Source organism: Notolepis coatsorum, assembly GCF_963971535.1.
Source record: "Notolepis coatsorum genome assembly, chromosome: 7".
Taxonomy (NCBI): Eukaryota; Metazoa; Chordata; class Actinopteri; order Aulopiformes; family Paralepididae; genus Notolepis; species Notolepis coatsorum.
The window spans coordinates 140,593,176-140,665,264 of NC_140171.1; the positions used below are offsets into that span (position 1 = coordinate 140,593,176).

The following is a 72,089-nucleotide window of genomic DNA, read 5'->3' on the forward strand; positions in this document are numbered from 1 at the left end:
TTTGGTAATATTTTACTGCTATGATGCCTGAAATCTCCCCAAGGGATCAATAAAGGAATATCATATTTTATCTCCTCTTATGACAATGTCTTTTGTACTTTCAAGTCAGTGACCATGCACACTCATCCATTTTACAGTGTAACTTTATATACTTATAGCACATGCATAAGCCTGGTCTCTTTTTGATTCAACTTTGTTTTAATATTTTGGACAGCTGTAGTTGTGGTTGCTAAACTCAAATCCAAATCACAGTTACATGGTTACCAGATTATAAAGTACCCAACCTGTGACTCTATGAACCTCTTAAAAACAGACGGGCAGAAAAGTGGCCATTTTGTTTTTACTTGCCCCAGTGCAATATTTATATCGCCACACAATACTGTCTGGCTTTGCAGACACCTATTTACACCACAAAACAATGCATGCCCACACCCAGGTGCCCCCCCCCCCACACCCAGGTGCAACAAGCACCCACATCCAATTGACATCTTACACAAATTATCATACTAAAAGGATACATGCATCCACTATGCACCAACATTCCTGAATATTCAAATCTTGTGTCTGCCAGAATCACACTGCCTACTTGAAAAGTGGCCATTGAACTTGACTGCTATTGTATACACCAGGTGTGGGGCAGAGCGTCTAGATTGAAAAAAGAGCCGTTGCAAATTCGCCCCTTCAGTCAGAACCTTGCATCCACTTCTCCAACATGCTTCAGTGAAGTCCACAAATCTCAACACTGGAATTCAGCCACTGAACGTAGGAAAACACCTGACCTTGCAGCAACCAGTCTAGAAGAGAATGAGTGACTTGAGACAATGTCCACCTCTATAGGTTATTAGGTGCCACAAAGCCAGGGCTCTACAGTGCGAGCATTTATAAGACAACTTGACCCTACATTTAATAGTAAATGTAGTTTTTCTAACTTGTTCAGAACTCTACAATGGTCTACAGTAGGTGGGGAGAGGGCAAGCTTTTTAAAGACTACCAGCTAAAGCACAAGTTATTTGTGAGAAATATGCTTGGCATGTTTAGGGCATTCAATCATTTAAATAGTTGGGCTCCTGAACTAAATTGACTGCGCTAATGTGGTTAAAATCCCACTCCCCAGTCAGTTTGCCCACCATGTTGCAGTCTGTTCAAATACAATTCCAATCTCCATTCAGAAACTACTCAAATGCATTCCAAATACAATGTGTGGCCACGCAAGCTACCTCGCTCAACAAATAACATTATGGACCTAGTACAAAGTCAAAACACAACAAGCGCAAGAGTAGCGTTTCACATTTTATTTATAAAAAATATAAAAATCAGGCGACTGGGATAGAAACTGGGCAGGACCCATGACTAGAATCCTGCGGGGTGGTGGAATCCTGCGGCCCTGCAGGTGGTTCACAGCCAGACTCTGAAGGAGGAGAGATCATAGAGCATGGAGGGGTTTGTAGCATTTTAGAGGCACACAAATCGAGCTAAAAAGCAACTGATCAGAGACACCAATCAGTCATGTATTTTCAGACTGGGGCGGTAAAAGAAACTCATCACTTCTAGTTTGTTAAACAAAAACAAATCCATTAACACAATGAGACTAAGTTTAAAAACCAGTTATTTACATAGTCATCCATGAGCCGCAGCTATGAAGTCCACTTCAAGCAGGAGATCTATAGGAGAATGAGAACAGTTCTGTAAATGTAGAACAAATGGCTGATGGGAGCATCATGCAATAATTCCTGCGATCAGAGGTAAGACCAATCAGTCATGAATTGTCAGACTGGGGCGGTACTAATTAACTCATCACTTCCAGGAGGAAAAACAGTAGGAGTAATTTCATTTAAAAAAATCCATTAAATGAACCGCCGCTCTTAATTTATTTGCAAATTCAGTTGCTTCAAGTTATTACTTCATAGTAGTGTTAGAGAGGTCTGTTATTACATTTTGGTAATGAGGCCTTGCACTGAATATGCCTATAGTTCTTCCAGTATGGCTGCCTGTAACATGGCAACCCTTGCTTTGTACATGGCATTGGAAGAGTACAAAGTTGCCACGTGAGAAATATGACATAACTGAGTCTTATTACCGATCGTCACAACAGTAGTATCATGCTTTCACAATGTTTTACCTACTCTACCATTGCACATTAGGCATACTGGGGGGGGGGGGCTGTAAACACATACACTGTTTACAATGAGGTAAACTACTCCTCTCCCCCCTCTACAATTTAATGAGGCAGATTTTCCCATCCTATAAAAATGTTGCCCACAATTTAATACAAGCAAACATTGAAGCTAAGTGGCAAACGAAGGTTCTAATACAAGTTTAACCTTTCAGACTTAAACATTATGGCAACATTTTTAACATCCTCCTTAGCAATAAGTCAACAGAAGACGAGAAGCACCATCAAAAACACACCATGCCGTTTCCCCAGTTTGTCAGCTGTTGGAGGCTAGCTAATCTAGCTAAAAAGCAACTGATCAGAGACACCAATCAGTCATGAATTTTCAGACTGGGGCGGTAATAGAAACTCATCACTTCTCAAAGATTAAAGATTTTAGGGACTAGGAAAGAAATGTGAAATATTAATAGTGTCCAATGCTACAAAATGCTTAACGAGTTTGCATTAAACAGTTCACTACCACATATTTCTGAACGAGAACACATCACATACCAGTCAGTTAAAACGGGACCACAGGAACACTCAAGACAGAGCGTCCCATCTGCACCTGTCAACAGAAGAAGTCATTTTAAATGATTTAGAGTATAAAGCATCACCATGCATATAACGGCAGATTCTAGTTAGTCCATTAGATTCTCATGAGAAGCACTGCAGGACAATCCCTTAATTTACAATAGTTTGTTGCAGAATTGCGGTTCCGAGAAGGATCAGAGGGGTATCTCATCTCAGTCATTGCTCCAACACCATGCAGTTTACACACGTCCATCAGGATTCCAATAAGTCACCTCACAGGGCCCCCTCATTTATCAATGGTGCGTATGCACAGATATGTGCGTAAACCGTGCGTACGATCATTTCTAAGCAAAGTGTGGGACTTATCAAAATGAACGTGGGGCGGCTGGGTGGCATAGCGGAGATTGCGCTTGTCACCAATGCAAGAGACTCTGGTCTATCTCAATTGACAGAGGTAGCGGGTGGAAAGTCGATGGGTGGGAATTGGACGTTGTGGACAGCGACTCCTACAGGTTGGTTGGGTGATGCCTGCACAGCAGAGACAGGAAGTATTTGGGGGCAGCGTGAGAGTCTGCGCTGTCTGGTGAAAAGATGTGACAGGCTGTAGTGTTGTCACGATACTGGAATTTCGAACTTCGATACGATACCTTGAAAAGTATCGATATTCGATACCATTTTCGATATCACAGGGAAAAAGGTTCAATCATAAAATGTAAAAAAAAATTATTTTATTTTTTATTAAATTTTGCTTTTGTTGCTGGTTGATTCTCCTCAGCTTCTCTCTGGTACTATAAGTGAAGATAAATAAAACCCTTTGTTTATCTTTAGATCACACATTTAAAAATAACTGTTCATCTCACTTCAATTATTTTTATTGCAGAACATGGTATTTTCTCAAGCAGACAGATGTAAACACTGTAATCTGTGTTGCATGTACCTGACAAACTGAACTGTTTGTATTACAGTCATATTCCGACTTAACTGAATGCACGTGTGTGTGTGTGTGTGTGTGTGTGTGTGTGTGTGTGTGTGTGTGTGTGTGTGTGTGTGTGTGTGTGTGTGTGTGTGTGTGTGTGTGTGTGTGTGTGGACTACTGTACTATTACAGGTATTGAAATGAACAATGCAACTTCCTTATAGGAAATTAGTATTGAAACCGTTTTAAATATTCAGAATCGATATTTTTGACAACACTAACAGGCTGCCTCCTCGTGTACCGGAGGGGACACGTGATGCAAGGCTTCTATCCTCACTACAGCCGACCAGTGGGAGGCATAGTCTAGCAACGTTCAAGACAGGGGAGGGGAGAATTGGCAATATGAAATTGGGATGGGAGAAAAATTTTAAAACAAGGAGAAAAAAAGTGGATAAAAAAAATATATAATGAACGTGTGCTTGAGATTGTGCGTATATCATACCACAGCTCAGACCGTGCATCAGGGTTAGAAACACACAAAAAAATGCCATGGCTTTTTTTGCCCCTGTTAAAGTTAGAGGTTCTATGAAGGATTGCAAGTAACTGTCTAAATGCATATATAACTGTTTCCACTAGAGGGCGCTCTAGGCGGAGCCACTCATGATACCACCAGGTGGCGAGTATATAAAGAGATTTATACAACGGCATGCAAATTTCTCGATTCTGATTGGCTGAAACAGTCATTTTACACGTATTTATTCTTCACAATTCCACGCTCCTGGTCCCAGGACCCGCCCACAACCGAATCACATATCACTCCGCCGGATCACTCCGGGAGAAAACAAGATGGCGGACAATAATCTTTAACAAATGGATATGTTGATAGCGTCATAACGACTAAATATGAAGCGATTCTGTCAAGGCGAATATCTTAGTCCTTTAAACAATGTTGGATGATGTAATTTATGGGTCATGAGTCATTATAGAACAAAATAAAAATCGCGTGAATTGTTTGATTAATTAATTTGCAATTTTTTCCCCCTTCCTCTTCCTTGCCAGAGCTCATCTCTCACATTGTCTGGCTTGAGGGCTGTCTTAAATGCTTCGAAGCTTCGAACGTTCGATTCGATGGCACAAGCTTCGAACATTAAAAAAAAAATCGAAGTTTAAAAAAATAAATAAAAAAAAAATGATATTTATTGTTCACAAACCACTCCTGCGCGTGATGTAATGCTTAAGTCTCCTCCCCCTCTACCTCTTTTCCCCACCTGCCTCTCATGGAGAGGAGGACTCATGTGCTGCTGTTTAACATGTGAATGAATAAACCACGCCAAAGGCTAAAGATAGAAACCATGCCTCTTGACCACATTATTGTCGCCCCATAGCCAGATTATGTCAACAGCCCCCCTTAAAGGGGCTATGCACTGCTATTCCTAGCACTATTTGGGCAACTTTACACAATTCCTGTTAGTCTATTGAAGACATTTGTAATTTTTTTTTCAAAAAAATTCATTGTTTTATATTTCTAATCAAGTACTCGAAACCATCATTTTTCAGCCTCGAGAAATCAGGCTGTTATGGCCTGGCTCCGCCCATAAGCACTTTGAGTGACAGTCAGACCACAGTCTGCACTGGTAGAGGGAGGGAGGGAGGGGGGGAAGAGAGAGAGAGTTCAGTTCAGTTCAGAGTTTTTATTTGCCACATGGAATAATACAATCATAGTTTCTTCATTAAAAAATCATAAATAGTCATTCCATGGACAAAAGGAGCAGGAAGAAGAATAAATCTTATAGTTATATAGTTACCTGCCCCTTATTCCTAAACTAACATGTATTTTCTTAATGGTCGGCGTATAACCTTATTTACACAAATAATCATTTATACCATGAGAGAGAGAGAGAGAGAGAGAGAGAGAGAGAGAGAGAGAGAGAGAGAGAGAGAGAGAGAGAGAGAGAGAGAGAGAGAGAGAGAGAGAGAGAGAGAGAGAGAGAGAGAAGCCCCTCCCTCTCTCTTCCTTTTTTTCTTTCTATCACTCTCCCGTTCGGAGGTGTGTGTCGCGCGGACCTCCGTGCGGCAGGTCCCCCCCCCCCCCCAAGTGCCCCCTCTCTCTCCCTCCCTCCCTCTCTCGTCCTTTTTTTCTTTCTATCACTCTCCCGTTCGGAGGTGTGTGTCGCGCGGACCTCCGTGCGGCAGGTCCCCCCCCCCCCCAAGTGCCCCCTCTCTCTCCCTCCCTCCCTCTCTCTTCCTTTTTTTCTTTCTATCACTCTCCCGTTCGGAGGTGTGTGTCGCGCGGACCTCCGTGCGGCAGGTCCCCCCCCCCCCAAGTGCCCCCTCTCTCTCCCTCCCTCCCTCTCTCTTCCTTTCTCTCGGCTCCCTCTCGGCTCTCTCTTCCTCTCGGCCCCGCAGCCCCACTCGCTGTCTAGTCTAGGTAGAATGGGGGCGGGCATTAGCTCCAACCACAGAGCCAATCGCATCACTGTGTCTATCCACAGCGCCCAGTGACGTGCTCAGGGACTTCAAATCAAAATGACCCGATTTACTAGAGGCACAGAGGGGGTGGGCTGAAACGGAGCAATTCGCCAATATGGTATTTAGACCCTAAAACACATTGATACGAACTCCTATTACTATAATACAATGCTAGAGACTGAAAAATGACATTTATAATGCATGGGACCTTTAATTGATTTTCGGGGGCACCGAATTTGTATGATGAAAATTAACATAAAGATTATAAAACATTGTCGAGTAATACACGATCACTCGAGTATAGCATGTGATCAATCGATCTGGATTTTTCTTTAAAATGCCCATCCCTAGTGCATACTAAGGGCTAAACATCTGTGCAAAGTGTTGGGGGCTTTTCTTGCCCCCCTTAACTGATTTCCGAGGGCATTTGGTCAATTTGAGGGCATTTTGCCCCCAAGCCATGAATTACATATAATAGCAGCCATAGCCTACATTATGCAACAGTAACTTACGCATATATAATAGCACATGGCACAGCCCTGCGAACCCTGCACAGTAAACTAACTTGATCATTAATCTAGCTGTTGTATCTTTACGCTTATGAAAACATTAAATAATATGTATAGGCTATAGGCCGTCGCTTTGCATTAATAGCCTATATTCTCAAATGGCATTTAATGGCTATCCGACTCCTCGCTATCCTCGCTGACGGACCAGTATACCTTATATGCTTATATCATATCATAATCCTATATGACTCCAAGGAATCGTGGGGCTCTGGGGAATAAAGGTTGGGAACCCCTGCTATAGCCATTATCCATAGGCTCTTTTATTTACAGTTTACTCTATCAGCCTACCCAGCATGTAATACGTTCTTTGTTAGAACTCAACTCGTTATTATTTTGTGCATAGATTGCAGAAATACGGGAACGTTTTGATTTATATTTAAAAGGCTTTGACATTGTAAAACGAAATACGTGGAATTCTGTAAGCAGAATACAAGTCATATCACCCACACGATATATGCTCTGTATCCAGAGCATGAATGTTTTTCATTAATTTAAGACACATTTATTGCAAGGGTTTTGTATACACATACACTCAACAAATAACCTCTGTTCTCGTTGCAATGCGTTTTTTTATTCTTTCTTATACAGTAGGAAGGGGGAAGAACACTATATTGTGCGTGTTCATATGACTTGTATTCCGCTTACACCTTCGAAATTCCACCTATTACGTTTAACAATGGCAAAGCCTTTTAAATATAATCAAAACGTTCCCGTATTTCTGCAATCTATGCGCAAGGTAATAACGAGTTGAGTTACGCGGAGCGCAGTCAGTGCACCCTGTATATTCCGATAGCGCTATATATAAATCATGCTGCATTCATTCAGAAGGAAATACCTATTATTCCAAATGCTATTTATAGGGTTTTGACCATAATTACACTACTGTTGCTATTTTACAATTAACTATAATGAATTACGGGGGTCATACAGAACACGTCAGTCAAACTAATGAACGAAAGCTTATTTCCGCGTTGAAACTAATGCATGAAACTGATGAGAGCATATGCCGTCTGTATGCAGTATCCATATTCTACCGCCGGGCACCAGGTATGCATGCCCTGAGCTGTGCGTAAATATACGCACAAAGTCAAGTTCACGTTCAAATTGATAAGTCACACACTTTGCTTAGAAATGCTTTTTGGTGCCTCTTGATACCCCGTAAATGTCTTACCCTTAAAAAGCTATCATTTTTTAATACGCTGTCTTAGCAGGTGTTAAAAGCTGTCTTAAGCTGTTTTAGTATGTGTTAATAGCTGTCTTCAGCTGTCTTAGTAGGTGTTAATAGCTGTCTTAAGCTGTTTTAGTAGGTGTTAGGAGCTGTCTTAGTAGGTGTTATACAACGGCATGCAAATTTCTCGATTCTGATTGGCTGAAACAGTCCATTTACACGTCTTTATTGGCAACAATCCACGGTCCTGGGCTCAGGACCCGCCCACAACCGAATCACATATCACTCCCCGGCTCACTCCGGGAGAAAACAAGATCGCGGACAACAAATGGATATGTTGATAGCGCCATAACGACTAAATATGAAGCGATTCTGTCAAGGGGAATGTGTTAGTCCTTTAAACAATGTTGGATGATGTAATTGATGGGTCTTGAGTCAATCTAGAACAAAATAAAAATCGCGGATTGATTGATTGATTAATTGATTGATTTAAATTTCTACTTCCTTCCCACTGACTGCAGCGTTCACTCTCACACTGTCCGACGCTGGCGTACCCACAAACACACACACACACACACACACACACACACACACACACACACACACACACACACACACACACACACACACACACACACACACACACACACACACATACACACACACACACACACACACATACACACACACACACACACACACACACACACACTGACACACACACACACGCACACACACACACTCCTGTCTGCAACAGCGGGGGAGTCAGACTGAGAGAAGCAGCGCTGTTTTAAGTGAGCATGGTCTATTGAATTGATTGATTGGTTGATTGCTAATTTTATTACTGTACCCCTGGTTTCCAACTGGTTAAGTTTAGGCTAAAAGAAATAAATAAAAAAATAGGGCGAAGAAAACGTTTTTTTCCTATAGGGCAAAGAAAACTTTTTAATTTGTTTTACCTACTTTATATAGAAGCATCTAAGAATGAAGTTCTATGGAAAGTAGGTCTGCATTCCCTTAACAATTGTGTGTATTGAGCCGTACTGTATTGTACCCATTCTGCATCTGGTAATACAATTTTCAATCAATCATTCCAATAATACACAGTTGGATGTGTTAGTTGGTTGGATGCACTTCAAGCTGCTTCCACATGAGGCAACTTCTCTCAATCATTCCAATAATACACAGTTGGATGTGTTAGTTTGGTTGGATGCACTTCAAGCTGCTTCCACATGGAGGCAACTTGTCTTTTTTGTAGTTGTGGGAACTACTTTTTCTGGCGGATGGTTTTTTCAATAAATCTTCGATTAATGTGTGTTTATTGTATAGAAATAAGGTTGGATGAATCTGGCAGTTGTATAAAAGCTTTACACCACTTGCAGTCGTGATTTGTGAACAATAAACCATGCCTAGGGGGGTCTAACGACCACCCCTAGGCATGGTTTATTGTTCACAAACCACTCCTGCGCGTGATGTAATGCTTAATTTTAAAAGCTGTCTTAAACTAATACAATTCTACCTACTACTATTCTTTGTTTTACATTAATACATTGCACTGTTGTTTCTTGTAGGAAATAATTGAAGCGTTTGAGATCAGAGCTACTATTCTTTGTTTCACATCAATACTCCTGCCTACTACTATTCTTGCCTTGTTTTACTCATAACCATTTTAGGCCTGATATTCTATATTCTATAATCATATCATGTGTCCGGATGGCAGAATTCAGTATGTATCTGCAAAACCTTCTGTTTAATCATCTTCCCTTTATTCATTTGCTTAGATTTTTCAGGTCTGGTCAATTTTAGCATGGTGTTATTCAGTCAAAAAAAAATATAATTTGAATTGATATTCTCATTTGATTCATTACAATTTACTCAAGCCTAGTAACAGACACAGTATTTCTGTCACTGTGAGATCCATAGATGTCCCTAGAATCAGATACCAAGAACATGCAAATGGACCATTTAAAAAAAGTCTGTAAATGTTATTCTACGTTCTTATGGAATGAATGAGATTTATAAAAAAAAAATAAAAAATTTGCGTTAATTTTCATAACGCGATAATTTGCTGTGTAATTAATTAATCTAATTAACGCGATAAACTGACAGCCCTAATATATATATATATATATATATATATATATATATATATATATATTTTTTTTTTTTTTTTTTTACATGTAATATACAAAATAAATAAAACAACATTCTAGGGCAGTGGTTACCATGTCTGGGTCTGGGACACGCAGGAGTCCTTGAAGGGGTTTTATGGGTTCCCAGAAAAAACAGGAATAGTTTTAAATTGGCTATTTAATTCACTAGAATTTAGTCAAATTACACAATATATGAGTGTGACAATTAATATAATAGGTTTCACTTGTATCCACTGTTCTCTCCTCAACTACAGTATAGACGGCTATAGAAATCTGGACATAAGCATATCTAATGACAACAGTGAGTCTTATCAAATGGGGGTCAGTAGCTTAATGTGTATCAATTTGAGAGTCCTCGACTCTCACAAAAAAGGTTGAGAAAACTTCTAGGGGACAAGACGGGAAATTGTAGACCTATTCAAACAACAACATTTAACATTCTAACTGGGCCCCAAGTTAATTCCCTGTTGCAGTGTTTGCTAATCAAACAGCTGACAGGAGATTACATTTGGGCCCGAGCGGCCCTTAGGTGGTTTCAACTTGACAACGTAAACACTCTGAACGGAGCCACGTTTATTGCCTGTTGTAGTGTTTGCTAATATCAAAGCTAATGGGAAATAAACTGGTACAAGCTGTTCCGTAGCAATGCAGTTCAGCTGAAATCGCAAAGGTTCTCAAAGTGTAGAATAGAATAGAAATACTTTATTCATCCCGAGGGAAATTTGGCACTACAGATCGCTCACAGTAAACAGTATACATTTAGGTAGACAAAAACAAAAGTCACGAATAAGAATAAAAATAAGCAGAAGAATTAAATACGGTACGGGATATACATTTCCTATGTTACATTCTAATATCAAATATACAGAAATATACAGTAAGTGTAAAATTGTACTATATGTCGGTTTAAAAGTAAAAGTCCAGGAAGATAGTACTGTCACCCTCAAGTTCAAGTTTCTTTATTAGTTGTCATACAGAAGTACAGAATACTTTTATACAAAATGCTTCTTTCTGTTACGCTCCAGGGACTGTGCTAGACAAAAATAGATAAGTATAAAATAAGTATAGCAAGTATAAAATAGAAGTCAAGTACGTAGACAAAAGTGTTCAGTATATGCATATATACAATGTACAATGCAGAGTAGAAGTAACTGAGTTACAATACAATATACTATACAGTACAAAGCAGAAATGGGATGAGGTACAATTTACAGTAAGGTGTAATGAGGTATGGGTTGTAGTGCTAATTCTTTACCAATAAATATAAAGTGTGTTTAGGTGTTCTAAAGTGGGTAAAGTGGGTGCTGCAGTGTGTTGTTTGTTTAAAGTGAGTGTGTGCGTGTGGATGTGTGTGCTGTGAGTGTATTTGATGGCTGTTACATAGTGTTATTGTCATTTAGCATTCTGATGGCCTGAGGATAGAAGCTTCTTCTGAGTCTCTCTGTGCTTGCCATGAGACTCCGGTATCGCTTGCCTGACCGCAGCAGTTCAAAGAGGCCGTTGTTTGGGTGGCTGTGCTCAGTGATGCAGTGAGGCACAGTGATTCATTGTAAAGTCTGATGGCTGTTGGAATGAAGGACTTGTGCCGTTCAGTGCTACATCTTGGGAGTCTAGTCTAGCACTAAACGTGCTCCTTCTGTCAGCCAAGTCTGTGTGTAGTGGGTGGGAGGGGTTGTCCCTGATGGCATGGAGCTTAGGAAAGTGTGTTCCGGGGACCCCCAGGGGTCCTTGAGGTTGTTCCAGAGGGCCCTCAACAACATGAGCAATAGTTTAATTTCACTAATATTTTATTCACTAGACATTAGCGTGAGAGAATGTACAATAATTCGTATTTTGATCATTGGTATCTTTCTCTCCACTGTAAATAAATATTTACACAAACTTATTATATGAGGTCATAATAGGTCCCTGACCCCGACCTATTACGTGTCAATTTGGGGGACCAAAGAAACTTCGAGAACCAATGGTCTACATGTAGTTAAATATATATTCAACTAGAAAGTAAAGTTCGTGAACCATTTTAAAGGTAGAATCTGTAATGTCGTCAAACAGCAACCCATTCCCATTTGAGTGGTACACTCAACTCCAACTCTAGCATCGGATCAAAACAAAGAAATGTTAACTAAATGCAATACCAGGCACTTTTGTCTAGGGAATGAATGAATGAAAACTTTATTTAACAGATTGCAGAATGGGTACAATATAGTACGGCTCAATACACACAATTGTTATTAAGGGGATGCAGACCAGAGAAAGACGTTTAATTGTCTTGTTTACATCAGGGTCCCCCATTTTCAATTCATAGTGAATTCATAGTGAATTCATAGGGATCGCTACTTGACGACATTACAGATTCTGTATTGCCTTTAATTTTTTAACTGAAAGCTATTTCATCAGAAATGACCATTTTGATTGTCGCCTCTGTGTTGTTGGTCCCGTCCCGGGCGCGTCTATTCTTTTACCAACGGATTTCCAGTTCCGCATTCGCGTTCTGCGATCTGATTGGCCACTGACGTTTCTGGTGCGATCTGATTGGTCACTGACGTTTTTGGTCATGTGACATGTGCGCCCAATCGCGTGACGCACCCATTTCCGCCTCGAACAGCAGCAAACTACCTAACGCCTAGTTTATCACTGGTTAAGCTTAGGCAACTCTTTCGAAGTTGGTTATGGTTAGAGTATGGAATCAGGGCTGGTGTTCTATCGCCATGCTCTAAGACAAACTCTAACCTTAACCAACTTCGAAAGAGTGCCTAAGCTTAACCAGTGAAAGAAACACGATCACACGATTGGCGCGACCAGAAACGTCAGTGGCCAATCAGAGCGCAGAACACGAACGCGGAACTGGAAATCCGTTGGTAAAAGTATTCAGGCGTCCCGGGCCGTACTGGAAGTAATTAGCTAGAGGGCGTCAGCACATCACGAATAAAGTCTAGAGAGGGGAGGAGGAAGCTGGAAACAGTTGAACATGTGCTGCTTCATTGTGCTCGGTGTGAGGGAGAGGGGGGTCTTGTGGGGTCGGGTGAGGGAGAGGGGGGTCTTGTGGGGTCGGGTGAGGGAGAGGGGGGTCTTGTGGGGTCGGGTGAGGGAGAGGGGGGTCTTGTGGGGTCGGGTGAGGGAGAGGGGGGTCTTGTGGGGTCGCGTGAGAGAGAGGGGGGTCTTGTGGGGTCGGTGAGGGAGAGGGGGGTCTTGTGGGGTCGGTGAGAGAGAGGGGGGTCTTGTGGGGTCGGTGAGAGAGAGGGGGGTCTTGTGGGGTCGGGTGAGGGAGAGGGGGGTCTTGTGGGGGAGAAGGGGGGGGGGTGCAGATTTGACATTGGGTGGATTGTTGAGGGATGAGGAGGGCAGTAAAGGGGTGCGGGATTTGGTTTTGGGGTTTGTGTTTTCAATTGGTTTTGGGGGGGGGTAGGATTTGAATTTTATTTTGTTTGTGTTTAGGTTTTATTTTTATTTGTATTAGGTTTGTATATGTTAGGGTTGGGTATTTTGTTTTGTTTGTTCTGTGTTTTATTTTATTTTGTATTATTGTTTTCTTTTCTTTGCCGGGTTCTTGCATTATCCGCTCCATCAGAGTCAGGCCACAGGAGGCGAAGCGTGTCTCACGGAGGGAGTCAGGAGGAGGAAGCAGCATTAGCTGCACTCCAGGATGGTGAACGCAGACTGGACATTGTAGGAGGTAAAGGGTACCAGAAGATGGCGGTATTGCAACGTTAAGACCACATCAAGCTAGATGAGGTGGCGGTAATGCACCAAGAAGGATGTGCCAACCATAGATTATAATATAGTTCTATATATATCTATGGTGCCAACCGCCAATAAAAATCTAAATAAGAAGAAGAAGAAGAAGAAGAAGAAGAAGAAGAAGAAGAAGAAGAAGAAGAAGAAGAAGAAGAAGAAGAAGAAGAAGAAGAAGAAGAAGAAGAAGAAGAATTATCCGCTCCAGTTGCCGGGTTGTACAGTAGGTGGCGGTATGCGCCCTTTCTGTGGTTGCGACCCGCCATTACCCCGATAGAAGAAGAAGAAGAGGAGGACTGACCACTGACGATGTTCCGCGGGAAATACAACGTCCTCCTGCTTGTTGTGGATGTTGTGGACAAACTGAGCGTCAGTGTAGAAGACAGGAGTCCATCTGATGTCAAGGCTTTTCTGACCAACTAAGTTAAGTGGACCTCGGGGGCATCACAGTAAACGACAACATGGTGAGCCTACATACATACTGTTAACAACTGACGCGATGCCCCTGCGTGTGGTGGTGCAGTGAGGCTAATGACTAGCTAACGTTAGCTGCTGCTAGTCCAATAAAATAATGAATGAATGATTGAACACTTTATTTAACAGATTGCAGAATGGGTACAATACAGTACGGCTCAATACACACAATTGTTAAGGGGATGCAGACCAGAGAAAGACGTTTGTCTTGTTTACATCAGGGTCCCCCATTTTCAATTGACATTTATGACATACACAACATACATGACATCATGACATTTATGGCATAGGGACATACATGACATCATGACATTTATGGCATAGGGACATACATGACATACAGGTATATAGTACTGTTACATTTGTGACATATACGATATGCAAATATACAGTACTGTTACCCATAGATCCTAACAGAGAATATATACATATGATGGGGAGGAGACTGTACATTAGGAGGGGGTGGGTGGGTGGGAGGAAAAATATACATACGGTGGGGAGAGAATATATACATATGGTGGGGAGGAGACTGTACATTGGGGGGGGGGGGGTTGGACATTTATGGTGGCCAGTTTCGAATTGCAGCCTCCCGTAGGTGCTCTTTAAGAGCGGTTTTGAATGTGGGTAGGGATTCACATCTTTTTACGGCTGTTTAACATTGTTAAGGGTTTAAAGGGTTAAAACGGCATCATTAACTGACCATAGATCGTTGTCTCTTTAATGTTAACACTAGCCCCCAACTGTGCCGTTGTTGACTTTTCGATTATTATTATTATTATTATTATTATTATTATTATTATTATGTCCTTGGCCTCGTAAGCTAAAGATAAGTGCTAGCCACACTGTAACATGTTGAAGGCTTTACAAGGTTGCTTTGACGTGCCCGCTTATTATCTCTTACAGTCAAAAAAGAAAGGACTGAGTCTGGAGGAAAAGAGAAGTCGCATGATGGAGATTTTCTTTGAGACGGTACGTTTGTGTAATGAGACGGTCACTACAGAGAGGCGCTGAAAGGTGGACAATGAAGTTGCCGAGGTGGTGGTTGTCCAAGTCCATCCCATAGATGATGTCTATGGTCCATCCTGCCAGGCAGTTCCCATGCCAGAAACCTGCTCACACATAATATTGGCCCCAAATATTTTCACAATAAACTATGAAAAACTAGTAGTATTAATAATACATTGAAGGGGGCATTTACCCACATTACTTGAAAAGACTAAAAATAGTAGGAGGAGACACTAGCAACACTATAAAAATGAGTGGTACACTTGTTTGTGGGACATTTCCATGTGAGACTGAGAATTAGTTCCACCTGGCAGTTTTCAAAATCTGTAATTGTCATGATTGGTTAACTTCTTCTTTCGTGTAACGTCAGAGGTCCAACTCCGTATCTTGTAGCCATGCCCTTAACACTGGTCCCATGTCAAAGAGGCTGGCTTCCGAGGGTGGTTTGTTGTGTTTCCTGGGTTTTGCTCAGCATTGATTTGCAAATGTTTATAAAATAAAAATAAATAAAACTACACCAGTGGTAACCGCATAATTGTATAAATGTTAATTAATTCAGACCCGGCTTCTAATTGAGACCAGCCATTATTTGTCAAAACGTGTAGCTATACCAACCGGGCCAGTAAAAGGTCCTCTGAATACGTTTTACGGTATATTTAATTTAACTATTTTATCTATCCGGTTGAATTCGTCAGGTATGGAAGTTGGCTCATGTTTTACCTTGTTCTACCTTTTGCACAAGGAGGAGAAAAAAGTTACCTAAATAACTATCACCTTATTTTGAAACTGTCTTGTCTAAACCCCTTGAATCATTAATAAACATATCAACTGAAGTCATTCTTAAGTAGATATTCTGTGTTAACCCCCCACCAATCTGGCTTCAGAGCAGGTCATCACCATCTCTGTTACCTCCCTTATTTAATTTGAAATTATTATTTTTACTATTAACTCAATCAGCGCAGTCGCTGTGGGCCGCGTGGTAAGAAGGCCACCGCTTTAAAGAATAGGGATACATGGCGGTGTTTGCAGGGCTCAAACTATTAAATATCATAGCTATGGATATAATACTATATATATAGATATATATATATTATAAGATATAATACTGCCCATTTGACATTGAGTATCTATCGTTCAATTTGTGAAAAAGAAATATTTTTTTCATCCATACATTCCCGTTTTATACCGTGGTGAATATGAGTATAGTTTTAGAGTAATTCTGTGTAATCCCAGAAAACGCTGCTATGCAGCGTTTAGTGCATTTCACTAAAAACCGTGGCGTTTCTCGCCTGTATCGACAATCAATCTGAAATCAACGCTATATTATCGGTATTATGTTTCATCATGAATGCATGAAAGGGTCGTTTTTCTATGCTTCGATCATCATCAACGGAATACGTTACACACACACATTACACACATACGTTCTGATCGCGGGGAAGGGATTCTTAGATCAACGTAAGATTGATACCATATAGCCCTTACCTTGACTAGGATGTACTCCAAAAAGAATATTCCAATTATCTGATCGCCATTCCAAGTATTGATGTCGATCGTGTTGCCAACATAATCCACCAAAGAACATGAACCGGGAGTGCTTGATTCTCTTCAATCCATGTGTTATAAACACTTGTCCTGCCCGACAAGGAAAACCCGGACCGGACTTTTTAGATCGATGCATAGCCCAAGCTAGAGAGTGCAATACCGGCCGCAAGGCGGCAGGCGGCGGTATTGGACGTTTGCGATCTCAGACTCATTCCCAATGATAACACAGGCTCCCTCGATGGATTATGAATGGGAATATCGAATAAAAGAAATAACGATAGAAAACCCGACTTTTCTCGGGTTTGACACTCAACCGTCGGCGAGTTAACCCGATTTTATTCGTGAGTGGCATTCAATGAGTTAAGCTATTATTGTTAATTATTACAATAAAAAATTATACTATATTTTAAATAGTTTAGACAAGAAGATATATATTAATTTCCTCTGTCCATTCAGTAGAAAGCAGGGGTGTAAAGTACTTCATTACAATACTTAAGTATTGTTTTGGGGGATTTTCAATCAATCAAATTTGATTGATTGAAACTTTTATTAACAGATTGTAGAATGAGTAGAATACATTAAGGCTCAATACACACAATTGTTAAGGGGATGCAGACCAGAGAAAGACTTTTGTCTTGTTTACACCAGGGTCCCCCATTTTCAATTTATAATGAATTGTAAGTAAAAAAAAAATGCAGTAATACGCAGTCTTTCAAAACATGAAATAAACACAAAAGTGCAACTATTGCTAAAAACCCAATGAAATAAAATAATAATAAATAATATGCTTCTCAGCATATTTCTTAGCTTAACATAACAGACCTAAGTCTGGGGGAACTAATGGGATAACTGGGGTTGCAACAAAAGTGCAACTAAGGGCTAAAACACAATGAAATAAAATAACAATAATAAATAATATATCCTTCTTAGCAGACTTCTTAGCTTAACATCCCAGGGAACTAATGGGATAAGGGGATGTTGTTTGCTCCTGACAAGAGTCTCAAAGTCTGGGGTGATGGTAGACAAAGCAACTCTGAGGTCATGCTCAATGTCCAATCTGTTCCTCCGCTTTGTCTTCAGCTGGACCAGATAAAGATAGGTAGTGCAAAAAAAAAAGTATATAATCTTTTTTTTTTTTTTTTTAACACACACACATCCGCGACCCACTCAAAATGGCCCCGCGACCCACCAGTTGAGAAACACTGGTCTAGAACACACATCTAATGGACAGCCTAATGTCTTTCAATCAGAACAAAAGGGCATACTTGCAAATTAAAAAAGTGAATGTGTTGAGTTCTTTATCCTTCTCCATGTGTCTCCCCCTCTCTTCTCCTTCTAGAAAGATGTGTTTCAACTAAAGGACATTGAAAAAATTGCCCCCAAGACGAAAGGCATAAGTGAGTAATGATTCAGTGACGAACTAGATGGATTGCTTTTACAAGTGAAATATGAATAATATAGAAATGATTCTGAGAGACGCTTCAGAGCTTTTCATCCCTCCTTGCTGTTCAACCTCAGTGATTCCATAATGGCTGTAACATCTTTACAGGAGTCAAACTGATCTCCCAGGAGTCATCTTGCCATGCTTTCCAGACAGACATTTTTAGAATACTTGGAAAATCAAGTTTTCTTAAGGAGCGGATCTTTGTGTCGTCTGGTAATTTCAAGGAAATTGAAGTGATCGAAATCTTCATAGATTCCTTGGCCGTTGTGCCCTTGTGCCCTTGGGCCTTGTGTACCCATGAAAACATGAGGGCTGTCCTCAACTGCTTCCAGCGTTTCTAACGCATTTCTACCAAAGGTAGCCGCATTTCTGGCAGACGCTCTCTGATTGGCCGACGCCAGTTTCTACACTGGTTAAGCTTAGGCAATCTTCGAAGTTGGTTAAGGTTAGGCAAGTTCTTTTGACGGTTAAGCTTAGGCACTCTTTCGAAGTTGGTTAAGGTTAGAGTTTGTCTTAGAGCATGGCGATAGAACGCCAGGTAGTTTGCAGGCTGTTTGATGTGGAAATGGGCAAAGACACAGCTCGTCACGCTATTGGGCGCACATGTCACATGACCAGAAATGTCTGCCAGAAATGCGGCTACGGAAAGTATAGACGCGTTTCTAACACATGCATGCAAATAAGCAGCAATGCATTTTGGGTCTGGCATCGCAAGACTAGAGCTGTCCTTGACCAAAGAAATGATTAGCCAACTAATATTTATTATAAGATTTTGACGACTGATTGATTAGTCGGTTTTATTGACAAATCTGTAAAATGCTCACGCAATCATGCAGAGGGACCTCTTAAAATCTCATGCTTAGTTACCAGAGATGTTGCCCCCTAATAACTATTTCAGCACAGAAAAAGGCATACAAATCGACTGAAGAATCAGCTGATTAATGAACTATTATGACACAATCTGAAGTGCACTAAAACACTAGACTGAACTTATAAGTTTCAACTGTAAAAACTCTCACACACACACAGAGGGAGAGGGGGAGAGAATAAATACATAGAGGAAAAAGACAACATTACAGGACGGACCTCTTTATATAGTGGACATAACATTACAGGACTTCTTTATATAGTGGACATAACATTACAGGACTTTTTTATATAGTGGACATAACATTACAGGACTTCTTTATATAGTGGACATAACATTACAGGACTTCTTTATATAGTGGACATAACATTACAGGACTTCTTTATATAGTGGACATAACCTTACAGGACTTCTTTATATAGTGGACATAACATTACAGGACTTCTTTATATAGTGGACATAACATTACAGGACTTCTTTATATATTATATGCCGCACACACGCACACTTATGGCCAGAGGAAAGGCCACTTTAAATTAGTAAAACAACAGGAACAGTGTATTGCACTACTAAAGCTACCTAGCATGTCCTATATGCTCTGTAAATACTATGTACAGATACCGAGATGGCACACCATGTTACCTGTTTATTGCACTGTTGTTTTTTATTGGATTCTATTATATGTTGTACCACTGTATTTTTATTGGATTCTATTATATGTTGTACCACTGTATTGCACATCGTCGCGGGCAAGACCAGCCGCATTTCATTGTATACCTGTATGCCGTGACAATTAAAACTCTTGACTTGACTTGACTTGACTTGACTATATAGTTGACATAACATTACAGGACCTCTTTATATAGTGGGACATAACATTACAGGACTTCTTTATATAGTTGACATAACATTACAGAACCTCTTTATATAGTGGACATAACATTACAGGACTTCTTTATATAGTGGACATAACCTTACAGGACTTTATATACATTAATTTGGTGAAACTGGATCCGGTAGCTTGAGACTCTGATTAAAAGCACATGTTTTTGACCCCCCCCTACTCAGGCTAGGTTAGTGAGAGATTGGGGGGGGGGGGGTTAGCAAGACATCTGTGTTATGTACACTTAGATTGAGAGAGAAGGGATTATGGATATATTTTCAGCTCAGATGAGAAAAGATGGATAGAGAAGTGGAGGGGTAATGTGAGTAAAGATAATGTTAAGAAGTAGGTAGGTCAGGTTTAAATGATGAGAATAAGGTTAAGTAATGTTGAAAAGTGAAAGGCACCAACAAGTTACCTGGAATTTGTATCGACCTATCTCAAACTTTGCCCTCTTTTCTTGATCCTCCAATCACAACTGTTCAGGGAACAAAATAAGCACCCGCCAAGCGCCAATGGCATGTAGATTTAAGGTTTGGCGAGTAAAAATGAGAGGTCTGCCCGCCATCTGGCGTGTAGTTCATATCGATACTCTTATTTTGAAAATCCTGTGCGGTCTCATTTCCGCCCCAAGCGCAGCTCCAGTCATAATATCTATGGCTCCGTCAGCTAGCAACGTTCGGTTCATATGATACTCTTATTTTGAAAAAACCCTGTGGCAACTCGACGAGTCATATCCGCCCAGTCCGTGCTATTGTCTGCGGCGCAGGTCGGTCAAGCAGAGGAGCAGCGCTACACAGCAGTGCGGCTATTTTGCGATCCGAAATAAGTCTGTGGTGTCCGTCAAATGCATCTAACACGCTTTGCATCGTCGCCATTCCTTTATGCCCACATCGCCCGAAATGAACGTTAAGTTAGCGTAAGCTAACAAGCTAATCCTGATCAGAGGCAGAGCCAGAGAACAGCAGACAGTGTGGACTGGGGAAAGGGTGTGTGTGTGCGTGCGTTTGGAAAGACGATGAAGTCAGTCAGGAGTATATTATAGTAAACTGAGGATTACTGAGGATGGACAGATAATGTTGATATTCAAATATAAAAAAGTTTCGAGAGGAGTGGAAGTTTGAAGACAGACTAGACTGTCAATATGATGCAGGGGTGGTGAGTTGAAACAGTGTGAATGAATGAAAACTTTATTTAACAGATTTCAGAATGGGTACAATACAGTACGGCTCAATACACACAATTGTTAAGGGGATGCAGACCAGAGAAAGACGTTTGTCTTGTTTACATCAGGGTCCCCCATTGTGTGTGTGTATGTGTGTGTCCCAACCGACCCCACTTCTATGTTTCAATAAATTATTTGCATTTAAAACTATTAACGCTGACTCATTCCTTCAGTCCACTCAAAATTATGCTAATATTCCTTATGTTGTTTATGATATTAATTGAAAATAGCATATGAGAGTATTATAGTAATAATAACACATGGCGATATACTAAAAAGCTATTTATAATTTTTGGCTGGTAAAAAATCTGCCTGGCTGGTCGTTTTTAAAATCTACCAGCCAAATGGCTGGTAAGTCAAAAAGTTAAGTTTGTTCCCTGCAACTGTTGCTTTCCTCGGACCAACGGCTGTGATTGGAGGATCAAGAAACAGAGGGCAGAGTTTGAGATGGGTACATTGTCCACGCTGCGTTCTGCTCAGCCTTTAACACAGCCGATAAACTCTTTGTTACTGCTATACAGGGGATAGACTGAGCAGATGTGTGTGTGTTTGGGGAGGGGGTCACGTTTCACCAGTGGTTCTGTTCCAGATGTGAGTTATTTTAAACCCGGTCTCTGCTGATTTGGGCTCAGTTGAGACACAGGCCTATATATATATATATATATATCACCAAACCCATGGGTTTGGCAAATTAAATCTACAGTAAATTCACTCTGATTAGTGTAAAATGATCAGGCAGGCTGCAGATTGGTGGGTCTATAACGAGGAGAGAGAGGAGGCTCAGAGGAAGTGATGAGCTGTGTTTCTGTATTTCCATACCAACAGATGGGACTCTTAACTAGATTTACATCGCTGTACCAGTCTACGCTCTGCTGAGCTTGTTGCTCGTCACATATCCACTCTGATGCAACAAGCATAACTGGGAAATGCAATGTAATGAAAGAAAATAAGAGATGTGAGCCAGACATCATTAACCAGAGCCAAGAGATTAACCATCTCCTCCATCCCCTGCCGCCTTCAGCTCCCATGTCTGTGAAGGACGTCCTCCAGAGTCTGGTAGATGACAACATGGTGGACTGTGAGAGGGTTGGCACGTCCAACTATTACTGGGCCTTCCCCAGCAAGGCCCTGCATGGCTGCAAGCGTAGACTGGAGGACCTAGAGAAACAGGTACACTGGACAAACTCGTATGAGACCGCTATAATCCTATACCCCCTTCTCCCCGAAAAAACACAATCCCCAAACATAGCACCTGCAGTTCTTGCCAAATGAAAAATAAGTGAATACAGAACTGTTCATTCTTTACCTGCTGATTGTTTGATATCATAAAAATAAGCTCCATTAGATTTGGGATACAGGGCCGATAATATACTTAAAGGTCCCATCTCTTATAAATGGCCTTTTCCAGTGTTTAGCATTGTTTTCTAGCAATGTGGGGTTGTACCAATGGGGTCTGTGTCTCTAATTCTCATTTTGGCTCATCAGTCCAGTTCACATGTCACAAGATCCTCCCCCATTGAACTAAGCTATTCTGAATATCGCGTATCTGTGACGTAGAAGAATTCTCATCTGCATAACTAACTCCCCCTCTATGGTTGTAGCGCACACTCAACCATTCGCTCAACAACAGAGCGAGTGGAAATGCTGACACTTCCTCAAATGGGTTGACGTGGCGCGGTGCTGACGGAGAGAGCAGAGAACGAGCGAGCGAGAGAGGGAGAGAGGGATAGAGAGAGGGATACAGAGCATTTTACACGCACTCCCGACGGAAACACACACACAGTCGGGACACAGACTGTGATGAGCGAGAGAGAGTGAGAGAGAGAGAGAGATAGAGAGGGAGAGGGAGGGATACAGAGCATTTTACACACACTCCCGACTGCGTGTGTGTGGGGAAACACGCACACGCAGTCGGGAGTGTGTGTAAAATGCTCCATATGCCTCTCTCTCCCTCTCTCTCTCCCTCTCTATCTCTCTCTCTCGCTTGCTCGTTCTCTGCTCTCTCTCTATCAGCACCCGCGTCACTTCAACCTGTTGCAAAATATCATAGCGCACACACACACTCCCACGCGTATATTCCGATCCATGCAATTCACGGGGGTATATATTCTCATTTGAAACAAGTTACCAATGCATTGTCCCGTGAGATTATGCCCCCCCCGCGGCTAAATTAATTAGTCTCCCTCTCTATCTCTCTATGTCTCTCTCTGTCTGCCAGTGCAGACTGTGGGTGACTGTCACTCAAATCGCTTTGAAATCTTGAAATTGCGATCAGATATTTGGATTATCTCTTTTGCATTACATCAGATACAAGGTAAGAACATTATATATAAATTTGTATATATAAAGATCTGACATTTATTTCTACCCCGATCACAGCTATCTGTGTGGACCGTGTATGGCTGTTTACCGTTGGGTAGGAGGGGGGGGGGGGGCGCGAGCACCCCGCTACGACGGTAATTTCATGTATGGACTAGGAGACATAATACTGATAATCTAGCGTTGATTTCAGGATGATTAAATAATCAGCCGAAAGAATTACAACGTGGTGACTGGATTACAGTAAAATGCCTTTTTCTTGTATTTTTCCTGGAATTACTGTAAAACACCCAAACCATACTCTATTCAAAACGCTATAAAACGGAAATGTACGGATGAAAAAACAATCTGTCTCGGGCATGTTGACTACGGCGTTATTAGACCCATAGATATAATATAAGATATATTTTAAGCACTCGCAAATGTCACAGTCTAAAACTATATCCATTGAATAAAAACCTGGCGATGAATGGGGTATCAGCGCCCCCTGCTGCTGGCGGTCAATGTGTTAAGCCATAAATATTGGACCCAATAAAAAAATATTTAAAAGCATTTAAAAGTGAATTGTATCCTTTTAACACAATGGAGTCAACTCGTTATAGCCCGCCAATCGAATTCTGCCAACAACGAGTATACTCATTATTGGATCCTTATTTATTTTATTAGCTATTTCCATTCATAATTCATCCTGCTGTGCTGTGATGTGTCGCAATGGTCCGATACCGCCGCCTAACGCCTTGCGGCCGCTATTGCACTCCATTTGAAACGATGTGGTTTGTTTTCTGGGCCGAGCTGCGGCGTGCGTGCAGGGTCTAAATACTCCGGCAAGACAAGCGCTTATAGGGATGGCATCGACGAGGGTCCGCCCCCCCGGGTTCATGTTCAATGCTGGATAACGTTGGATACACGATCGCGATCGTATTTGGAATGGCGATCAGATAATACAATTATTCTTTTTGCAGTACATCATAGACAAGGTAATGACTATGTTATCAATCTTGCGTTGATCCGATAATTCTTTCCCAGCCAATTTTTTTTTATTTTATTTTTATAAAATATATATATTATATAATCATACTTGTAGTTGTATTATCTGCGAGACATCGCCACCACGCAACAAGTCAAAATGCTCGCTATCTGCAAACAGCTCCACTGTCTGTGTGTATACTCGAGTAGCCTCCAGCTCCAGCAAGGATTCTCCGGCGCTGCAGCTGGACCCTATACTGTAGCCTCCAGCTCCAGCAAGTATTCTCCGGCGCTGCAGCTGGACCCTACTGGAGCTAACGTGTACTAGGTAGCTACCTATCCAACGGAGGTATTATGCACTACTAGACTTGCTGGAGCATTTGTTGATATCGGGAGCTATCAGTAGCTAGCCGGCTAGATAACGGACAATGCCTCAGTATTAAACTAAAAGTGAATAGTTGACTGGGTAATTTTGTAACGGTAGCTAACGTTAGAGCAGTCAGCAGACTGCCCGGACACCGGCCCGACTCTAGCCTCTCTGTTTACATGGGGTTGGGAGGGGCTGGAGGAGGGAGGGGCTGGAGGAGGGAGGAGCAGCGCGTTGCATGTCTGTGTGCTTGAGACAGCGAGTGAGAACTCCGCTAAGAATTGGATCATGTTATTCGATCGGTTTTCACATGACTATTTCGTTGCCCGCCACATGGCGGACAGACCTCTCAGTCCCACCCGCCAAACGTAAAATCTGCCCGAAAATGGCGCTTGGCGGGCTTTAATTTCGCTCCCCGTGTGTGTGTAACGTATCCCGTTGGTAGCGATCAAAGCACGGAGGCCCCCCCCCCTTTTATGCATGCATGATGAAACATAATACCGATAATCTAGCGTTGATTTCAGATTGATTGTTGATCCAAGCGAGGAATGGCAACGTGTTTAGTGAATTGCACTAAAACGCTGTTTAGCAGCGTTTCCCGGGATTACACAGAACTACCCTAAAACTATACTCATATTCACCACGGTATAAAACGGGAATGTATTGATGAAAAAAATCTGTTTTTTGCAACTTGACCGGAAGAAACTCAATGACAATCGACTGTCATTAGATCCATATTCCATAGCTATAATATTTAATATAGTTTCAGCACTACAAACACCGGCATATACCCCCATTTCATTACAGCGCTGGTACAAACGGCCATACGCCCACAGCGACCTCCGGCGGTCAATGAGTTAAATGCCCTTTTGAAAATGAAAAATAGTGCTTGGAAAAGTACTTGAAAGTCCTTGAATTTCATTTTGCAATGTCTGTGGGAACCCTGTCAATTGTGTATTACGTTATAAAACAAAGGAGAAACTACACATTCTGTTCTGAATACTCACATCTGTCCTGACAGCTGTGGTTCAATGTGTGTCGTCATCGTTTCATACCTCATCACAATTAACAGCACACTTGATTATTTAGACTATGTTAAAGTGTAAAGGTAAGAGTCTTTTATAAAGCCAAACACTATGTGAGTGACATGAATGAACAACCCTGTCTAGTACCGACTAGCTTAGTGATTTCAGGCTTGGAACGTAAGCTGTACAACATGCCTGATGAGAAGAATGCTGGTAATAATTATCCATTTGGACTCTTAATTGTATTTGGCTGTAGCTGTTTGTCAGAAAGCGGATGTCTTGGTTGTAGTTGGTTGTCCTGGTTACCATTTCTTCTCTTCCACCACGACCCACTTTACACTCTACACATTTCTCTGTCAGCCTAGTGCTTACTCTGTTCTGTGTTCTTTACAGTGTCCAGTTACTTTATTGTCATCCCCTGTGTCTTATGTCTTACCGTACTGTCTGTTGCATAGTCCTACTCCAATAACATATCGGCTAGTCTCATGTCTTACTATATTGTCTGCTGTATAGTCTTTGTGTCATAACATATTGTCTACTGTCCTATGCCATACTGGATCGTCTGTTGTATATATTCCTAGTGTCTTGTGGTCCTACTCTATTGACTGTCCATCCTGTCTTTTGTCATGTATTGTATTGTCCTCTGTTACACTGTCACTAATGTCTATCATTTTTAATTATGTAGTTACTGTACAGCAGTACGGCTCTCTGAGCTCTCTGAGGTTTTAAATGTGCTATATAAATAAATGACTTGACTTGACTTTCCCCCAGTGCTGCGTATCGTATCAGGACGAGGGTGCTGCTGAATACTCGGTGGCTGGCTAACAGTGTCACCGATTGCTGAGATAAAAGTAAAATGCAGCTATGAATGACACGACCCGTTATCTAATCGTATGCTGTATGCTATGGGATATCATATTTCCGTAAGCATACTGTACATGACGGCGAGGTTTATTTGATTATCGAGGTCAATGGCGCCAGTTTGATCGTGTCTGAAATGGCCTGAGACATGTCATGTTAATGTATGTACCCAATTTATGGTATCTATAAAATAAAGAAAAGGTTAAGCTTCATCGAATTTACGATGTGGATGGCTGAGGCAGTCAAAAATATGAGGAAAGAAAAAACAAATTGGACTTGATCTCACCCCTTGGAAAGTGACAACCCGGTGTCTTTATTGTGCCATGAAGTTGTATTCGCCCCGTCTTAACCCTCTGTAGTGTGGTAGTGAAAGGGTTAACCTTCTGTAGTGTGGTAGTGAAAGGGTTAACCTTCTGTAGTGTGGTAGTGAAAGGGTTAATGATCTGCCTCTCTGGCCATTTGTTGCCATTAGTGGAAGACCGTAATCGTAGTTGATTGCAGGTAATTGTTCCTTCTTTTTCATGTTCAAACTATTAGCAAAAAAGCGATATCCGGTGTGCAGTTTTTACTGTGCATTTCATTTAGGTCACAGAAGAAATCTAAAACTGCTTAGTGGTACAATAGCTGGTTAATTTAGGTCACAGTATAACTACTTAACAGTACAATAGTTGGTTAATTTAGGCCACAGTATAGAAAACATCTAAACTACTTAGCGTCATTGGTTAATTTTGTCTTTTATATATTTTTCCTCTATAGCATTCTGAGGCTAAGCAACGGAAAGTCTCTCTCCAGCAAGCTGTTGACAACGCGAAAGTAGGACGTCAAGATACAGTAAGAACACCCACTCATCATGTAGGGAACAAATATTTGTATAAGATACTGAATTTCTTCCTGAAACTAGTGACATTTTAAGTTGTGATTCTGAGCTAATTATATAAGGAAGGAATAAAACGGAAAGATTATGTCTAACTTACAAAAAAAAAGTAATTGTTTTCATACGATGTGTGTAGGATGAGAGAGACTCATTGCTGAAGGAACTGACGGCTCTGAGAGAGGAGCGAGCTCATCTGCAAACCGATCTGGAGAAGTACAGAGAATGTGACCCAGAAGTAATCGAGGAGATGAGTGAGTATAATTATAACCGTACGTTGTTACAACTCAAGCATGAGGAAAGTCCATTTTGTTTTGTTCATAGCAGGGTTCGCACAAGGTCCTTTATGTGTTTAAAGTGCTTGATAAAAAATAAATAAATAAAAAACAAGTCAAGGCCTGGAATGCACAAACAAGGTGCTTAAAAAGTCCTTGAAATTCAAATCAACCATTCGCATTGAATGTTTTGTTCATCCATGATCAAATTGTTCTGAATCAAGAAATTGTTTTTTTTGTTCTGTTTTAATCAAATCTAACGAGTCTCTGTTTCGCACACTCCAGCTGCTTTTCCAAGTAGGGTTGGGTATCAAGAACCGGATGCAAATTGAAATCTACAGCATATTTTTGTCGCACTCATACGAGCGATGTTTACAGTAGGCTACTTCATGTTTACAGTAGGCTACTTCATGTTTACAGTAGGCTACTTCACATAGTTTACAGTAGGCTACTTCACATAGTTTACAGTAGACTACGTCACATAGTTTACAGTAGGCTACTTCATGTTTACAGTAGGCTACTTCATGTTTACAGTAGGCTACTTCACATGGTTTACAGTAGACTACGTCACATAGTTTACAGTAGGCTACTTCATGTTTACAGTAGGCTACTTCATGTTTACAGTAGGCTACTTCATGTTTACAGTAGGCTACTTCATGTTTACAGTAGACTACTTCACATAGTTTACAGTAGGCTACTTCACATAGTTTACAGTAGGCTACTTCATGTTTACAGTAGGCTACTTCATGTTTACAGTAGGCTACTTCACATAGTTTACAGTAGACTACGTCACATAGTTTACAGTAGGCTACTTCACATAGTTTACAGTAGACTACTTCATGTTTACAGTAGGCTACTTCATGTTTACTGTAACTGAGGGGTACAATTCCCTGACTGTATTGAATAAGTATGGTATCATTGAACCACTACTGAGTTATGTACATTACTACTGGTCAACGAGGAATAAGGAGACTCCAGGTACAGGAGACAGTGCAATAATCCCTTGATCCGCAGACGAACAACAGCTATTCTCCGGTATGCAGTGCCGCATGGAGGAAAGCTAGCCAGCCTCAGGGGTCCTAGAGGCGGGCTCGACGTTGCTCCTCACAGGGTAAATCCCACACAGTTGTGGGTGTAGACGATTCTCCGCTCCATCAGCTACAGGACCAAAGCAAATATAATCCAGCCGAAAAGGGCTCTGTAGTCGCCGGTGTAGGTTATCCAGTGTACATATCCACACGGTTCTCGTCTAGGGCTCCTCGGATGACGGCACCAGGTTAGGCCGCCCAGCCTGGATAAGCACACTAGCTCGGTACGAGGAAGCGTTGGTAATGCTGGTCACTGTAGAACGGTAGCCGCACGATACACTATACATAATAGACCAGGGTTCGAAATTAACGGGGGCTTGGGGCAAAATGCCCTCGAAAATTGACCAAATGCCCTCGAAACTCAGTTAAGGGGGGCAAAAAAAGCCCCCGACAGTTTACTAATTATATATATAATTATATATATGCTCTACAGTGCGAGCATTTCCCTCGTATTGCCCCTAATAATATGTGTGTGTGCAAACCGGAAAAATCATTTACTTGCAGTGTGCGAGACAGACGAGTGATTGTGAAGATTACAAAACAGCTCCGCTGTTAATAGTTCAGATTGAAACTGGACTGAAATTCAGTTTTTGGGTGGAATGTTTGTTCCAAGGAGGAGGGAGGCGGGGCCCGCTGCGTGTTACAGGCACTTGAGAGGTGCTGCGAACACAGAGAGAGCGCTCTGCTCTCATCAAGCATTACACTGCTATCTTAACGTTAGCAAGCTAAGCATCTGCATAGCGCGACCCGTGTAACGTTAAGTAACTTGTGTTCGGCGGGGAAAGACCATTCCATTTGTAACACAACTCCAAAAGAATAACATCCAAATCCGATCCCGATGCGCATTTCCTTCATTCCACAGCGCTGAGCGCGCAACGTATTTCATTGATCGATCTGGCCAGAGCCTATACTCACAAACGTTGCGTGTGTGGGGTTTTTCATCAATTTGAAACAAGCCTCTTGACTGTTGGAATTAGGGATGTTAAAAATAAAATATCTAATAATATTATTCAATATTAGACATTCATTGATCCAGAGGCAACCGGTTATTATATCAAGACAACAACACAACTTGCCCTCACTCAGGGACAATAATATTTAATCTATTTAGATAGAGTATGTATGTATTATTTACAGATAATTGAAGGTACCTCAAAACATGAAACCAAGCCATGATGTCACACATCGTGTGCGTGTGTGTGTGTTACTTGAACAATTGTCACTGTGCTCCTAAATTTCTGTGTGCTCCTAAATTTGTATTTAGATTTTATTTATTAACATTTTATTTAGGAGCACATGTGCTCCTTGGGAAAAAGGTTAGCGTAGAGCCCTATATATGGAGACATTAACATTACGTTATCAAACATAGGGACGAAGACTGTAAAAAAAAGTGTCAAGAATGTTTTATAATCTTTATGTTAATTTTCATTATAAAAATGTTGTGCCCCCGAAATAAAAAAAGCCCCCGAAAAGCAATTAAGGGGGGCAAAAAAAGCCCTTGAAAAAAAATGTTAATTTCTAACCCTGTAATAGACTATTACTTAATAATAGAATAGGTCGAACTCGACGATACAGCGTTAAACTCTGACACTTCAGCTATCAATTCGCACGCGGTCTCAAGGCTCTATTTTGGGGCAAAACGGGCCCACTTCACAGCACGTTGTATCGTGGTGTGAGGCTTCAACTTGTTACTTAGGCCATGGTTAGACTAGTGTATTCCTGGCGTTTTTTATACGTTTTTGACGACGTTTGATGTCCCTATTACACAGAAATGCGTTTTTTGGCGTTTTTTTGTGGATACGGCTGAAACGCAAAATTGTGTTTGCGTTTGGAGATACGCAAAAAAAACGAATCGACAACAGCGTGTAGTCAGCACGCTAGCCGTTGTTGCGAAAATGCCCATGCGCAGTAGATACCATCTGCGTGCCCTTCCGGTGACAACAGTGTGTGTGTTTGGGACATAGCTCAGTGTCCCAAATAGCTTCAGCTACCATGTGTTGTCAAGTTATTGTTATAAGGACCCCAGTCCAAGCTACAACAGTCTGCATTCCCTTAACAATTGTTTGTATTGAGCCGTATTGTATTGTACCCATATGCAATATGTTAAATAAAGTTTACATCCATTCATTCTGCTAGCATTACCGATTGCATGAGCAGCTGGCTAACGTGAGCTATCAGGATTCAGACCCTGTTAGCTCAGAGCTCCTCTTTCAACTTAACAAGCATTAAACAAAATGGCCCAGTCATCTATTCACCTTTGTTTAATACACACAGCGTTGTCTCTAATGTTATCTAACTACTGATAGCTCGCGATATCATCAGTTTTGGTGCTGGCTAAGTAGCGTGAGCTAACGTTAGCTTCTAGCCACAATGCTATATTGTTATAATGGCATACTCCATTGACGTTAGCATGCAGCTAACAATGCTACCGATCGTTTTTTAGACTAAACTATCCGCTCTTGGTGGTCACTTGTGTTGATGTTAGTTTTGTTTCATCAACAAATGACAGGCACAACACACAGTGAATGTATCCGTTTTGTTTATTGCACTTTTATTAGGCTTTGCTGAAAAAGAATTGCTGCATTGAGTAAATAGGCAAGATGGTGGCGCGGCATAGGCGCCTGCCTTATTGACATTTTCTTTGCTGGAGCTTCCAGGAAGTGTATTGGCACATTCGTTCTGATTGGTTGAAATTGCCTTCATGTTTGCCACCTACTGCCACCTACTGCTTTGGCAGTGTACTACATCAGTGTGCTCGGGTGACAAAAACGGAAAAAAAACGAAAGTGTGACTCGAGGCGCACGACGTCGCGGCGATACGCATATGAAAACAATACGAAGATGATACGAAAGGTGTAACCGCCGCCTAAGATTACTGCTGTATCCACCTGCGCCGCATTTATACGTTAGGTGAACAATCTAGTACCAGCCTTATTTCTGTCTCGTATTCTTGCGCAGAGCCGGTCATGTCCAGGCATGTCTTGGCGGTGACTTTGAACTAGACCTTGGGGGTATGGCCGTGGCGCCTAGGGGATCGCTGTCCAATAGGAGAACGAAATATTATGGTCTGTACTAGGTAAAGGGATATTCCGTGTATATGTACAAAGAATATACAAGGGATATCAGACGATATACAAATACTATACAATATATCTCAAGTAATAAATATATATATTCGGCTTAATCTGATCCTTTGTAACATTTACAGTAGGCTATTTCACATAGTTTACAGTAGACTACTTCACATAGTTTACAGTAGGCTACTTCACATAGTTTACAGTAGGTTACTTCACATGTGCTCAATTAATCCTCCACATTGACAGTTTAATACACAGGCACATGCTGTTAGAACTCAGTATTCAGACTGAGGCACTGAGGCCCAGTGTAGTGAAAGGTCTTGAGACAAGACGGTTGTTCATCATAGGTTCAGCTATGTGTATTACTACTGTAACAAAGGGAGCAGACAGGGGTAGGTGGAAGGTGCAATATGGTTGTACAAGTAATCAAACACACAGTCAAATCGCTTTAGCTCCCCGCTGGACAATGGCCAGGGGCATTTATTTAGGCAAACAGAAAATTAAGAAAACCACAAAATCATACCGGCTCCCACTGGAGCACCTAACTGCCTTCACTGTAGTCCAGTCCATAACTAGGCCGGGCCGCATGTATATTTTCCCTAACGGAGTTGCACGTCCGCGTTCGGTTTGCGCAATCTGATTGGCCACTGACGTTTTTTTCAGCGCCATTCGCGTTACTCCTAACAAACTGGTTAAGCTTGGCGACTCTTTCGAAGTCGCTCTCTTTCGAAGTTGGTTAAGGTTAGGGTTAGTTGGTTACGGTTAGGGTTAGTTGGTTACGGTTAGGGTTAAGGTTAGGGTTAGTTGATTAGGGTTAGGGTTAGGGTAACAGCCTGCTGGCGCGATTGTTAGGAGTAATGCGATTGGCGCTGAAAAAAAACATCAGTGGCCAATAGGGCTGCAACTAATGACTAATTCGGTAGTCGACTATCTGTCGATTATTTTTTCGATTAGTCGACTAATCGAAAACCAATTATGTAAACAAAAACAAAAAAAAAGGATATAATTTTTTTTTTTTTTTTTAAACTACCTATCTTTGTGAAAGTGGCTTCTCAGCTCTGGTCCAGCTGAAGACAGAGCAGAGGAACAGATTGGACATTGAGCATGACCTCAGAGTTGCTTGTCTACCATCACCCCAGACTTTGAGACTCTTGTCAGGACCAAACAACAACATCATAACATGATGATCCCATAGCAAATTAAAATAATGACTCATGAAACATTTGAATTTGGATCATAAGCCACTTTAAATGAAAATGTATTTGAAGAACAATACAGCAATCACAATACAGAAAACAAGATAAATAAATTAAATAATACAAATTAAAGTGGAAGTGTACTTTAAATAACTAAAAAAATAATAATAAAAAAAAAATAACTAGCAGCATCTGCCCCCAGCACCGCGGCTGATGGGGCTGTAACTTGGTCCAGGACCAGGAGGGTGACGTGGAACAGCTGTAAGGGGAGAGGGGGATGAGTCAGATCAGACAGACTTCTAGGTATTTTGTTTGCTGTGTGTGAGAGGAGTCCGTGTGTGTGTGTATGTGTGTGTGTCTTACTCTGATCGCTGTGTGAGTGAGAGGAGTGTGTGTACTGTGTAATTTGTGTGTGTCTTACTCTGATCGCTGTGTGAGTGAGAGGTGTGTACTGTGTAATTTGTGTATGTGTGTGTTAGGGCTGGGCGATATAACGATAACGATAAATATCGCGATATATTTTAATAATCGATATCGAATATCGAAATAAAAAAAAATTGAAAAATCGTTTTTTTTTTTTTTTTTACCTGCAACAGGGCAGTTTTAAAACCAGAGACAGTGGACAGACTTGTCTTTCTTGCCTGCAACTTAAAGTAATGGCGTTGCTTGTCCAAATGACAATACTGACCAAATTCAGATTTCTTTTTCTCTTGTCCATTTATTTTGTTTGCTTTCTAATTTAAAATACATTTTGAAACCGTCTGTACACAGTAGGCTATGTGTGCTAGCAGAACTAGACTCCAGTCACGAGTCACAGTGCACATGTGCGGTGGTTTGTCCACCAAAAAAGCGCCAAAAGATCGAAAATAAACTAGCAGAGCCAGAACTGTTCAACTCCTCTGGAGCCACAGCCAGCAGAGAAGCCGGTTTACTTTAGCTTTTAAACCAGCTGCAGCCTGAGAACTGGAGTGTGAGGGGATGTAACACTAAAGATGGCGGCAATGACAAAGAATTGCTGCAAAATAAACATACATCTGTTGTTTAAAAAAAAGAAAAAAAAATAATTTAATTTTTTTATACTTATAACAATTCGATAATTATCGATATCGAGAAATAAAATAAAATTATCATATCGTTATCGCGATATGATTTTTTTCCATATCGCCCAGCCCTAGTGTGTGTGTCTTACTCTGATCGCTGTGTGTGAGAGAGAGGAGTGTGAATGTGTGTGTGTCTTACTCTGATCGCTGTGTGTGAGTGAGAGGAGTGTGTATGTGTGTGTGTCTTACTCTGATCGCTGTGTGTGAGTGAGAGGAGTGTGTATGTGTGTGTCTTACTCTGATCGCTGTGTGTGAGTGAGAGGAGTGCGTGTGTAATGTATTGTGTGTCTAGTCTGATCATCATCTCCTGCAGGGGAACAATGTTTTCAATGTCCAAAATTTGCTATGGGATCATCATGTTATGATGTTGTCTGGAACCCTGAGAAGCCACTCTCACAAAGACAGGTAGTGCACAAAATTTTTTATTTTATTTTTTTTTAATGACTAATCGACGCAACAATTTCTCGATTTTTTTATAATCGACGTCGTCGATTATGTCGACTAATCGTTGCAGCCCTAGTGGCCAATCAGATCACGCAAACCGAACGCGGAAGTGCAACGCCGTTAGGGAAAATATCTCTCTCACTCTTCAATGCAAGACACACTCTCAGGCTCTTTGTCTGTGCTCTCTGATAGGCACGCTGATTGAGACAGCTGTGTGTGTGGGTCAGCATGTGTGAAGCTGTCAGTCCTCCTCTCTCCACTAGGAGGAGCCAACAAGCTCATAGGAACATAGCAGCCATCAATCACTATTCCCCTCAGCCCCTTACACTACTAATAACTAGGGGCGTGGGAATCACCAGTTTCATCACGATACGATACGATATCGAGTCTTTGGACAACGATACAATATTTGCCGATATCACAAAGTCTGCTATGATACCATACGATTCGATTCAGGTGCCTGCGATCGATATGAGACGATATTATATGCCCATTTAACACAACCAGTAACATTTAGATCAACTATATATTTTTTTTTAGCTCTTCCAGACATTTAAATGAAAAACAATCTATTGTTTTTAATATAAATAGACCTCCTGTTCACTGTAAAGTGCCACGTTTTGATATATTGAGCTTTAAACTTTAAGTAAATTTTTTTGGAACACGCAACCTAAAACCCCTTCCTCTCCCAAACCGTTCCTACAATTGTTTTATGTTGCATGATGATCATGAATACATTTATTATGTATTGTATTTTGTATTGCGCACACACACACACACACGCACACGCACACACACACACAGAGAAAGGGAGAATGCCTGCCCCCCCTTCCCCAGTCCCCACTCTGCTGTTCTCTCTGTCTGTGGCTCTGATTGATTGATTGAAAACTTTATTAACAGATTGCAGAATGGGTACAACACAGTACAGCTCAATACACACAATTGTTAAGGGGATGCAGACCAGAGAAAGACTTTCGTCTAGTTTACATCAGGGTCCCCCATTTTCAATTCATCAGGACATATATGACATACATGACATACAGATAGACAGTACTGCTACATCTATACATTTATGACATACCAGATTTGCAAATACAGTACTGTTTGTGATACAAAAAGAGTCCAGAAAGGGGAGTATATACATTTGACATAAAAACTGTACATTGGAGGAGGTTGGGTGGGGTTGTGTGGGGGGGGGTTGGGTAGGGAGGGGTTGGGGGGGGGGAAACACTGTACAACTGTACAAGCAAAACTGTACATTGGGATATTGACAACCATACTAGGTAATTTACATTGGAGGGGGTTGGGGGGGGGGGGACACTGTACAAACAAGCAAAACTGTACATTGGAATATTGACAACCATACTAGGTAAATTACTGTACATTGGAGGGGGTTGGGTTAGGCCATTTACAGGGGCCAGTTTCGAATTGCAGTCTCCCGTAGGTGTTCCCTGAGAGTGGTTTTGAAAGTGGGTAGTGATTCACATTCCTTTACAGCTTTGGGTAGGGCGTTCCACATTGATGTGGCATAATTGCGAAACGTGTTTAGTCCCTTGTTTGAGCCGAATCTGGGTTTAACATGATTTGTGGAGCTCCCTCTGGTGTTGTGATTGTGGTATTCACTGACCTTTGGGAAGTATTTTGACATGTACATGGGTACCTTGGTCGTGTAGTGTATCTTGTAGACCAGGCCCATTGCAAGTTGCTGTACTCTGTCGTCTACTCTAAGCCATCCTAGGTTGTCAAAGTGGGCAGGGGTGAGGTGGGTTCTAGGAGTAAGGTCAAGCAGTAGTCTGACCAGTTTGTTTTGAGATGTTTGTAATTTTGTTTTTAGCGCCTTTGAGGTGCTTTGGTACCATGAGGTGCAAGCATAGTCGTAGTACTTTTGAATGAGTGCTCCTGCCAGAGTCTTCAGGGTATTCCTGTTTACCAGAGAGGAGATCCGGTACAAGAATCGAGTTCGTTGATTGACTTTTTTTATTACATTGGATGCCATGATCATGGTTAGCTTGTTAGAATTTTGGTATTTAACGCGACGTGGGCATAAAGGAATGGCGAGGATTACAAAGCATGTTAGATGCATTTGACCGTTGCGGAATAAAACAGCAGGGACTTGTTTTGGGTCGCAAAATAGGCACACTATGTAGCCTTGCTCTGTTGTAATGTCCACGTTTCAGATGCTACTGCTGTGCTGTGGAGCGGATACGACTCTCCACAGGATTTTCAAAATACCAATATGAATCGATCTTTTTACGTTGCATCCATCCTATTGGATCATTGATAATAGATCGATATATCGTCCCACCCCTACTAATAACCATAAAGCACATTTTGAGGGAGATTTCACCTGGACCTTTTATTGGTTTATCGGTTTGGTGCAAACAGTAGCGACGCTAGCTCACCGGCTAATGATGTCACTGACGCGCCGGCCGTCGTGGACGGAGGAGGGCATACGCGGGGGGGGGCACTCTCTCATTGACGGAACACAGTGTGAGAAGAGCATTTATTCTGGTGAACACCAGAAAGGCAGCTGGCCCAGATGGGATAACAGGACGTATACTTAAGTCCTGTGCTAGCCAGCTAGCCCCAGTGTTCACCACCATATTTAATCTATCCCTGGCTGAGTCCGTGGTCCCTGCCTGTTTCAAGGTGTCCACTATAATACCGGTACCAAAGAAATCCTCCCCAACAGTTCTTAATGACTACAGACCGGTGGCACTCATTTCTGTGGCCATGAAATGTTTTGAGAGGCTGGTTAAGGATTACATTTGTGCCTCCCTCCCCAGTGATATGGACCCTATGCAATTTGCATACCGGCCAAACAGGTCCACTGACGATGCGGCCTCTCAGGTACTACACAGCACACTCTCTCACCTAGACTGCCAGAAGGGGGGCTATGTGAGACTGTTGTTCATTGACTACAGCTCAGCGTTCAACACCATAGTCCCCACCAGACTGGTGGACAAGCTGATCGAGCTGGGTCTGAGCTCCGCTCTGAGCGCCTGGATACTGGACTTTCTGAGTGAAAGGCCCCAGACGGTCAGAGTGGGGGGTCAGACCTCCAACACCATCACCCTGAGTATCGGGTCCCCCCAGGGCTGTGTTCTGAGCCCCCTGCTGTATTCACTATACACACATGACTGTGTGGCCAAGTTCAGCTCCAACTCCATAGTGAAGTTTGCGGACGACACAGTGGTGGGGCTGATCTCTGACAACGACGAGAAGGCCTACCGGGAGGAGGTTGAGGTACTGGAACGCTGGTGTCGGGACAACAGCCTGCTCCTGAACATTGGTAAAACCAAGGAGCTGATCGTGGATTTTAGGAGAACACAGCAGGGGACACACACACCACCACTGAGGATAAACAGGGCTACAGTGGACAGGGTGAGCAGCTTCAAGTACCTGGGGGTCCACATCTCAGAGGATCTGACATGGACAACACACATAGGGCTAGATCCACAAAGAATGGATTGCACGGAGCAAGTTGCACCCTTACTTAAAATTCATTATGAATTGAAAATTGGGGACCCTGATGTAAACAAGACGAAAGTCTTTCTCTGGTCTCCATCCCCTTAACAATTGTGTGTATTGAGCCGTACTGTATTGTAACCATTCTGCAATCTGTTAATAAAATTGTCATTCAATCAATCAATCTGCACGGTGGACAGACAATTGGGAGGATCGTGAAAAGAGGGCGGGGCTTGAGAGGTGTGATGTCGGTGGCAGGGAGAGAACGAGACAGGGAGAGCTGCTTCGGAGCATCAGGTGGCTCATGAAGACAGATGGCCGGGGCCCGTGTGTCTCCATCAGGACGCTTTATTAAAATGCCAGACCGAGGACAGGCTTGGGCAGTATCCCAAGAAACACGCAATTAAGCAGCCCCCCCCCCCCACCCCCCATACAAATTCAACTTAAACCCCTTGCTGAAGATTTCGCACACTAAATCATGTGGTCCAAATGGTGTCCTCAATGATTTCTGAGCATAAATAAAGGTAATATATTATATAATGTAACTGTCCCTCTCCGACAGGGCCTCACAAACACAATGAGCGAGATTGAATGCATAAGGCTTTGATCAACATTATCAAAGTGCTTTTTAATGTTATTCATCATCATCATCATTTTTATTTATTCGTACATGGAATTGTTACAGTCCGACAGTGTCTTCAGTACATGATAGTTCACTTGATGATCAGCTAATGATGATGATGATCCACTAAATTCCATGGCCGAAAGGAACAGGAAGATGAAGAAAACTCTTATTGTACCTGCCCCTACACACATACAGTAGACTGATAGACACTGTTCATAGTGCAATGTTTACCAAACCAAACAAAATGTACATACTTATTTAGCAGAAATGAAGACATCAACACAATTAAATTAACATAAATAAATATATTTTGTGTGTCTATCAGTTAAATGGCATATTATTAATATTTACGCCCTCTTTGGAAACTCTAGTCATCCAACAAGCCGGTATTGCACCAGAGCAGCCACTCACCTTGGAAAGAATGTTGCGTACGCACAAATATGTGCGTAACCCCTGCGTACGATCATTTCTAAGCAAAGTGTGGGACTTATCAAATTGAACTTGTGCTTGACTTTGTGCGTATGCGTAGCTGACGCCCGGTGGTAGAATATGAAGGCTGCATGTCTGCAACGCGGAAATAAGCTTCCGTGCATTACTTCCAACACTGGCGTGTTCAACATATGACCCGTAATTCATTATAGTTCATTGTAAAATAGCGACAGTAGTGTAATTATAACGGGCTCACGCGCGAACAAGAGGTTGGCCTGCTTGTTTGGCACGTGGGGGGCAGACGCAGAACACCCACCTCCAAACGCGATTAAATATTGTTTCAAATAAAAAGCGACATACTATTATTTTGTGTCATGTTTCCAAATAAGATTGGCCACAACGAAATGCTTTCTACTTCAATTTGTTGGTTAGAATAGATACCTCCATTGAAACTTCACTGAGACTAAAAGTAAAAGACAGTATTTTTTTTTTGTGAGCTCTGCGCACAGACGTGATAATAATAATAATAGCTTAATTTTATATAGCGCATTTCAAGAGACCCAAGGTCGCTTTACATAGATAGGGGGGGGGAGGGAGCTCCCGTAGCTCACCGCATATCTCGGCGCTATTTCTGCGTCGGGGAAAACCGTGCTCATCACGGATCTGGGGGACACGAGTTCGATTCCCGGACCCGCCGTCATTTCTCAGAATGTCTTCCCCTGCTCTACATCCCATTTCAACCTGTTTCTGTCGGTCATGCTTGACCAGAAAAGCGATAAACGCTAAAAAATAAAGTAAAAAGAAAAATAACAAAGTAATAAACATAGTGGACAGACACAACATATTAATATGATGATGGGATTCAAGTTCGCGTTTTTATTGATCACATAGGCTATACATGGCACGGTCCATCGTGATATTGTAGATGGATCGAGCAATAGCTGTTACTGTACCACCCATGTAGCTGTCAAAGCTCCATCACAAATGCAGTTATGTGAATAGAAAGGGATTCCACTCAGTGATGGGCATTTGCCTGATAAATGTCGTTGCTGCCGGGAGGAAAGGCATGATGCATGTTTTCAATTCATTAAATAAAACTGATACTTTTTGCAAGGGTTTACTGACTGTCATACAAATAATCAACCAACTACATACTGTAACTTTTCAGTGCACGTTCTTATTTACATTGTGACAACAGCCTTGTGAGCTCCCGCACACAGACATGATGGAATTCAAGTGCAAGTTTGTATTGATCACATATAGGCAGGCTACACATGGCGTATAGGCTACATCATGAATGAGATGAATCATTCTTTGTTCTTGTATATGCTCTCGTATTATTGTTTATATAGGCTACCCAATACCGACATCAAAATAGATTGTATGCATCTACAAATCATATGCAGCAGGTAGAAAATTTACGGAAAATCCGTCGCAATTTGGAATAGAATTGAGGAGAACTTTAATCCCTGGGTATTAATCGAACAAAACGGAAAAAGGCAGTCATATTCCAGCATGGTCTTTATTAGTTAATATGGTCTTTAAGTTAATATGTTGTGAAGGGCCAGATTAAAGCTGAGAATCTACATTTATTGTTTTATATACCTTGTATATTATTTATATATACACGTTATATCCCTTTAAGCCTGCGTTTGAATCCCAGTAATATTCACTTTCCTCATTGGATAATGCCCCTGACGGCGGCGCCAGGCAGTCTCGCACTCAGACAGGTTTAAGGGCGAGTTTGGGGCAAGTCGGGACATGCCCTTGGCAGCGCATTGATTCCGGGCAAGTGGTTAGGTTTGGCACTAGAAAGCTACTTAAGTATATATAGCGCGGCAGGTGCGAACAGTAGCTGTTCATCGTTCATCAAGTTCAGTGTGATTCTAATGTAGTGAGAAGCAGTGCGTCTAACAGAGCGTTGAGAACCACGTGCGAAGTGAATAGTAAAAGTGTCAGATTTAATGCAGTAACGTCAAGTTCGACTTAGCTTAATGTGAAGTAAAGAGTCGTTATTTATTGTGTATCGTGCCAACAGCAGTTCGTTCGTGTGTAGCATTACCCAGCAGTTCGTTCAGCTAGTGGAACCTTAGCCAGTGTGCGTGGACTAAATACATTGGTGCCAGTACACGAGGAGGCCTAGTCGGAGAACCTACTGGACATGTGCATATTGGAACCGACGGCGGCGATTGCAGAACCAGTATTGGTTGGATTATAGTGATTGTGGAACGTACTACCCTTGGAGAAGAGCCTCGTTAATACCCACTGTCGTTTGGATTTAACCACCGTAAGGACCTACTTCGGGCTGGCTTCGTGGATTGAGGCTAGCTGGCTATCATCATTGCTATCGTGCAATTGGATTACAGTTATTGCTTTGTGGCTGAGCTTTGGATTACAAGGACTGGATTCTGTACGTGAACCCCCTTCTTCTTCAATTGATCAGACTGAGTATCCGAACATTCCTCTCTCCTCCAGAGCTTACATCTCTGGGAGGAACCCCCTTGTCTCCAGCGGTACCAGCGTTTCCCCCTATAATTGCCATCCTACGCCAGGCGGCGTTAGCCTAGTACCCCATCGTAGGAATTATTCTATTCCCACTGACTTCTGCTACTGACTGACCTATGCATATTCTTCGCCATACAAACGCGACCCTAATTCTCATATCTGTACAATTTGCTGCATAATAATCAATACCCTCAATGATATTTCTTTGTCACCGTGCCGTGTTATTATGAGTGTCTGCCATAATTAGATGTACTGTCTGGCAAGTAATACTAAGTACATAACTAGCAGTGGTTTAATCTATCACAATCGTTAATACAGTCAGGGTTTTGTAACCCCTCAGTTACATAATAGATATCATATCCGACATCACCGTACGTGTACATGTCTGTCAGCCTGCGTATTTCTCCATAACACGCTTTCCTCGGCTTAGTCCACTTTTCTACATTGCATGGGGGTGTTACCGTATATGGTTAATTACGGGCGGTGCTATATGCAAATACGTAAAACCGTGCACGAGCTGCAGCGTAGGATCAAAGTGATATTTATCAAGACAGGTGTGCGTACGACCTGTGTACGCATGTGTGATAAATCCAGTTTTTTTTGTGCGTACACACATTCTAAATTATGTGCTTAAGAACAAAGATAGAACACTTTCTAAGAATTGTTGATAAATGAGGGCCCAGGACCAGGAAGAAGACTCTGTATAGGGAGGGAGGCGAGATTTTTTTCCGTAGCCTATGTTTGCGAAGACGCTCTCTGATTGGCTAGCCGCGTACAGCGAAGACCCTCTCTGATTGGTTTAGCGCCGAAGGGTCTCTTGATCCGCCTTGTACATATATATTCTCTGCTTCAAAGTGGTTATGCTTTGGCCCTCTTTCGAAGTGGGTTATGCTTAGGGTTAGGGTTAGGGTTAAGGTTAGGGTTAGGGAACAACATATCAATTGTTGTTGAATATGCGGAAGAGACCCTTCGGCGCTAAACCAATCAGAGAGGGTCTTCGCTGTATGCGGCTAGCCAATCAGAGCGTCTTCGCAAACATAGGCTACGGACCTCGCGGGCGGTCCAAAGTGACGTCGGACTACACCTCCCTATTCTCCTCATTCTACACCCCCCCCCCCCTGCTGCGTGAGAGGCCTCTGCTCGCTGGTCCTGTTTCAAAACGTGCAGCAGGTCCTCACTTTAACACGACCCTTGAAAACAAGGGATGACCTTGGGTCCCGAGACCTGGCGGCTACCCGGTGCTACATCATCAGACCTGTCAGGCGCTTGGGATTGACCGCTTTTAACGACGTAGACACAGCTGTCCTCTGGTATGGGCACGCTAGATCAAATGGGATATTAGGTTGGTTAAAGAAATGACTTCAGTAGAGTGCGCATGTGTGTGTGTGTGTGTATGAGAGTGATATTTAAATCTGCCTGCTCTTTTATGACTTTGTGTGTGTGTGATGGCTGTTTGTGCATTTCAAGCGACTCGACAGCCGTGTGATTTGTGGTGTCATTGATTTATCTGGTCTGCTCCCTATCTTCTACAGCAATGTCACCGGGCATCAGTACTGAGCACTCGTCCTACTCGCAGGTGCCGTTTCCATAGGTCCAGTCTATAGGGGATGCACCAAGCCCACTTTTTCAGTCCCGATACCGATACCTGGGCTTTGGGTATCGGCCGATACCGAGTACCGATCCGATACCCATTGTTCAATTAATAAACTGTATGCCTCACTGTGTGGAAGAGACTGGGACCATTCTTTTGTGCAAGGAAACATCAGGCTTGACTTAAAACATTACTTTCCTAACTTAGTGAAACAAAATGTAACAAAAAATTAACACATAGATATAAATGTACTGAATTGTTATTTATTATTAAAATTAAATAACAAAAAGATAATTCCCCGATACCCAATCTAGCTATTTTAGTCATAGCGGGGGCCTATATCCAATATCAATATCGGATGGGTCCTTCCCTAGCTCAGACCTCCCCTGGCTGCAGTTGGTCGAAATACCACATGGTTTGTTGATGTGCTGTGAACTGGCCTCCGCTGCTCATTTCCTCCCTGACTGAGGCAGCATGCGTTTCCTTTACTGTGGCAGCATCACAAACCAGCCCCCTGAGTCACGGCCTTCTGATGGCCTTTTCCATATTCCATAATTTTATGATTTATTTCAGGCAATTCAGGGGTCTGGCCCTGTTATCATCTGGGGGTGGGTTGGTCAGATACCCTGGCGCCAAAGAAATCTGTTTGGACTTGTATTTTTTTTTTTAACTATAGCAAACATCCAGTTGGCTAGTAACAGTAGCATGTTTGTCTGCTCCTGGACCTTGGTGCAGAGAGAAGAGGAGCTTAGGCCACTTGCTATCAGCATACAAGGCAGTGAATTAATCTCCTGCATTCAAAACCACAAGGACAATTAATTTACTGTAGCATCATGTTGGTCACAAACTCATTGCTGAAAACATACCACTAGTTTAGAACAGAGGTTGGGGGTGTTTAGAAAAGAGTTGTATTTTGACCAGAATATAAATATTTGTATTTTCTTCCTTTGGTTCATTACAATTTACTCAAGCATAGTAACAGGCACAATATTTCTGACACTGGGAATACATTCCCCGAGATCCATAGATGTCCCTAGATACCAAGAACATTAACCGTCTGTAGTGTGGTAGTGAAAGGGTTAACCTTCTGTAGTGTGTTTGTGAAAGGGTTAACCCTTTGTCGTGTGGCAGTGAAATGGTTAAATACATTTGCTTGGTCCATGACTTCCATTTTTCTGTATTTCAAGATGGCGGCTCACTCTTTTCCCACCTAAACGGTTCACTGAAATACGTTTCTGACATCATTTTAGGCAAGAAATAGGATATGCAATTCCTGAATCATCATTCATATTTGATCTGCAATGCCTAGTTTGACAGTTTGATCAGAATTCAGTCTTGAGTAGTCATCTGAATGAGAGAGGACAATGCAAAGAGAACAAAGTCTATTCCTCTGTTTGGTTCATTTAAAGGACTATGTTTGAAAATATCTCCCAATGTTAAAGGTTTATTATTATTAGTCATCACTGTGCACTTGTTGCATAGTGTAAAAAAGATTCTGTATTTCTGATTCCGTCAACTAAAATACGACTTGTTGGCTTGTCCATTGTCTCCAGGCTAGACCCCCCCCCCCCCCCCCCACTCTTTCTCTCTCTCACACACACACACGCGCGCACACACGCACACAACGTGACTGAGGAAAGACTGATGGCAAGTCAAGTCAAGAGTTTTAATTGTCACGGCATACAAGTATACAATGAAATGCAAGCTAGCATTCAAAATGTCAAGGTGTCTCTTTAAACTTGCCGCGGGTCCCAGAGAAGCAACTGGCCTGTCAAACCTGGCCCGTCTGTCCCCCTCAGCAGAGACCCTCGATCCTCTGTCCCCCGCTGATACACGCGCTGCGCGGCCCGCTGGCCTAATCACTGCAACAGCTGCTGGAAGTCCCAGCTCCCAGGGAAGTCTGCAGTTGCATTTTCAGCTGTTGGAATTAGACGTCATGTGATCTGGGGGGGGACATGTACAGTGCTATTGTCCAAAGACCCCCCCCCCCACATTTTTTTTTATTGGATACCTACACAGGAAAAGCCTGGTATTTAGTTTAGTTGATTTATACACGTGAAGTAAAAATAGACTCACAAAGTAAAAAAAATATAATAATAACCGTATGATAAACGCATACACCAGGGATAACACGATAAAGTATTTTATTCTTTTATTTCCGTCATGGTACTGAACTGAGGCTCATGGTCATGGTTCTGTTGTTCAAGATGCACCGTTCTTACAGCCACACGGAGGACATACGTAGACTATGAGTCTCCCTGCTCTCTTTAATTGTTTTGACTTCTGTGTGAACTCTTGAGACTTTGAAGTAGCTTTCTAATTGTAGCCACTGACTGTGGTCCTCTGGTGAAAGTAGACCCCCCCACCCCCTCCTCTCTGCCTACCCTTACCCCTGCGGGAGGCTGGAGCTGACCCCCCGGGCGCTGAAAGCCGAGTCAATGGCCGAATGTCGGTCCATCACCCCTGTGTGTCTGTGTGTGTTCTGCTTAAGCTTGAATGATGGGCCGTGAAAGTTGCACAACGCAATGCATATCCTACACATGGTTCACCCAGATTCCTCACAGAGACCCGTAGAGACAAAGAAACCCCCCCATTCCATTCCAGAGCTTCCCCACCGACGCTACCACACACACACACACACACACACACACACACACACACACACACACACACACACACACACGCTACCATGGTAATCTGAGTGACTGGGCTGACGGTGGTGTTGTGGCCTGTGTGGCAGGTTTACCCCGGCTGCAAGCGGAGGCCAACCCTTTCTCAACTGGGGATGCACCGATCTGACCTTTTCAGTCCCGATACCGATACCTGGGCTTTGGGTATCGGCGGATACCGAGTACCGATCCGATACCATTATGAATTGAAAATGGGGGACCCTGATGTAAACGAGACGAAAGTCTTTCTCTGGTCTGCATCCCCTTAACAATGGTGTGTATTGAGCCGTGCTGTATTGTACCTATTCTGCAATCTGTTAATACAATTTTCAATCAATCAATACCCATTGTTCAATTAACACTTTCTGCGCCAACAACGTTTATATACGTGTTTGCTCGACAACCGTTGAACGCCAACCACATATATATATACGTTATTTGGTCCGTTTTTCTTTTTATTCCGATTTTAATATTCTATTCAATGTCACAGACCTGTATGTTGCCGTTAAAAGACATACTGGGACCCCGAGGGTGCAGTACCGGCCAGATCCGGCTAGGTGGCAGTATCGAGAGTGCAGTAAACCCTGTTCCAGACCCTGTGTTACACTCAAATCCCTCCGGGCACTAAATTTAGACGGAGCCGAGTAAATCGCTTCATCCGACCACTTCGAAACGCATCTGGCACATTCTATCTATAAGTTGTGCCAAATTATGTCCGAGACCAGATGGACACCAATACTGGAAATCGCGATCAGACAATTGGAATAATCTTTTTGGAATACCCCCGACCACAGGTAAGGACTATCTGACATCAATTTCAGCTTGATCGTACAATGTTTTCATACCGACCCAGCTGGTCAGCGTGTGTAGTGTTCACACCAAATGCCGTTACTGGCAATCAAAGCATCAGAAACGCCCCCCCCCCCCCCCCCCCCCCCTTTTCATGCATTCATGATGAAACATAATACCTATTATATACATTTGCTTTGGAAATAGTAGCGTGTGCAGGGATGAAACGCCAATGCTTTTAGTAGAATTCACGTTGCGCCCTATAACTCAGCCTCCCACGAATTAGCCCGGATCACTCCGAAACTATACTTGTATTCACCATGGGATAACGCGCAAACGTATTTTTCTTTTTTTATCTACTTTTTATCCCATTTTCTATTTCTCCCATCCCAATTTCGTATCGTCCAATTCAACCCTCCCCTGTCTCGAACGCTGTTTCTTGCCTCCAACAAGCCGGCTGCAATGTGGACTAAGTCATACATAGCACAAGTCCCCTCCGATACTCGAGGTAACAGCAGTCGCATCTTTCCACCTGCGCGGCGCGATCTTTCAACGTCAGGGGTCTGGGCTTTTTTGGAGGGGCCCCGCCCCCATCGCTTCCTGATTCTACTGCGCAGGCGCACCAACCAACCTGTAGGAGTTGCTGTCCACAACGCCCGATCCCCACCCATCAGTTTCCCTCCCCCTAATACTGCCAATGTGTATTAGTACGGACGACCAGCTAAACTGAAAGCAATGTGGAGCGCTGGGCTCGAACAGGCGAACCCAGCGTCTCCAGCATTTGTGGTGAGCACCACGTAGCCGCCCTATAATTTGATTTATTATAAAAAAAAAAAAAAAAATCCCATCCAGCTATTTTAGTCATATCGGGGCCGGTATCGGATCGGTGCATCCCTATTCTCAACCACCTCGCTATTATTACACCATTCTATTGTTCACCCCCCCCCGCCCAACACTCCGTCTCCCTCTCTGTGAATAGGGTCTTATTTGTCTCATATTCACTCTCTTGTGCTATGCTGTCCTTTTCCATTCATGTCTCCAATTCCTGGTCTCCAATTTCCTATACTGTACTACCCACCCCCCCCCCCCCATATCATTCCCCTTCCAAGGGCCCCACCCACCCACCCACCCACCGCAGCCCCTCTGGAGTAGTTGTAAAAGCAGATACACGTTATGCTCAGAGCCAATCCACACACAGCGTCATTACAGATAGCCATCTCCACGCCCATGACATGAACCTCCCCCCCCCCCATAAAACACTAATTGTATTCCCAGGGCTGTGCGTGATTCCCAGTTCAAAACATTGAATCCCTATTGATTGATTGATTATTTTAATTAACAGATTGTAGAATGGGTACAGTACAGTACAGCTCAATACACACAATTGTTAAGGGGATGCAGACCAGAGAAAGACGTTCGTCTTGTTTACATCAGGGTCCCCCATTTTCAATTCATAATGAGTTGAAATGAATGAATACAAATCTGATCCAATCGGATAGGGATTACAAGTTTTGAACTCCTGGGCCCAGGCGATTAGAACACTGTTATGTCTAGGTCTGATCTCTCTGTGTGTGTGTGTGTGTGTTGGGGGGGGGGGGGGGGGGGGGGTTGGAGTCAGCATGGTAGAACGGGCTCAGACCTGCCCTCTGCAGAGAGTCATGTTCCCCCTTTTTACAGGGCAGCTGTGGACACACTACTCAGGGGTTCACTATGCATCCTTCACACGACATAGAGGCTGACGACATCAGGGCTGTACCCAATGTCATTTTTTAACATTCAAAGCTTCTATTGAAATATTCGGACAAAGCTTTGAATGCCTGTCGTCATATTTTATGACGTAATAAAAAAATATAAAAACATTTTAATACTTTTTTTTTTTATGTTCTCAAACTAAATCCTCAATTTGAATAAAGTGATTCATCTGATTAAATGAGTCTTTTTTTAATTAAATTAACTTTCTTTAATGAATATAACTTGTCAGTTTCGTCAACATAAATAATCCAAAAAGGGCACGGTTGGTACGAAAGTGATGGTGGTGACGTCTTGATGGAGTGCCAAGCGGATGCTGATAGGCTACATCATTTATGATAAATGTTTTATTAAAAATGTTATGATGAGTCATATACTATAATAGTATAATACTATAATATTAGTGTAGCCTCATTTGTATCTGCAACTGTGAAGAAAAACCCCATTGGTTTACGGTAAACAGATTGAATAGACACATACATTATATACATACAACAAAATATATATATTTAAAAAGAATAAAAAATTCGAATGTTGATTTAGAATTCAAATGTCAACATTATGAACGAAGCTTCGAACTATTCGGTACAGCCCGGACATCTTGAAGCTAAAACATTTCTACACACAAACCAAGTGGCAATATCTTTTTAACCCTTAGTCGAATATCTTCCTATGAGGATTATCGAGAGCAAGGGGTTGTTACGTTAAACTGTATTAAAGGTCTTTGATTTGGGATTTCACAATGGTGACTGTTAGACTGCAAGACTTGGGGGTTCGCACAAGGTCCTTGAAGTGCTTAAAGTGCTTGATTTTTGAAAAGTCGAGGCCTGGAATTCCTTGAAAACAGCCCATTTTTTAACAAGGTACTTAAAAAGTCCTTGAAATTCAAATCAACCATTCACATTGAAAGTTTTGTTCATCCATCATAAAATTGTTCTGAATCAAGAAATATAATTTTTTTTAATTTAAAGTGTAACTAATTGTCGGACATTGGTTTTAAGCCATAAATATTGGATCTTTTCTATAAAAAACAGCATTTAAATGTGAATTGTATCCTTTTAAATGCCCTTTTAAAATGAAATGTCTTTAAACAGCACCTCTGGTAAATCGGGCTGTCTTTAAAAGCACCTCAACACTCGCCATGATTGCCATTAAAACACTATCTTTACTAATGTTTGCCTGGCATTTAAACGCACCCCTATTATGTAAAATTATGTTTGAGAGGCATTTTTCTTCCGAGATGTTGGCATAGTTGTCATGGTGATATGTGAAAGAAGAGTAATAATGATGCTGAACCATTTGATACATAATAATCATTAAACAGATGGGTAATAAGCTCCTTTCTTCTGTCGCTTCAAGGCCTGATGACGCTTGTTTCTGTGGAGGATACCATCCCTGTCTTCTGCATAATTATATCTGTGGGCTGAGAGGATGTGCGGCTGGTGATCACTCTCTTTATTCTGCCACTGATTCAGGGAGCGCAGGCTTATCGCTACTTGATGACATCAGACTTTATAACGCATCACTGTGCCTCACTGCATCACCGAGCACAGGGTGACAGCACTATCTTCCTGGACTTTTACTTTACTTTTAAACAAATATAGTAAAAAAATTACACTTACTGTATATTTCTGTATATTTTACTGTATCTTTTATATTAGAATGTAACAGGCAAGGCGCTCGCCACTAACGCAGGAGATGCTGGGTTCGAGCCCAGCTCTCGGCGTTGCTTCCGGCTTGGCTGGTCGTTCATACTAATACAATTGGCAGTGTTAGGGGGTGGGAAAGCCGGTGGGTGGGGATCGGACGTTGTGGACAGCGACTCCTACAGGTCGGTTGGTGCGCCTGCGCAGCAGAATCAGGAAGCAACGGGGGCGGCGTGTCCCTCCCACGTGCTACTCCTCGCCGCTGAGAGATCGCGCTGTGCAGGTGAAAAGATGCGACGGCTGCCTCCTCGTGTACCGGAGGGGACACAAGATGCAAGGCTTCGTCCACATTGCAGCCAACCAGTGGGAGGGATGGCCTAACAACGTTCGAGACAGGGGAGGGGAGAATTATATATTATTATAAATTATATTATTATAATTGGATCATACGAAATTGGGATGGGAGAAAAATAGAAAATGGGGAGAAAAAGTAGATAAAAAAAAAAATGTAACATATGAAATGTATATCCCGGTACCGGACCGTATTTTATTCTTAGGCTTATTTAAATTTGTATTCTTATTCGTGACTCTTTTTTTTGTCTACCTAAATGTTTACTGTGAGCGATTTGTAGTGCCAAATTTCCCTCGGGATGAATAAAGTATTTCTATTCTGTTCTATTCTATCACAACATCCGGCCATAAGCCCGGTGGAAATAGTAGGCAACCCAATAAATATTGACAAAGTAACCCTGACATCTGTTGCGAAGTGAAAATCAAAGGCAGCGCAAGGCAGCCAGGCAACATAACCACGACAATCAACCATTCGTCTTATCCCGACGATACAGGCAAAAGCTCAAAGCGGTCCAGCCTATTGTCGCCACACTGAAGAGATAGACCAGTGGAGCCATCGAGAAGCTGCTTTCACTCCAGACTGGAGTGACTAACGGCCTGGATGAACATACTGTGACATCGTACATCAATCTTCGCTTGGAGAGCTGCATTGCCACCAAGACAAATACAACAAAGATGAGCCCTGCAAATCAGAAGGGTGCCTGGCCCAGACTGTCTCCCCCTCCTCTTCCAGACATTGTTCTGACCAGACCAACTAGCGCCCATTTCCACTGACATTTTCGACCAATCACTGAACCTTAGTTTACACTGTCCCTGCCTGCTTCAAATGCACTAAAATTGTACCGGTGACCTCCAGTGGCTCAGGTAAAGCGGCAGTCGTCTGGTAATTCGAAGGTTCCCGGTTCGACTCTAGCTCCTCCCGGCAGTGTGTCGGCGGTTTCATTGAGAGAGATACTTAACCCCTACCTGGTCCCAATGAGCGGGTTGGCACCTTGCATGGTCGTCTCCGCCGTCTGTGTGCATCCCGGGACCTCAAGTGGGAGGCCAACATCAATCAACTACACCGCAAAACAAGGCTCACCAAAAGATGTACTTCCTGCAGCAGCTAAAGAAATAAGATGAGATAAGATGTTCCTTTATTGATCCTCTTGGGGAAATTCAGGCATCATAGCAGCATGGGGGAGGGGGAGGGGATGTACAGGTAGTAGAAGACATACAGGTACAGGTCACAGAATTATAGTACAGTGGAGAAGTACAAATAAAAATTGAATAAAAAGGCAGTGTATACAATATAATTAACTCTGGACATGCGCCTATGGGCAACAAGGTGCGAGATGAGGGTATGTATGCCCTCTGTTATATTTGCCCTACAATAAATATAATTACAATATATAATCTAAATCTAATCTAATATATATAATCTAAAAAAATACGAAATGCTAAATATATAATTTAATAATCCAATAATCTAAATCTAATCTAATATATAATCTAAAAAAAAACGAAATGCTAAATATATGCAATATATAATCTAATAAATCTAAATCTAATCTAATATATGATCTAAAAATGCTAAATGCTCAAATGCATCCTGCCGCAAGCGGTGACGGTCCAATTCTAACACCGCCGTTATCGAGTCCAACCTCACCTCCTCGATAACCGTCTGGTTCGGCGCTCGAGGCACAACTGAGACACATCGTCGGTAGCGCAGCGGGAACCATCGACTGTAACCTACCGGCCCTCCATGACCTCTACAACCTGAGGACCAGGAGGTGCATACACATATAGAAAGGCTAGATGGCTCACCCGCGCTGCTGGCCAATAAGGGCAGACGTTGCCACATGGCGGCCATCTTGCCACAGGCAGCACGCCCAGTCGCCCACTCATAACATAAATGTGATCCCTGACGAGTCTGTCTGGTCTCCAAACTACGTTTTGTCACAAAGAAGGGACATGGGTTTTTGGTCATGGAGGTATTTATTTTTGGTCAGAGGAATACACAAACGTGGGTCTCGTTTTTCTCCATGCCACACCCTCTGCCTGGATAGATATCATTCTCTCTCATTATTCTCATTGTGGATATTCAGAATATGAAGCTCTTAAAGCCAAATTCAGGTGATGAATACAGCGTTGGAAGTTTGTAAAATAATTACAATCATAATAACAAGCTAGTGGAGAACAAAGCCAACTTGTCAAATGCACTCTGGTACTACTGTATAGATATTCCCATATCTCTGATTATCCCCCTTATTTTATTTGTATTAATCATTTGTTTTAAATGTCCCTAAAATCATGAATTAATTAATTAATGACAACTAATAGACACTTGAATAACACGGCAGGGCTCATTGAACATTGCTAATAGGCTGAATCGACGAGGCAGTTTTTTAATTGACAGCTTTTCAAGACTGTTTCTTCATTCCGTTTGCGGTCCCTCACTACTTCAGTCAACGAAACTCGCCCACAGCCGGGTCCAGATATTCACCCTTGCTGTCTGTCAGGCGTCTGACCTGCATCACTGAGCCTCTCGGGTCACGTCTTGAACAAGTCACACATGGCAATGAGCGCCATGAACACTAAGTGAACACTGATTGGGGCTATAATCGTGTCGTCTTAACTTGGCTTAAACACATCTGTCCTCTGGCTCACAGCTTAAGTCTCTTCAGTACAGATGGGCCTAGTTTGGCAAGAGCCTTGTGCCCCCAGCATCACACCCCTCCTCCAGAGCCTTGTGCCCCCAGCATCACACCCCTCCTCCAGAGCCTTGTGCCCCCAGCATCACACCCCTCCTCCAGAGCCTTGTGCCCCCAGCATCACACCTCTCCTCCAGAGCCTTGTGCCCCCAGCATCACACCCCTCCTCCAGAGCCGTGTGCCCCCAGCATCACACCTCTCCTCCAGAGCCTTGTGCCCCCAGCATCACACCTCTCCTCCAGAGCCTTGTGCCCCCAGCATCACACCTCTCCTCCAGAGCCTTGTGCCCCCAGCATCACACCTCTCCTCCAGAGCCTTGTGCCCCCAGCATCACACCTCTCACACCTCTCCTCCAGAGCCTTGTGCCCCCAGCATCACACCCCTCCTCCAGAGCCTTGTGCCCCCAGCATCACACCTCTCCTCCAGAGCCTTGTGCCCCAGCATCACACCCCTCCTCCAGAGCCTTGTGCCCCCAGCATCACACCTCTCCTCCAGAGCCTTGTGCCCCCAGCATCACACCTCTCCTCCAGAGCCTTGTGCCCCCAGCATCACACCCCTCACACCTCTCCTCCAGAGCCTTGTGCCCCCAGCATCACACCTCTCCTCCAGAGCCTTGTGCCCCCAGCATCACACCTCTCACACCTCTCCTCCAGAGCCTTGTGCCCCAGCATCACACCTCTCCTCCAGAGCCTTGTGCCCCCAGCATCACACCTCTCCTCCAGAGCCTTGTGCCCCAGCATCACACCTCTCCTCCAGAGCCTTGTGCCCCCAGCATCACACCTCTCCTCCAGAGCCTTGTGCCCCAGCATCACACCTCTCCTCCAGAGCCTTGTGGCCCCAGCATCACACCTCTCCTCCAGAGCCTTGTGCCCCCAGCATCACACCTCCTCCAGAGCCTTGTGCCCCCAGCATCACACCTCCTCCAGAGCCTTGTGCCCCAGCATCACACCTCTCACACCTCTCCTCCAGAGTCTTGTGGCCCCAGCATCACACCCCTCCTCCAGAGCCTTGTGCCCCCAGCATCACACCTCTCACACCTCTCCTCCAGAGTCTTGTGGCCCCAGCATCACACCCCTCCTCCAGAGCCTTGTGCCCCCAGCATCACACCTCTCACACCTCTCCTCCAGAGTCTTGTGGCCCCAGCATCACACCTCCTCCAGAGCCTTGTGCCCCCAGCATCACACCTCTCACACCTCTCCTCCAGAGTCTTGTGGCCCCAGCATCACACCCCTCCTCCAGAGCCTTGTGCCCCCAGCATCACACCCCTCCTCCAGAGCCTTGTGCCCCCAGCATCACACCTCTCACACCTCTCCTCCAGAGCCTTGTGCCCCAGCATCACACCCCTCCTCCAGAGCCTTGTGCCCCAGCATCACACCCCTCCTCCAGATCACGCGCTCACAACCTATTTTGTTTGATATCCTGAAAAGCCTGTTTTTGCTGGCCTGGCTGGTGTTGTATGCCATCCTGACACCATGATAGATGTCCTTGGGTGTACAGTACACACCATGGATGTTGGCTGTGGAAAGCGTTAGCCTCTCTGAGGACATTGACCTTTTAGGCATGTTCTTAGCAAAAGTGCATGTATGATCTACAGCAAACATTGTGCACATTTTGTTTCTTCTTTTTTCTTTTTTTGCATATGCACGTCATCCCATAAACTTGCCTCGCCATTGAAATGCAGGTCTGTGTAAAGGCTAAATAAACATTTGCAATTCAAAGTAGCCTATGATGATCTGAAGTTTTCCCACACCTTTTTTGGTAACTGGGTCCTGTTTCCATTTCATGTTGATTGTAGTTTCTGCAGTAGTAGTGCTGTCTATTATCTTACCGAATGCATTTGTTTTGTGGTAATACAGTTGTCTCCCCCACTTGAAAAAGTGTGATTTGTTGTTGTACCGTCTCTCTGGTAGTAGTAGTCGTAATAATTATAATACAATTTATATTAATAATATAATAATATGCCATGTAAAGGGCCGTGTGTCTGCTCATTCCTACTACAAAACTGTTAGACTGGCTTAGAGAAGCAGCATCATTCTACTGAAGCTTAGAGAAGCAGCATCATTCTACTGAAGCTTAGAGAAGCAGCATCATTCTACTGAAGCTTAGAGAAGCAGCATCATTCTACTGAAGCTGAAGCAGCATCATTCTACTGAAGCTTAGAGAAGCAGCATCATTCTACTGAAGCTTAGAGAAGCAGCATCATTCTACTGAAGCTTAGAGAAGCAGCATCATTCTACTGAAGCTTAGAGAAGCAGCATCATTCTACTGAAGCTTAGAGAAGCAGCATCATTCTACTGAAGCTTAGAGAAGCAGCATCATTCTACTGAAGCTTACAGAAGCAGCATCATTCTACTGAAGCTTAGAGAAGCAGCATCATTCTACTGAAGCTTAGAGAAGCAGCATCATTCTACTGAAGCTTAGAGAAGCAGCATCATTCTACTGAAGCTTAGAGAAGCAGCATCATTCTACTGAAGCTTAGAGAAGCAGCATCATTCTACTGAAGCTATCTTTTAGGGGAATGTGAAGGTTAGGTTAACATACTGTAACAGCAAAACATGGGTTAACAGAAGAAAAAGAACTGACCCTTAACATTGCACATAAGCCGTGTACACATATTGATATTGATTTTGTCTTGCAGGGAAATCGAACATGATGGCAAAAGAAGCGGTTTCCAGATGGACAGGTTAGTCCACTTACCTACGTATATACCATGTAGTAGCCAGACAGATAGAATATCACTTATTAGTTTAGGTTGCTTAGGAATGTTTTATGTCTAGAACATATTAATTCAGTAGCAAGCTCTGAATGACCACACCTGCTTACACACATCTTTTGACAAGGTTACAGGTTTTTCTTTATATACACACACACACACACACACACACACACACACACACACACACACACACACACACACACACACACACACCTACACACCTGCAGCTCTAAGCACTTCCCATGGTCAACCATGTCATCTCCCAGCGTACGCTAAGCTCTATGGGACTTAAATTACATGCTTTGATTTGATCTTTATTTATCTCGAACAACCATAAACACTCAAACTTGAAATAACAAAAAATTAAATAGAAAAATAATAAATAAAATACAAATACAAATCAAATCAAATATATCTTCCTAGACATGGAAGCAATTGTCAACATAGCTCAAGACAAATGGTTTTGTTCGAGACGGGACAGAAAGAAGCAAAGCTTATCTGGTCCTGCCCCTTCCTTACAATATCATATTAACTTGAGAACAAGAGAGTAACCACCAACGCCATGCCTCTAAATGCCCAAACTACCTTCCCACGGAAAACAACCTTCATCCGGGAAGGGGAGAAACGGCGGACCAAGCCGTCACCTCCGAACTCAGGCCCACTGAACGCAGCCCGGGATTGGGAAATGCGGGTAGACCTCAGCCAGAGGCTTACCTTCCCATCTGAAATTGCAGCGACCAACCTGCGCCCAGACCTGGTCCTCTGGTCCAAATCTTGCCGGCGTGTCTTCATCGTTGAGCTGACGGTCCCATGGGAGGAAGCCATCGATGAGGCATTTGAACGGAAGAGGCTGCGATATGCCAACTTAGCAGCTGAAGCAGAGGGGCGGGGCTGGAACGTGAAGGTGTGGCCAGTGGAGGTGGGCTGCAGAGGCTTTGTAGCCAGTTCCACCACAAGGCTCCTGAAGGAAGTAGGGATCAGAGGACAGGCCCAACGAAAGGCAATCAAAGAACTTGCCACTGCAGCAGAACGGAGCAGTCACTGGTTGTGGCTGAAACGTAGAGACGCATCATGGGCTGCTAAATGAACACGTGGTGCCACTGTGCGACACACACCCAGGCCTGATCAGCCTGTGGTGGGCCAACCTCGGCAGAGGGTGTATTGTGATAAATGGCCGAAACACCCAATGAGGTCGGGGAACACAACTGAAGATGTGTCGTACTGGTGATCATCACGTGATCATTGCCAAATTCCACCCCACTCCAACCTCATTCAATTGTTGTGCTGAATATTTAGGGATCTTTAACAACTAGTCCTATTAAGAATCCTAATAAGTTATCTATCCATATCAAAAATTATATACCTATCCACTACAGCAAAAGATAAATAATTACAAAAATACTAGTTCACGTTATTTTCAAGCTCTAACTTATACTTGTCCAATAATTCCTGTTTCATGAGCGGTAACCGTGGAGACCGCTGACCTCTTGGTGAGCATGGTAACGGAGCGAGGGCCTGTGGGGCAGCATGGGTCCACCAGAGCGCTGGCGTTTAGTGAAGTGCAGGGTCAGTGTTTACACACCAGCTATCCTGTTGCAGCAAAGAACCTCAGCCCTTTAACCCTTTCACTGCCACACTACCAAACGGTTAACCCGTTCACTGTGACAATACAGAAGGTTAACCCTTTCACTGCTACACAACATCAGGTTAACCCTGCTTTCACTACCACACCACAGAAGGTTAACCCTTTACTATCACACTACAGATGGTTAACAGCCATTTTTGAATGGCTTAAAAAGTCCTTGGAATTCAAATCAACCATTCGCATTGAATGTTTTGTTCATCCATGATCAAATTGTACTGAATCAAGAAATCGTGAACAGCATTTAAAAGTGATTTGTATCCTTCAAGTGACATCCTTGAAAATGAATTTCTGTGGGAACCCTGTATTTGAATACTTGTTGTGTTCTGCTGCCGTAAAACGACACAATTCCCCCCTAGGAAGTCAAGGATAACGGAGCCTATATTTCTAGTCGGGCATCATACCAAGAGATTCCAACTAATACCTCGTCAATTGGACCACAAATGATCACCATCTCGGAGTAAAAAAGAACAAAGAATATATTTGGCTGCTTTTGAGGACATTATTTCATCATTGTATTTAATTGCAGCCAACTTAACCCTTTCACTACCACACTACCAAAATGGTTAACCCTTTCACTGCGACAAGACAGCAGGTTAACCCTTTCACTGCCACACGACAAAGGGTTATAACAGACTGTAGTAGTGTGGTAGTGAAAGGTTAACCTTGTGTAGTGTGGTAGTGAAAGGGTTAACCAAATATCCACGCACACCCCTAGTTCTATTTACAGTGTTATTAATCGTATGTTATGTGATTTTATTTTATTTTTTCAGATAATGTGTTTTCTATCAAGTCTTGGGCAAAGAGGAAGTTTGGCTTCGATGACAATCGCATTGACAAAACCTTTGGGATCCCCGAGGACTTTGACTACATGGACTGACCGGCCACCTTCCCGCAGTCCCGCTCTCCACACGGCCCCCGTCAGTCCCGCTCTCCACACGGCCCCCGTCCCGCTCTCCACACGGCCCCCGTCCCGCTCTCCACACGGCCCCCGTCCCGCTCTCCACACGGCCCCCGTCCCGCTCTCCACACGGCCCCCGCAGTCCCGCTCTCCACACGGCCCCCGTCAGTCCCGCTCTCCACACGGCCCCCGTCCCGCTCTCCACACGGCCCCCGTCCCGCTCTCCACACGGCCCCCGTCCCGCTCTCCACACGGCCCCCGCAGTCCCGCTCTCCACACGGCCCCCGCAGTCCCGCTCTCCACACGGCCCCCGTCCCGCTCTCCACACGGCCCCCGCAGTTCCGCTCTCCACACGGCCCCCGTCAGTCCCGCTCTCCACACGGCCCCCGTCAACCCCGAGAAGGGTTCACTTCGGTTTTCACGCAAACAGACTTTTCTACGGTCATATCGTATATATATTTTATTCAGGGGAAAAGAATGCCACCCTCCATGTTAAAAGGGGAACTACCCTAGCCCTAAAGAGCTCATGCAACCATTTTATGGCCTCCATATAGTGAAGAGTCCCATTCATTGTCTATGCAGCAGAGCCCCAGGTTTGACCTTCCAGCGACATCACCGTGTGGAGGGTCACCTCTCTGATTTCTATCTTTTAGGTGGTGTGTGTGTTCACAAGTACTGCCTGGACTGTCCTGGGGGCGTCTAGTTTTTTTTACCAGTTCCGTGTTCTGCGATCTGATTGGCCACTGACGTTTCTGGTGCGATCTGATTGGCCACTGACGTTTCTGGTCATGTGACATGTGCGCCCAATCGCGTGACACCTGTGTCTTTGCCCATTTCCACCTCGAACAGCAGCAAACTACCTAACGCCTAGTTTATCACTGGTTAAGCTTAGGCGACTCTTTCGAAGTTGGTTAAGGTTAGAGTTTGGAATCAGGGCTGGTGTTCTATCGCCCTGCTCTAAGACAAACTCTAACCTTAACCAACTTCGAAAGAGTGCCTAAGCTTAACCGGTGAAAGAAACAGGCGTCACGCGATTGGGCGCACATGTCACACGACCAGAAACGTCAGTGGCCAATCGGATCGCAGAACGCGCACGCGGAACTGGAAATCCGTTGGTAAAAGTATTGATGCGTCCCGGGGCACAGGAACAACATATGTGAATTCCTAAAATGGGTGGCACTCCCCTTTTTAATATGTTTGACTGTTGCACGGTTGCATTGGATTTAATTGCAGCCGGGAGAGAGAGCTGCAGCCAACATGAGAGGCCCCCCGGGGAAAACACTCCAAACAAAACTTGTTGAGGCTTTGAATATAAGGTAATAATATTAAGATGGCCAACGGTTGCGCAGGGTTTTTGCAGGTGGATATGCTGCCTATGTGGAACTGGAGAAGGCGCTGTGCTAACCGTCGGCTGCCAAGAGGGGTTCCGTGATGCAAACCAGCAGCTTGACTTTTGGGACACCTGTTTGCATGAAAACTGAGAGCCTCGAGTTGGTGACGGAAATGAGCGGCACTCAAAAGGTGTGACCCTGCCCAAACACACACACACACACAGACGTAAATGGAGGAATCAACACATAATTACGCACTGTAATTACCAATGATCACATTTACATGAAAGAGGTGGTTGTGAATCCACTCGGTCTCCACTTTCACGGTCACCCTTCTCCGCTCGTGCTCAGTCCACCTGCTGTGGCACCCGGACCGGCTGCAGCCCTCGTCTGCCACGTATGATCTCGGATTACCAGATTAGAATGTTGGGAGCTGAACATTCTAATGAAGATGTCAACAATGGCTACTACTACTACTACTACTACTACTGCTGACCATTGAAAGCTATAGACTGGCTGGGGGATGGAAGGGGTTACTTAAAACCCTTTCACTACCACACTACCAAAATGGTTAACCCTTTCAACTGAGACAATACAGAAGGTTAACCCTCTCACTGCCACACGGCAACGGGTTAACCCTTTCACAACCACACTACATAAGGTTGACCCTTTAACTACCACACTACAGGTGACACGGTTAACCTTCTGTAGTGTGGTAGTGAAAGGGTTCATCGGCACAGGGTCCTCTTCGTCCACAGATGGTGCACACGGCGACTGACGATGGGATAGAGAGGAGATGCAAATGGCACTTACACCGAAATGTTCTCACGGAATGCTTTACAGTGGTTATGTTTAGAAATACGCTATGTTTAAAAAGTACCATAAAGACTCTTATGTGACGTTTCCTTCTCCGTTGTGCAGTAGCATCGGGTTGGGTTAGGTTTTTTCCCCCCTCTGTTTTGTTAAGTGATTTTTTTCCTAAAGTTTAATTGGGGGGGGGGGGGGGGGGAGTTCTCTGAAGTTGTGTTGTTGTGCAGTGTACCCAAACATGGCCTCACAACAAACCATTTAATCTCACTGTTAAGTGTTTTCATATGCTTCCAAGTTCCCCAGTCGACTGCGACTGGACGCATGCCAAGCAATGAGTGAATGCGCTACCTTTTCATTTTCTGCTGCCTGTGGAATGCTACAATAGCTGTCGCACAAAGGACCCTCGCAGCAGTTTCCCTTTGCCACACACTCACTTTCACTGTGGACAACAACCATAAGGGCTATTGTTGCCTTGACATGTCCAGAATATCTTTGTTTCTATGGCCCCCGAAGCACCCCCCCCCCTATCAGACTAGACACACAATTTACCTATCTCAAACCCCACCCCTCTTTTCTTGATCCTCCAATCACAACTGTCTCTTTCCTCAGTTGGGATGGGAGGATCTAGAAGATAGGGGGGGGGGCGGAGTTTGAGATGGGTCAATTGGTAGAAGCAGAGGCCCTTCTTCCATTTGGTTGGTGACTCGAGCGACAATAGCCGACTATCGCAGTCAGAATATGTTCCATGCTAAGCTAGTGTCGGTTCTCGTTTATCACTTTTTTTATTATCAATAAAGGATGAACACACAGAGAACTTTGATTATTTCATTAATTGAATGCCGGTGATCTTGAAAATGTTCATATAAATAAATGTTTGCCACTCTTGTCGCTAACCGGTGGAACACAATAGTGATTCTACCTACTGTATAAGCATTTCATGAATGCTTTTACATGCTTTTGCTCTTCTAAACAGTGATGTCTGGTAGGCCATTCCCGGGAAAGTCATCCAGCACATGGGGAGTGATGTGTTTCACGTCACCAGACGTTTGTTTGGGGTTAATGGAAGATGAACTCCGTAGTGAGCATGGATTTTGAGGGTCAATACAGTGCAAAAACGCAACAGCAATGATCATTTATCAGGTTTCGTTTGCCAAAACAAACAGAAATGAGGGTCTTGCGGGCGGCTTACCACTTTAAAAGCCTTTTGTCATTGCCGTTTTCACACACACACGCACACACATATGTGGGAAAACTGACATGGCACATTTCCAAAGATATATGCACATTCCTTGTTGGTTGGTAAATTAGATTTTTGAGGCAAATAATCTATTAATGAGGCTCTAATACAGTAACCACTGGATGGTTTATATCCCCAAAAAATAAAAGGGGGCTTAAGTCTTGGAAGTTGGCAATGCTGTTTAGGGGCTCTTATGGGCCATGTAATACATTAATGTGTAGTTCCATAGTATAAGTATATATAGGCATGTTAGACTTTTGTTTGGGTGTCTTCATTGAGCGCTTATCCACACTTCTTGTGATTTATTATAAACTAATATGATTAAATTCTTCACATCTTTTTACACACATTTGTTTATAAACCTAACCCTTACCTTAACCTCACTGGAGACTTAACTCTAACCTAAAATGGAGATCACTTGCTGAAATACAGCAAACATTTGGTGGTTGATGTCCTAATCTGATATCCTAATATATATATATATATATATAATCTTTGTCTATCCAGGTTAAGTCCCATTAAGATCAAAGAGCAAAAGTGCAGCAGCAAAGTTAAATTACAGACCAAAATCCTGTATTTCCCCCTAATATTTATTTACAAACAACTAACCTTTTATGAAGGAACAAGTAGGTCAAATCTCTACTAAAGAACAACAATACTAACACAAATGTTAGTGTTAACCACGTCAGTAATAAATTAATGGACAAATAATGTTACCCTTTGTAATATGAATCACTCCCATTACCCAGCTTTTCAGTGGTGCTTGATTGATTGATTGATTGATTGAAAACTTTATTAACAGATTGCAGAATGGGTACAGTACAGCTCAATACACACAATTGTTAAGGGGATGCAGACCAGAGAAAGACTTTCGTCTTGTTTACATCAGAGTCCCCCATTTTCAATTCATCTTAACATATATGACATACAGATAGACAGTACTGCTACATCTATACATTTATGACATACCAGATTTACAAATACAGTACTGTTTGTGATACAAAAAGAGTCTAAAAAAGAGAGTATATACATTTGACGAAGAAACTGTGCATTGGAGGAGGTTGGGTGGGGGGGGGGGCTGCCCGTTAGCCTGACAAACAGGCTAGTCATTTGTACACCAGTAATGGTAAATGGACTGCATTTATATAATGCTTTTATCCAAAGCGCTTTACAATTTGTTCCTCACATTTTACCCATTCACTCAACACACCGACGGCAGAGGCAACCATGCAAGGTGCCAACCGTTCATCGGGAGCAGTTAGGGGTTAAGTAAGTGTCTTGCTCAAGGACACTTCGACAAGTGGAAAAGGAGTGGGAATTGAACTGGTAACCTCCGGATCACCAGAAGACTGCTCTACCTCCTGAGCCACACTGTCACCCTATATTATAACAATATTATGTTACCGGTATGTCACACATTTGTGACCAAGAATAAACATCCACGCCTGGTTGCGTTGTTTGAAAGGTGTTACACGCCAGCAGAAACGTAGTATGTGTGCAATCTTCATGCATCTACCTGCCTGGTCCGTCTTCGTTGTGATTTGTGAGTTTGATCTGCTGGATGCCATATTAGCAGCCGACCCCACCTACCCCTAACGTGTGTAGCTGCTGAACAGTGGCACCACTTAATGCAGCTTGTTTACTTTACTCCACAGTAGGCAAAGCCTCCGATTCTTCACTCAATCTTGTCTTTGTCGTTCTCTGCAGTGTCTATAAAAGGGCTCACTAGTATAAATTCTATTTAGAGACTACATGGATATTATGTGGGTGGGATGGACTTTTTTAGGCCACCGAAGAGTAGTATCATCACACTGCTATTTGCCCCCAAACAGTACAGTAAACAACAGATTCGTAACTAAATCATTAAATTACTCCCTACATGTCATGGTTGTGTGTATGTGTTCAAATCTGATCGATTGATTGATTGAAAATGTTATTAACAGATTGCAGAATGGGTACAAAACCACTCTCAAAGAGCACCTATACGAGACACTGCAATTCGAAACTGGCCCCTGTAAATGTCCTAACCCAACCCCCTCCAATGTACAGTAAATGTCCTAACCCAACCCCCTCCAATGTACAGTAAATGTCCTAACCCAACCCCCTCCAATGTACAGTAAATGTCCTAACCCAACCCCCTCCAATGTACAGTAAATGTCCTAACCCAACCCCCTCCAATGTACAGTAAATGTCCTAACCCAACCCCCTCCAATGTACAGTAAATGTCCTAACCCAACCCCCTCCAATGTACAGTAAATGTCCTAACCCAACCCCCTCCAATGTACAGTAAATGTCCTAACCCAATAATACACGAGACCCTCTTCTTTGGACCAAGTAAGGTTTCGTGGATAATCCAATGTACAGTTACCCCACCCTGCCTACCCCCCCCCCCCCCCCCAACCACCTCCAATCCACCCCACCTACCCAACCTCCTCCAATGTACAGTTTCTTCGTCAAATGTATATACTCTCTTTTTTAGACTCTCTTTTGTATAACAAACAATACTGTATTTGTAAATCTGGTATGTCATAAATGTATAGATGTAGCAGTACTGTCTATCTGTATGTCATATATGTTATGATGAATTGAAAATGGGGGACCCTGATGTAAACAAGACGAAAGTATTTCTCTGGTCTGCATCCCCTTAACAATTATGTGTATTGAGCTGTACTGTATTGTACCCATTCTGCAATCTGTTAATACAATTTTCAATCAATCAATACAATACAGTACAGCTCAATACACACAATTGTTAAGGGGATGCAGACCAGAGAAAGACTTTCGTCTTGTTTACATCAGGGTCCCCCATTTTCAATTCATCATAACATATAATATGACATACATGACATACAGATAGACAGTACTGCTACATCTTCTAGACATTTATGACATACCATCTACAAATACAGTACTGTTTGTGATACAAAATAGTCTAAAAAAGAGAATATATACATTTGAGGAGGAAGAAACTGTACATTGTTGTTGTGTGTATGTGTTCAAATCTGCATGTCGTCGTGTAACCTAAAGAAGTAAGTCCAAGACTGATGTATATTTAGTTGTCTATAACCTTCATGCACACACATGAACGACTTGGCTGCAACGCTAGTCTGTGCTCTCTCTCACACGATGCATCGCAGCCAGACTTCAGGCAGCAGGGCGAGGAGGGGAGAACGGGGAGGGAGGGAGAGAGAGAGTGTGAGAGAGAGAGAGAGAGAGAGAGAGGGGGGGGGAGGGAGAGAGCGAGGGAGGGAGAGAGGGAGGGAGAGGGAGGGGAGGGATGGAGAGGGAGGGAGGGGAGAACGGGGAGGGAGGGAGAGAGAGAGAGGGGGGGAGGGAGGGAGAGAGCGAGGGAGAGAGAGAGGGGGAGGGAGAGAGCGAGGGAGGGAGAGAGAGGGAGGGAGGGGAGAACGGGGAGGGAGGGAGAGAGGGAGGGAGAGAGAGGGAGAGGGAGGGAGGGGAGAACGGGGAGGGAGAGAGAGGGAGAGAGGGAGGGAGAGGAGAGAGAGAGAGAGAGGGAGGGAGGGGAGAACGGGGAGCGAGGGAGGGAGAGGAGGGGAGGGCGAGGGAGGGGAGGGAGCTACTTGCGAGAGAGAGGGAGAAAGACAAACGGAGCCCAACACAAGGCAGGCTGCTAGCTGAAAGCAGGGCAGCATGGCGGGGCTACGGGACTTGCACCAAGGCAGCCACTGTCACAGGAAAACGTGGATTAATATACTACTCGGGGGGATCCTTCAGCTACTGTTGCCGTACGCCGTGCAACACGGAGGGGCTCAGCTGCAAGGTGTGTAATAACCTAGATAATAATAATAATAATATAGATCTGCTTCACAAATTGACACGCGTTGCAAAAAAAAAATTAAAACATTTAGTAGGCTGAGTTGACAGGAGCAAATTACACGAGTCGAGATGGTAAAAAAAAACGATGGTTAGCTAGGGTAGACAAATGGATTGATTGTTAAAATACACAGTCATAACGGTTATTATTTATGGATCACACAAAAGTAAGGGCTAGTCAGTCACCTCCATGTTCCCCATCATGTTGTTTATTAGTGTCGGCTAACTGCAGGCTGCTGCCCCTTTAGCTGTTCGCTTCATCTGCTCGGGCTTCTCTAAGGTTGATGGCGTGGTACCAACTGGTTGAATTTAGCTTAGTTAGTCACTCGACCAACTAACCTTTGCAGGACTGCAGTCGATCTGTTATTATTAAGTTGTGTTGGCTTAGCTAGCGAGGTTTTCACTGTAGCCAGCCGGCTAACTTAGCTAATCATCGAAGAAGAACCACTGGATCGAACAAGCCTTTGTGTGTCAAGCTGCTGCCGAGACAAAGTTATTATTAGCTGATGAGCATTTGTTAATCATCATAACAACCTAGGTCAACTATATAATGTGCACTGGCCACTGGGGGACCCTGATGTAAACAAGACGAAAGTCTTTCTCTGGTCTGCATCCCCTTAACAATTGTGTGTATTGAGCTGTATTGTATTGTACCCATTCTGCAATCTGTTACAATGTTCAATCAATCAATCAATACGTGGTAAGTCACTTGCAATCAGACAAGAGAGAGTGTTGCTTTGACAGCCAGAACCTGCTGTGTTTTGGGTGTTTATTAACCTTTGATTCCTAATGTTTATTATTAACACCACCACCCCACTGTCTCCCCATCAAGCTCTGAGTCAAATGTCCCCCAGCAGCGTGGTCGAGGTCTGGCAACCCGAGGATGCAGACCCATTGTTACCAGTTCAGGTAACGTGTATTATTCACTACCCCCTGTTGTTCAAGAAGATCAATGTTTGCATATATTGATTTATTTGTACACCCACACAACGAGCCCGTTCACACGAGTCGTATTCGCAGTGCACGTGCATTGTCAGTGGCTCCTCCATTGTTTATGGTTTTGGCTCCACTTTGTTGTAGCCTGACTGTGTATTGTGAGTTAGTATTGTTTACTACTTTGTGAGAGAGTGGGCACTAGTGTTATCACTTCGCAAACCACGTAGTGTGCAAATATTACAGGCAGTAAACTACAGATCTAATAATGAATAATAACTCTGGGCGGGAACAAATGGCCAAGGGCCAAGCCACAAGCCACCTGCTAGGAAAGATGCCATGTGGCCCGTTGTGTTCTTGTTCTGTACACTGTGTTCATTCCGAGACGAGAGCTTCAGTCTCAGAAGTATAGCTATACAGTGATGGTATATTAAACAAGCGGCTTTATGTAATTGTTACTCTTTGTTCTATTTTAATGATTTATTATTTGTATCATGCACCATTGTTTTTTTTATAGTCTGTGCTGCGGAGTGCTTTGTGCTTCCAGGAAGACTGTCCTGGGGTGTTTGAGTAAGCAGAGGATTATGTAACGTTGTTAAGGAGCAACACTGACACAGTGTTCAGTGTTTACAGATAACCTGTCATGAAGTCACCAGCTGACTGTCATGTTACCTGGAGGGGTGTGGCGCTGCTGCTGTCAGCAGCAGTCATTTGCAAATAGCCTTGTTGTCGAGAGGTAGTTGAAAATCACTAATGTTAATGTAAAGATCACAAAGCCTTGTTCAAAATAAACTTGTGTTTGCTCATTTTTGTTCAGGCTGCTTTGCACAACTGTGTAATTACCAGTGTTGGGCAAGTTACTTTTAAAAAGTAACAGTTACTAGTTACTTCTTCCAAAAAGTAACTAAATTACTTATTTTAATGTTGCTGTGGGACAAAGTGAGACTAGCCTCCAATCAAATGCCATGTATGTAGATATTATAATTACTATGTTTATATAGTGGATCATACAAATACAAACACAATAGATGTTTTGGAACTTTTGATATGTGTTGCCCCTCAACAGGCCACAACTGGGCAACATTAAATTATGCTTGTTAAGCATTATACCAAAAAGAAATAACAAATATATACTGATTGATTGAACATTTTAATTAACAGATTGCAGAATGGGTACAGCAGTACGGCTCAATACACACAATTGTTAAGGGCATGCAGACCAGAGAAACACTTTCGTCTTGTTTACATCAGGGTCCCCCATTTTCAATTCATGACATTTATGACATACACAACATACAGATATAAGAATCTAATCTAATCATCTAAACTAATCTAATCATGACATTTAAGACATGCATGACATACAGATATATATATATATCTCTGAGCACCTGCAGACTGTGCTATTAAACCAGGAAGTGCAGCACTATGTTGATAAGGCTGTCAGCAGTAGAGCCACTACTGTAGTGCCCTGCGCTGCAACACAACAAGAGTGAATAAAAAACGCTCATGGTCTGTCGTTGACTGCTCGCTTGTGTTGTTCGTTGGATTCGTTTTGGATTATTTGGGCTCGCCAAACCAACTATCAAAACGTACACTACACGGACCCGCAGTCTCACGCTGACTGAGTCGCTTGTGTTGTTGCGCTGTGTGTCAGACTCAGGATGCTTTAGACACCCGCCCACCTCTACCTCTGATTGGCTTACCATGACATTTTACTCAACCTCAGCCAATCGCGCACTGCCCACTAACCAGGAAGAACGGTATGCCTCTCGGCGCAGAGATCTGTCTGATGAAAGAAACAGGTTCAATCATAGTAACACGCCGCATTTTTTGGCAGTAGCGGTAACAGCGTTATTAAGATTGGAAGAGTTTAGATTACTCGTTACTGAAAAAAATAACGCAGTTAGTAACGCTGTTACTTATAACGCCGTTATTCCCATCACTGGTAATTACTATGTACATGATCAGAGCAAAGGTAACATGGGCAATCTAGTCAGTGTTGTAGATAGGGCTACAACTAACTTGTGATAATCGATTGATAATCTGTCATTTATTACTTTGATTAATCGCATAAAGGAAGCTTAAAAAAAAAACTCATCTTGTACAATGCTCCTCTTCAAACAACTTGCAAATTGACGGTTATAAAACAAAGGGCAAACGTAAATGTATGCTATACATCCAAGACAAGAGTGCAAACGCCTGTTTAAGTCTTCAGTTTGAGAGTGGCTGAATGGTTTGAATAACAAAGAAAAACAAAACAAACAAAGTGTTGTTAACAGGCTTTGCTATACATCAAATGGCTTCAACAACAGCCAGCTACATTAATGGTGAATTCCTATGCAAAATGAATAACAAGAAGAAAAAAGCTGAAATATGCCTCTGGTGTGTGAGTTCTTTAAATTCTCCACTCATCATACGCCACAAGAACCTAGTGAAAGGCCTCTGCACACAGCCCCACCTTGTAGAACGATACTTGAATGTTGACATTCCTAAGTGTCATGCAGGTAGGTCTGCAGTCAGTGGTCTTGTCTCAGTGGTCTGTCTCTGCTCTACATGCTTGTTGAAATAAAGCATGACACCCTTTCCATTCTTATATATACAATACAATATACTTTATTGTCCCTGTAGGGACATTTGTCTTGGGATTCAAATGCTGCACACATTGCTGCTTCCATACTGTAGTAGTAATAAGAAAATAAATAAAAAAACTCACTATGCTGGAAATGGGTCATTATTATAATCCATTGGTGCTGAGGATCAGCCTATCCAGTGGCGGATGTTGCAGCCAGCTTGTTGTTGAAGATGATGTGTAATGATAGCCATGCCAAGCTTTTGTGGCTTTACAGCAAGGCAAACTGGTTGGCGTCAGCAGGTATCACATTTTGAGCAGGTTTTTGTGAGCATTGAAAGCACTAAATCATTTGAAAACAACTTGACATCAAGGTGTTCTATTTTTAAATGAACACACAACACGCTACGTTCTAGATGAAGATAGAGTTTTGTTTTATCTGCTTAACACTTTCTCGTTTCTCGTTATTTCATGCTAACCGTTCAGTGCCAGCGACGAGAAATCTCGTTATTAATCTTTTTTATTTATTAGCGATTTCCATTCATTTTTCATCAATCTAGCCTCACGTTACCTCTGAGCTCGAACAGGGAAAATACCGCCCCCTATCGTCTCCCGGATGGTAATGCCACCCTTTGGACTGAATGAAAACGCATGGGGAAAAGAAAATCCGGAATCCACATTTTACTTGTCAGGCATGTAATCCGAGCCGATTGCAGTCTTTGTGGTCCCCCAGAACAGCGCAGAATATGTCTTTCGAGCACCCAGTGTTGGATCAATAAACGCGATCGATATTTGGAATAGCGATCAGGAATTGGAATAATCTTTTTGGAGAACATCTGATCTGAGGTAAGGAATCTATTTTACCAGTCTTGGGGTAATCGGAGCTCTTTTCACAGATATATCAACGTGTCCCCTGTGTGTGTGTGTGTGTGCTGATCAGGAAATAAGAGAATCGATTTTTCAGCCCGCTTCTCTAGCGTGCATAAGTACACATATACTATCGATAATCTAGCATTTATTTGAAAACGATTCATAAATAGGCCGAAAAATGACAACGTTTTTGTGTATTCAAGTAAAGGGCGATTCCTGCAGAATCCCTTTTTTTTTTCAGGAAATTTCCAAAAACAAGCGTTTTTCAAAATGGTATAAAACGGAAATGTACAGATGAAAAAACAATCCCTTTCGACAATGTTGACTGCAAGCAAGTCATTGATAAGCGACAGGCGTATTAGACACAGCCATCATTTAAGATATAGTTTATGCGTTTGCAAATGTGCTCGCCCTCTCATTGAATAGAGAGCGTTGGCACTCAAGCGCTAAATCGTGCGCCCCCTGCTGGCACTCAAAGTGTTAATAGACTTATCTCAAACCCCACCCCACTTTTCTTGATTCTTCCATCACAACTGTTGCTTCCTTAGGAACGAGCCAGTGTTTCATCATTACTATGCTGTAAATGGTTAATTAATAAACATTCTCTACTGTTTCTCATAGCCATAATCAAGATAAAAAAAATATTCAAAGTGTCTCGCCACTAATCTGATGTCATGGTGATATACAGCTCCCTAGAGAACACATTACAAAATATGGAAATGCTGTCCTTGACAGTAAAAGTATCCAGGTTTTTTTTGTGAGGATTATATGGCATTACCTCCAGAGACTATTGCTTATAGTTTACACACAAACTGTAAAGCAAGCTGGAAATAAACTGTTTATTGAAGGGGAGATAAAAAAAGAGATATATATATATATATTTTTTTTGGTACATTTTAAAGTTAAATGCATCAATCTGGTGCACTTTGAGAGCAAAATAAAGAGGCTAGATGCCTAGATCTATGATGAACTTTGTGCTCAAAACACAAAATCGACTAGTCACTACTAGAGCATACATTTGAGCCATCAAAAAAATGAAGCAAAAGTGGTTACCTGTGTTGAACTGGTATATTTTTTAGAAAAAAATAATATATACTGGATTACTATTACAACTACTACCACTGCCAATACTACTGATACATCCCTATTGGCAAACTTAATTTTTTTTAATTATCTTTTTATATATAAAAATATTTTCGGTTCATTATACAACTGTGTTTTCTGAACTCTTAATTTAGGAAGAGGTGTTTGTGTTCATAATATTGATTTGAACAGTCCTAGAATAGGATAACAAATGCTTTGTAAATTGAAAGGCATTTCCCTTTGAACAGCGCTCTGGCTAATAATAAGTTAATAATACTGAAGGTCACAATAACTCCTTCCCCCCATGGGGGAAGCATCAATCCCTCCATTGCCAGAGGGCGGTATATAACATGTGTAATTGCCGCACTCCCAACACCACTGACTGGATGCCCCCATTGAGAAAAAGGCTTTCTGCTCTCATCATCATCGGTAGTACCCTCCAGTGTAGTGTTACATAAAGAGCCCATGTACTAAAAGCAGACCTCGCCGTGGGTTGTGTGTCGTGTATTCATGTAGCTGGAGCCAGAAGGGGCCAGATTGTTCCTATGGAAACAGTATGTTCTGTGTTTGGGAGGAGAGAGCGGCTTGGAGGTGCTTCCTGTTTATGAGCCGTTTGTGTTGTTTATCTCTGTGGCCCATGCATGCTAGCCTACACAGTGTTTGTACAGAAATGAGCTCTGATCGTCAGTTTAGTTCTACGTGTACACGCTCCAAAGTAAAGGGCTTTGCTTGCTCGTTTTGATTGTGGTTACATTGAGTCCTTATTTGGGATTTAACAATGTTGACATGGACTAAATGATCAGTTGTAAGTGTACATCAAATGATTCAGGTGCACAATTACATGCTTTGTTTTTAGATGGGACTGAAGGACACTAGAATAGGCTGAATCGGTCTTAAACACATGGCTATTTCCTTGAAGTC

At 42.9% G+C, this 72,089-nt stretch overlaps 2 protein-coding genes across 3 annotated transcripts in view; both read left to right on the forward strand.

The window, feature by feature from the left end:
- Window positions 1-14,027: 14,027 nt before the first annotated feature.
- On the forward strand, window positions 14,028-58,561 carry mnd1 (meiotic nuclear divisions 1 homolog). Its single transcript, XM_084318165.1, has 8 exons — window positions 14,028-14,156; window positions 15,070-15,135; window positions 18,056-18,113; window positions 22,158-22,306; window positions 27,431-27,505; window positions 27,685-27,799; window positions 55,878-55,922; window positions 58,371-58,561. The coding sequence occupies exons 1-8, from the start codon at window positions 14,154-14,156 to the stop codon at window positions 58,475-58,477; spliced, it is 618 nt and encodes a 205-aa protein (XP_084174291.1). The 5' UTR covers window positions 14,028-14,153; the 3' UTR covers window positions 58,478-58,561.
- Window positions 58,562-65,482: 6,921 nt separating this feature from the next.
- The window catches only part of tmem131l (transmembrane 131 like), a 161,123-nt gene continuing 154,516 nt past the window's right edge, over window positions 65,483-72,089 (forward strand). For both annotated transcript variants that reach the window (XM_084317960.1, XM_084317961.1), the window contains exons 1-2: window positions 65,483-65,657; window positions 66,543-66,619. In XM_084317960.1, coding sequence (XP_084174086.1) covers window positions 65,528-65,657; window positions 66,543-66,619 — 207 coding nt within the window. In that variant the 5' untranslated portion in view covers window positions 65,483-65,527. The remainder of the gene's footprint in view (window positions 65,658-66,542; window positions 66,620-72,089) is intronic.

Coding starts and splice junctions, on each gene's coding strand:
- mnd1 (XM_084318165.1), top strand. Junction 22,307..27,430: donor TGGAGGACCTAGAGAAACAG/GTACACTGGACA, acceptor TTTCCTCTATAG/CATTCTGAGGCTAAGCAACG. Junction 27,506..27,684: donor AAGTAGGACGTCAAGATACA/GTAAGAACACCC, acceptor CGATGTGTGTAG/GATGAGAGAGACTCATTGCT.